Raw genomic sequence first — 58,796 nt, forward strand, 5'->3', positions numbered from 1 at the left:
GGCTCTGTAGCAGACGTGAAAAAATTAAAGTGAAAATACAGTGTGGAACACAAGCTCCAAACACGACACATAAACGCTGGACAACAGCAGTAAGAAGAGGTGGAGAAGTTCACATATCACATAAGCCTCGTACATCAAACTAGAGATGCAGAAACAGTCGCTGTTCCCGTCAGTCGCGGGTTGAGAAAGACAACTGTTATTTTTCACTACACTCATATGGAACATTACATCTATTCAGATGAACATAAATCTGCTTTTGTACGCTACTATTGTTCAACGCACAGCCACATATGACATCAAGAAGTGGAAAATAAGGGGAACAACAGAAGGGTCCCTTCATTCAGTACAAGTGGCTCATCATTCAGTAATGTATATTTTATTGTTTTCATTTTAGCTTGGAAAAGCACCGCACGTACAGTAGCTGCCTGATAAAGTAGATCTGGGTCAAGTGGAGGTACCACATGACCCGTACTACATTACACTACACAATGTTTTTTAAATTTTTTCATAATTCATAGTTTTTCATAGTGTACAGACTCACAGTTCCCCTTAGGTCTGTACGATCTCTAATTAGAATGTGATGTCATTAAGGCCTTCTGTCTCTGCCAAAATCTACTTATGTGCACAGCGTTCTCAATCAGAGACAAACTCTTCAAACTACTTTAATCGTAATAATATAACCTAATATAATATCTAAACTAATAATATACTATACTTACTAATTTTTTTTCTGGACACAGAGCACAGATGGTCAGACTTTCCTTTGTTAAAGCTAAGAAACAAAGGGATCAATAATCAAAAACATTCCGATCCTTTACTTCACTCTATATTATACCACAGAACCAAAAATCATCAATAAAGGTTGTAATTTTTTAAATATTAATGAATAAATTTATAAATTAATATAACTATAATTGCTAATCCATAATGTATACGTTTATCAAACATCAACGTTTAAAACCATATAGGTTATTAATCAAATTATTATTTAAGAAAAGGATTATTTTATGAATCAAACTTGAATGATCAGTCTTTTAAATAGGAAAAATAATTATAATTATACAATAATAAATAAAAAATATTTAAAATAATATAGAAGAAGATCAAAACTTTCTCCGATTAAAAAAATTAAGCCATCAGCACTAGTGGTTAATATTCTGGTTAGGAAAAGAGGAACAAACCAAACTTGCCCTCTCTCTCTAAAAAAAGAAAAATTACATTTTTAAAGGCCGACCCAGACATGAATAAATAATAAGTAAAAGATGAGGTAAGAGGGGAAAGAGTATGGAGTTGGGCGTTACAGTATCACACCACTAGGCTGAACACATTACCATATATCTATTGAATATTAATAGGTATATGTTTATATATTCGGCCCACCCATCCAGGAGGAGCGATGAGGCGCTTATCAGGTATATAAACCCGTGTCAAATAGGGAAGTGATGGACTCCGGGGACGTCGAGGACCCTGTAGTTAGAGCTCTGTGGGGTGTCTGTGTTTCTGAGCGCTTCAGAGCCGTCTGTCTGTCTGTCTGTCTGTCTACTGTATGTTTGTCTTCAATAAACTTTTTGCTTTTTCTCTACTAAAAGTTTGGTTTTGTTTAAAATTTGGTGAGATCTGATAAAAAACTGGCCATGACTGACAACACCAAGCGATCAAGACTTTAATTTGAATAAACATTGTTACGATTCAGCATATTATTGCATTTTTAAAGCAAACTCTGACAGTTTATTTCTTCCTCGAACTCTGTTTTTGGTGATGTTTGCATTTGTTGTTTTCCTTATGTTTTTTTTTTTTTTTTGGTTCAGTTAGAATGTGTTTCTGTTGTTTTTCTTTATATGTTTTCTGAGTTATTTGTTTTTTATGTCTGTTTGGTTATAAGTATATACAGTATCTATAACAATACCTTTGATGCAGTTGTATGTGGCCCTCTGAACAGATGCTAATGCATTGTAATGTTTAAACACTGGCAGGGTGGGCATTTTTCTTTAAAAAATAAATTAGTCTCTAAGTTTTTTTTCGCCTACCCCTGAGCAGAGAACCTACTGTAGCAGAACCCATTGTTATCTAAGAGATTATCCTAATAAACCAGGTAGCGGTCATAAGGACCTATCAGGGAAAGGGAAGGAAACTAGCAACGATGAGGTTAACAGTAAAGAATATAAAACTGTTAATAAGGCTGTGTTTAACTGTATTATTATTAATATATCTACATGTTAATAACAAGATAATGTATTACAACATAGAACAGCCGATTAACATGGTGAAGGGCTCATGTGCTCCTCCTATTACTATTCAATAAGTCACAACCTTCACTGATGATTTTTGCTTCTGTAGTGTAATATAGAGTGTAGTAAGGGATAGGAATGGATTTAATTATTGATCCCTTTGTTTCTACGCTTTAACAAAGGGAAGTCTGACCATCTGTGCTCTGTGTCCAGGAAAAACGGAACTGAAATTTATTTGACTTTTTCCTAAGTGTCTCTGTTGATCTTATTTTGGCAAATAACTTTAACTTTCTGCACTTTATGATCTGTCTGCTTTAAAGTTCCTTATTTCTTGCTCTCTGTGTGTACGGGTCGTCCTTCGGTTACACTCTTGTAGACTTTTCTACAGTTTTCTACTTGAGTAATGTTAGAAAAGGAGTATAGTTATATAAAATAAGATAAAATTAGTAAGTATTATTAAGTAGTATATTGTTAGTTTAGATATTATATTAGGTTATAATGTTACTATTAAAGTAGTTTAAAGAGTTGGTCTCTGCCTCTTGCCTGTGTATCCCTTTACTTCCCTAAACTGAGTGTCTGCGCGGCCGGTGTTTTTCTCTGATGAACAGAAGAACAGAGGACCTGCTCTTTCACAGAGGCATTCTGGGTAATAGACATTAAACCTATTTTAAACAGGACATTGGCTTACTTAGAGAACTAAATTCAATATAATTTCCCACATGACGGATCACAAGCCATCAATGTGCATACTGCCACCTAGTGTATCAGATTGTGTAGATACACCAGCATAAACACGGACAGGACAATATTAGTAATAAAAGCTGAAAGGGAAATGGGTGGGGGGGTGATTGTACTCAGGCTTTGTACTTTCCACAGTCACATACTGTAACATTCTAACCTTTGATGGGGCCGAGATGGAGAAGAAGTCATTACTTTGGAAGCCAACATGTCCTGATGAGCGTGCTCTCTAAACTTCATGTGATGAAACATTTACAGGGTCTTTAGGGATCAGACGCTATACTGCAGTGTTCTGATCAGCATCGGCTGCTTTCTTATACACGACTTTATTCAGAGCTGAAAAAACACAAACAATAAGATTATTAAGTACTTTACAAATCACAGATAATTTTTAACCATTTTAACTTGTAAGTATTTTCTACAGTATAATTACAATAGTGCATCATTATATTACTGCAGCCTGATATACTATACTGTTCTATATACACTGAATAAAAGAAAGGCTTTAATTTTGCATATTATTTGTTTCATATATTGGAGAACCCGACACCAGTCTCAAACACCAGTTTTGTCTTTCTGTATGTCTGTCCAGCCACATGTTTTTCAGTCCTTCTGTATTGTAAGTTAAATCTGATCCATAAAAGAAATTAAATGTTGAGTGGAAGTGACGTTATGAGCCGTTTTGTGCACAGTCTCTATCATATTTGTGGAAGAATAAAGGACTTTTTTCCTTGAGGTGGGCGTGACTATACACATACAGTATACACATCACTCAACAGAGCCAATCAACCAGGAAGTGAAAACAGATCCAGTGAGAGTAAGAGTGAGGGGCGGAGCACAGGGAGAAGCCTGACGTCTGTCCTGGTGGGATTAGTGAGGAATAGATATGAACACGGTGTATCAGTCATAAGATACACAGATGTGTACTGATCCACTGAAACCCCCTGGATGTAAATCTCCTTCAGGTACAGAATCCAGTGTGTTAACAGGTTTTCCTCGAGTCATGCAGTGAGACAGAGTTATTATCCTTTAACACAGTTTCAGCAGCTCAGATCACTAATAAGAGAACTGCAAGACTCTACAGTAACAGGTCTGGATAATATTACAGATAGACTTTATAACAGATGCTGCAGTAATTCCATGTAATATCTATACATTATATCTTACACTTAGTGTTTATTCATCACTTGATTTTCACTTTTTGATTTTCACTTTTTATAAAACCTGGAAGTTCATTATAAACATGAACAATACCTTTTTCTTCTTCCACACCATCAGGGTTTCTGGAACAGTTTTCTAAAAAATAATAATAATAATAATAATTAAAAAAAGAAGAAGGATATGACATTCTGTTAGTTTTCAACTTATAACAGGGAACAAGAGATTCTTTAAGTGCTGGATTATTCCATACAGTTATTAATAGAGTCAGGCTTTAATACAGTAATATTAGATCTCATGACTCTGTACAGTTACAGAATGAAGCTCCAACACCACACATACTGGAAGCTCTGAAAAAGATCTTCTGTCCAAGAACAATTTAGCACTTTTAAACCGTATGAATAGAAACAAGTGAATTCAGTTTAAAAGTGCTGATTGGATCTGATTGGCTGAGCCGTGTTCAACACCACTGTAGATTCACCAAACACAACAACTGAGTTCTGTACGAGTCACCAGCGTTATCTTTTATTATCTACTGTTCAGTGTAATTGTGGTGTTGTTTGTATTCCTTTGTATTTTAGTAAATTTGCTTGTTTTGTTTTATTTCCTCTTTTAAATGATCATTACTTACGCTGAGGACATCTTCTCATCAACAAGAGGACAATTAGGAACACTGCGACGAGAAACACGATAACTCCCGCACAACCAATGATGATGTACAGACGTGTCCTGCTGATCGGCTCGGAATCCCCTGTGGAAGGAAAGAAGGAATAAAGAAAACGGGGGGACAAAGAAAGAGAGAAAAAAATGTTACTGTCTCTTTAATCCAACACTAAATACATGTGATTATATCAATTTACATTAAAATACAGTATATATGCATCGAGTTTAATCATGTAGTGCAATGATATTCATAAGACACTCAAAGGCTAGCAAACGTTTAAAAATCACACACACGTGAGAGTCTCACAATCATAAAGCACAATCCACTTTATATTTGATATCCTTATTCCTTTTTTTCTCTCCACTTCTTTTGTTTCAATAATGATACTTATTTGTACTTTCACCACTTCTTCTTTCTCTTATTATTATTATTATTATTATTATTATTACCTTTGCTTTTTCTTTCTTTCTTTTCCAGTATTCATCACTAGTGTGTGTATTTGTTTTTTTTAAATCTATTTATTTATGTTGTTATTTTGTGACTTGATTCTGAGCTGTGTGATTCTGTGTGAGTGTATGGAGGAGCCCTCATACACACTCTGCTCCACGGCTCCTGCGTGACTGCTGCGTTTCACATAATGTTTTGTATTCTCCCTTAATCCACTGTGTTTGCCTCTGAGTGTTCTCATGAATATAAATAATAATAAATCATTGTATTGTGTATGATTAAACTCAATGCCAACTTGTGATTTTCTTTGATCTTTGTCCAATGCACTGTACTTTCAGAATCTCACTCCAAGCGTTTCTGTAAAGCTCATAGCCGTGACAGCGGTCCGAGGTCAGGGCGTGTAAAATACCTGAACTGAGAGCCCAGTGTGACAGAGCAACCAGAGTCCTCTTACACTCATTTACAGCCCCGCACTGTGCACATGAAGATTCACTAAAGACTGATTATTTAATCTTGATTAAAGATTGGCGTTTGTATAATGTATTTACTGAAAATTAATGATAAATGTTATTGAAATTTTATGGAAATTTTAAACTTTTTATTTTTATAGACTTACAATGTCTGCATATATAGAAATCTAAATCATAACACAAACATAAAATTTAATGACCTTGGCTTGAAGAACATTTTATTGACCGGAACATATTTATTATACCTTAAAGTTTAATTTAAGACCCCTGGTCTAGAATGTAGAAAATAAATCACTAAACAAAAACAATGAATTATAAAAGGAATCTAAACGTTTAACTGGTACAGTACACCAGCTATTCACAGTCGTTCCCTGAGGTCTCTACAGAAACACAACTCTGTATCTTAAACATACAGTAATTCACTTTCTGGTGAAGTGACTACATCTGATCACCAAGAGATTCATTTCTTGCTAATGTTACGTAAACTTTCGTTGGGGAATTAAATACAAATGCATGCTAAGTAGTCCATGGAAAATTAAATTCTATGAATTAAAATTATGCACAATTAAAAACAGTTAAAATTGATTTTATAAATATCATATAACTTAGATCGTTGCTAAATGCCTGGACAACACTCACCCTCTCTCCCCAGATTTGATGCGCTCTCTCCTTCTTCTTCATATCTGTAGTTGAGGACGACGCACCTGAAAGGTCCCCAGGTCGTGTCGTTGCTCCTGGAGCTCAGTTTACTGGACAGAGTGAAGAGACCGTCGTGTCCCTGTGTGATCTGCAGGGTGGAGTTTTGTGTCCAGTTTGTTTTGCTCTGATCAAACCAGTGGATGGTTCCTGCTGGGTATCCACCGCTAGTCTTACAGTACAGATCAGCAGCTCCACCGCTCTCTATCTCTGTCGGCTCTGAGGTTATGATCGGGGAGCTGTACTCGGCTAATGAAAGAAAAGATTATCATAAAAAGATCGCAGGGTCACATGATGTGAAAACAAATTGAGAAAGTAACAAAAATAATGGTGCAGTTGTGACTCTGTAGTCGTGAGATAATGAGAACCAGACGACATTTCTCTCTTACCTGTGACATTAATTGTGAATTGTACATTAACATTCCCCTGGTTGGTTCTGATGTAATATTTATATCCACCTTCATCTGAGATCGCTGTGTTATGAAGCTGTAACGATGGCAAGCTTTCAACTTTAAATCGAGAGTCTCCTGTCACTCTGTTCTCATACGGTTGAAATGTGAAACAGGGTTTAGTCTTCTCACTAAACCTGGTTAAAGCCACTGTGTTAATAACAACAGGCCCAGTTTGTGACTCGATGCTGCAGGAGATGTGAGTGATCTGACCGATGACTCCTACTGCAGGCTGGCACGTCACATTAAACAGAGCTGTTAAAGAAAAGAAGAAAAAGATTTAAACAACAAAAAAAAAAAAACTTACACAACTGATACGAGTGCAACAGATCACAAAGCTCATGGTTAGAATTGGGTCACTTTTTTTTTTATCTAAAAAATAATAAAAAACAATAATAATCCTGCTTTCCAGTTAGTACAGATCTTAAAGAAACTCTTGCCCATGGTCTTTAACTTAAATACAAATTCAAATTTTATTTGTCACATACACAGTCATACACAGTACAATATGCAGTGAAATGCTTAAATAACATCAACATGTTCATTGTTTAAATAAAATCTAAAAAATAAAATAATTAATACTCAGTTGTTAAATTAAAGTGTTATAAGAGTTATGATGATATTTTTTTCTATTTTCAGTTAATCTGCTGTGTTGATCTGGGGAGAGGGACACAAACAGAAGATCCAACATCAACTCCAGTCATCAGAAATGTGAATAAGTGTTCAAGGAAAACTTTCAACGTGATGCTCCCACCACCCTGCTTTACCGTGAGAAGGTTGTTCTTATGATGATGAACAATTATTTACTTGTTTCTAAGCGAATTTAACTCTGTTTTAACATCATCATCATATAAAGATGTGGGTCTCGCGAGGGACAGAACTGCGCAAAGATACTTTGCACAGTCACCTGGATGTATGGTTCCCAGGCAACAACACCAAAAGCACAATCAGTGCGAACACGTTGCACCTGGCAGCATGTCTATTTAATAACTCTGATACCTGCGCACTTAGTGCAATCATTAGGTAGCACTGTTAAAGGCAAAGACGCAGCCTCATTCCCTCCCGGCGTGGTTGAGTGTGGGAGAGATCAGCACGTCATCAGTCCAGCATGCACTCTCAATCTCAAAGTTAAAATACACATAAATCCTTGGTAAGGGCAAACTCCACAAGAGGATATAGAGTTTATTTTTAATTCCCAGAGCCCCGTTCGATCTCTCTTTGTTAGTTTTTTTTGGTTTTAGTTTCCTTCTGTTTCCTTCTTAGTTCACTAATTAATAATCCCATGCCACTGTATCTCCCAATGATAAGGTCTTTCTGAGCATTTCATAAGCACTCTCCATTTAACTTCTATTTCGTTGACCCCTCAGAGTAGGGCTCTTATTAATATTATTATATCTTTAAGCCAAATCAAATCGGTATCAATATATTATATATTTTAAACACCAAAACTGCAGAGTTTCCCCGGCAATAATATAAGTGTGGCAGACCGGCCATAGTTTTTATCTAATCCAGTCTAATGTACGCTCGTTTGGAAGTAATCATTATACTGTTTGGGAGTCTCTGTGTCTCTGTGTCAGCGCCTCTCTCCGTGTCTCCTCCCTGATTTAATCTAATTTGTTAATGACTGCTTAAAGAATGAAACAAATCAAACCCATGAAGAGTGTTGAGCCTGAACCGCTTATGTTCTGGTGAATGGTGAACTGAATGGGACCAAAGAAGGTGAACGTTAGCGTAGCAGCAAACGTGAGGAGCAAAGACTTTAGTCAAATGCTTTTTACTGTCACTAATACAGATAACCTGCAGTCTGACAGCGTAGCAAACCATAACACCGTGCCTGCAAACCATAAGCAATATCCTAGATTTGGACGTTTTGAGAGACATTCTGTTCATTGTCTTGTGGTCACTGAACTGTTATTGTTCTTAGTGGGTGGGGCTTTACATTTAACCTCACTGTGTCCCTCCATCAAAATCTTTACCTGAAAGTACACTAGAATATTCTCCTGCCTGTATCAGCAGTGAACATAATGGCAGTTTGGTTCGCTGCATTGTGAGAATTTAACCGTCTCATTCATTCATTAACATTTGATATAATATAAAATAATGTAACATAATATAATATAATATAATATAATATAATATAATATAATATAATATAATATAATATAATATGATATAATATAATATAATTTTTTTATTTAATTAGTTTCTTAAATAACAGTTTATTCTACCATTACAGTAATTAGTAGCTCTGGCGGTTACTAGTGTGTAATAAATGCATCATATTAATTCTCTACTTTTTAATTTAACCTGTACATGGAAATTGCTAACCAAAAGTAGTGTGTTGCACTTTATTATTATCATTATCATTATTATTTTAGCCTGTGCTGATAAAACCTTTATCATCTTTCACCACTGTGCCTGAAAAGAATCTTTAGAAGTAACATTGAGACCCATAGTGATGTACTTATGTGCACATCAATTTGAATTTGTTTTTGATTGACAGACTTGAAAAAACTTGAACTTGAACTTAAAAAAGAAGCAGTATTGTGTGGTAATTATTATTAATCAATCACTGAATGGTTATGTCAGTCAGCTGATTGATTATGGAATGATTATTAAATCCCATCACTATTAAATTGGCTTTTCCCTTTAATGATAGTGAATTAAAACTTGGTCTGTGTTCGCATAACCAGTTATAGGCTTCTCGTCTGCTGTAAGGAAGGTCATTAAAACATTAAAACATTGGACATTGTATTGATATTCATGACCATAGGAAAGAGTTCCTTGTTTTAAATGTTCTATAAGCTAAAAAAAAAAAAATCTGCTGATCCAAAAAATGTCCAGCACCTGTATTTACTAATCGTGATTTATTATTTGTGCCAAACCCGAATCATTACTGTTTATCATCTAACTTAACCCATACAATCACCTGCGGAGACAACATACAAAATTTACATAACGCACTCCATGTTTAAAAATAAAATAAATTTTTGTCCAAACATATCATTTTTTAACACAAATGTCACTCAGTGTTATTAAAACGTCTCTCCACCGTACGCGTCTCTGCCTGAAGACTGTTTTCTCGCTACTCCTCACCAGTCAGGACACCTCCGGAGATCTCCTACATTTTGATGGAGGTAGGAGTGATATCCTATTTTAGGAATAAATCGCTCTTATAGGACATAAATTGTGTCATTCTGAGACTTTTTGGCCACTTAAAGAGCGATTTGTTGCTCTGAGACGCTGAATACAGGCCCTGATCGGTAACTCCATGTAAAACCATGAGGTTTACCGTCTGTTCTGCCCCCAACAGAGACTAACACTCCACTCTAATCTCACATGAATCAGTGTTTTACATACACTATGTCTTTATACTCGTCATGTCTTTATACTCGTATACTCGTTACACAACATGTCACCTCCCACAGTTCTTCTGGAGTCTGGAGACTCTTCTAGAGACATATTTTGTAATTACAATCAATCACATTTAAATAACATCTGCAGTAATATCTCACTTACACTCAGCAGACTTTATCACACGTACAGACGACAACATCAACACACAGATCAGGAGAGTCTCTGAAGCCATGTCTCCATGCTAACGCCAGAGGAGGTACATCATGATGATCAGGTTAAAGAGACAAAAGAAGAAAAGACACATTTTATTTCCCCGAGCTCAGGGACAGAGCAGAAAGATAAGACATGACAGACCATGTGTGCTGAAATCTGTGAGTAAATATTTGTATTTTTGTAACAGAAGACCAGTAGAGAGCTGAGACTAGAGATCTTGTACAGAGGCTTCACATTTTATATTCCAGAAACACGTACAGATTGGGTGAGAAATACAGAAGAGAGGAAACAATCAGACCTTCACTGCTGTCGTATGGAGAGAAAAATCTCAGTAAAGTATCGTCTCCAGGACGGGAGGGTTTATTACTCCATTTATTACCAGCTTTCAGGGTTACAGTAGAGTTTCATCATCTTTAAACAATCGGTTATGGACATGAGGATCTGCTGGAAGTGTGTGAGAGTGTGTGTGTGGGCGGGTGTGTGGGGGGGGCGGGGGCGGGTGTGTGGGCGGGGGGCAGGGGGCGTGTGTGTGGGCGGGGGGCGGGGGTGGGTGGGTGGACCTTACAGTATGTCTAAGTTAGTCTTGGTGTTATTTGTGTCAGTGGGTCTCAGCTCCGGTCCGGGACTCCCTGCCTGCCTGCACACGTTAGTGCCTTCATGGCTCTCTGGAGCTGGTCCAACTGAATACACCCAGTGTGTTTTTCGCTTCATCTCACACGCACACAGACACACACACACACACACACATGTTAATAAAAGACTGTTCACTAGTAGATCAGTAAAATCAAGTATGTCAACCGATTGATCTGATCAGTTACTTAACATCCTTTGATTAATATAAGCATGTGGGGGTGGGGGGGGGGGGTAAGGTCATGTGGCACGGCTGATAACTGATAGAGACACTGAGATTATTATTGTGATCTACAAAACGTAATGTAAACCAACTGAGTAGCAAATAATATTATCTATAATAACTATAATAACTAATCTATAACTATTTTTGATAATAAATACAGGCTACATACACATGTTATAAATATCTTTGTAATAAGTCCAAACAGATTATAGTCGTATATTATGATGAATGAGAAACGGATATCGGAATAAATCATCGTGATTGAAGGTGTAAAACCAATTGAAACAACGTGAAAAGCAGTAACTCCACCCCCCCCCCACCCCCCATCCACACCCCCATTTACACACCCCCAAACCCCTCCCTTATTTTGGTGTCCCAGTGTTTTCAACCCTAGTGTATTCATTTGGACCAGTTCCAGAACCAGAACTCACAGATCCACAAACAGGAACTGAGTATCAGTGTGTGAGCTGAGTCCGAAAGAGCCGGTCAGAGTCTATACACGGGTCAGAACCTCACATGGACTGGATAATAAGTCTATTATTATTATTATTATTATTATTATTATTACAGACACTGATGCAGGTAGTTTATGAATCAGGTGTTTAACATTTATAATGTTTGTAAAAAGGTGAATCCAAATGTAACCTCGTGTCAAACTAACATTTATTTTAGTATAGAAGAGATTTATTTTCATTTATCAGATTTATTTGTTATGAATTATTTTTGCTAAAATCTGTAATAAACTGCTATAACAGTCATGTGTGCTCCATCTTCCATGTTACAGCATGTTATAATTCTTCTGATCTCAGTGTCAGGCTGTAAACTCTGGTGTACATCAGTTAATTCTGTCCAGAAGAACAAAACAAACGTCTGGTATTTGTGGAAAACATCTCCAGAACTTCACAACTGGTCCAACAGACCCAAAGTAAATCATAACCTTCTGAGACTCCACTGCTGTGTACATTATAATCTCCACGGAGTCTTTCTCTTTATTCATAGCTGATAAACATCATGTCACCATGACAAAGGAATTATAAACTATATGAGAATAAAACGAGTATAAATATAAAGAGGATAAAAGACAAATCACTTACACACACCTTTAGTAAAACTGATAGTAATTATCACATCCTTCTTGCCTGAAGTCCTTGTTGTAGTTCAATAATTTTATAAATTAAATCAGATCATATTAGAAACAAAAGAAGAAGCAACACAATAATGATGAACTTACAGAGTAATCTCGCCCTCCTCTGTGTTCTGAGTCCTCCAGCTGCAGACTGAACTAAACTAAACACCCCCCTGTAGAACTTCACCAGGTTATTATTCAGTTTCGGATTTGAAGGCGGGTCTGGCGCCGCCTACTGGACACAATCACACAGCTAAGTCTGGATTTAATTCGATTTTGTCACCAACAGTAGAAGAGACAGGATGTTACATAAACCATTTTTTACAACTAAGAAAAGAGAAGCAATTAAACATAACATTAATCTTCATCATGAATATAATAAATAAATCCAGCTAGAAAAGAACCCATAGATAAAGAGTTACGAGGTTCATTACGTAACGAATCGGTATTTAATTTGGGACTAAAGGTTCAGGATCAGTTCAGAAATGAAGCGCAGGTTATTAGAACCCCACAGAAATCATCTACTTATTGATGTAATTATTGATGTCCACTAGAGAGCAGCACTGATACCCATTTCTCTTTCTCTATCACACACACACACACACACTTCTTCACACATGCTGGAACATTATAGGAAAAGTCATTATGAGCTGATGTTAATCTATACTGATTGTGTACCAGTTTCCAGTTGTCCATGTCCATCTGTATGAGGTCACCACTTCCTGTCCTCGTGACCTGAAACCCTGCTCTGGTTCGTCTCTGCTTTCACTTTGTGTCTTTAATCCCTGTGTGTTTAAACGCTGTGTGTTTCTGTGAAGTTGTGTGTGTTTATTTGCAGTTATATAATATATTATAATTATAATTATATATATATAAATGTTTTTCGTGAAATAAATCCACACAGTTCAAAGCCACTCAGGGTTACCATGGTTACTGTGACACATGGTTACGGCACGTTTATTAATCACTCATATTTACAATAAAAACAACAACACAAAAACACAACTATAAAAGATATGTAAAAAAGGGTAAAACAGGAATAAGAGTGAAATACACACCTGATTATTGCAAACTGTAATGTGATTAACTTCTGCTACAGAATAACATCCTATAAAGTGAAGTTCAAGTGCAAGTAAAAGTTTAAAAGGAAGTAAAACCAGACTATATTTGTATCCAGTGCTTTCAGTGTTTATGAGCACATTGTTATCCAGCCGTTAGTGGAGGACTTTGGATTTTCCCAAATATGAACTCATGAATCAGGATTCCTTTACTCCAGGAATTTGATTATTTTTGGGAGGGATAACGACGCCTGGGATCTTCCGAATGTCCTGAACAGATTTGGTTCAGAGCCCTGAGGAACGTCTGAGGTCCACATGACCATGACCATGACTGCACATTACACCTCCCAAAGTTAGACATTACAGTGAAGGTCTCCATGTAGGAGTGTTTATTCAATCAGAGCTTTTGGACGTCACTGCACTCCTTAAAGCACTGCTTTATAAACCATGACCATCATTTTTTTCATCTATATTTTTCACATAAAATCTGCACATGTTAAACTGTTAACATAAAAAAATAATTGATTTTACTTTTGTATTAATAGTTGATGTTTTTACTGGATTAATTATTAGATATTCACACATTATATTTATTGTACATGCACAATTTTGCACTTGTGAATGGATTTGTAAAAAAGTATTTTTGTATATATTTTGTATTATTATATTTATTATATTTATGTCACTTATTAATAATTATATATAATCATATCATAGTGGTCACAATGTTTCGAGACATATGTGGCTGTCTTTAATTAAAACATTTCAGCCGAATGATGTCTCGTCTCCTGATGTTGTTCTGGACAGACCCACGGCCATAAACGCTCCACATGATCCAAAGCGGTAAAAGGTGCGAGAGGGACGGGAACCGAGTCCTCTTTCAAATGAACACACAAACACAAACCACTTAAAGAGTCCGGTTTGTGGGAAAAAACAACCCTATCCCCTTTCGGTCCAGCAGGGAGTCTAAGCCACTGTAGGTCTAGTTCACAATGTTACTGACACACCTGAAGTGATTGATTCACATTATAATTTTTCAGTCTTTGTGACGTTCAGATTTACAGTTGCTCTTGTTTCTGTAAGATCTCGATGTTCTTGTTCCTGCAGTTTTGGCATCGGTATTAAACTTTGCCCGTTGTGGCATTTTATGGTTATTATGACCTTTTGAATAGCGCTGTAGGGTGTGCTTGATTACGACTGAGATAAAACTCGGTGAGCCCCGGTACTGGAGGCACATCACTGATCCCGAGCCTGGGAGTCGGGGCGGAGGATTTTAAAGGAATAAGGCATTAGTCAATCATTTATCAGTTTTACATTATACCTGTTTGGAGTTCCATTTAGGGCTGTGAAACCCTGTTGTAACAAGTTAATTCTCATTATTTATTAACACAGCAGTGTGTCATGGGATTGTAATCACATTCGCGAACGAAAGCAGAGAAGTACAGTCCTCAGGTGTCTCGTGTTACGACATGTCAGACGCTGCTCAAGGAAACCTTTGATGACCACAGAGATCTAAAGTCCGTCGTCTGTAGTTCGAATCAGCTCGAGCACTTGTGTAGGACAACACGGGCCCTCAGGATCAGGACAGAACCTCAGACTCTGAGACCTGAGACCAGCTCAGAACATCCTGGCTGAACTTTCACTAAAGTGTGTTATTTAGTTACTACACTAAGAGGAAGGGCAGGTGGAAAAACACCACTGGATTATTATATACTGTTATATAAAGGAAGGGATAGTGATGAATTCTGTACATACAGACATGCTGGACGGGACAAATAGAGTGACAGACAAATTATACAACAGCTATTTGGGTTTAAATGAACTTTCATTCTTCTCAGTATTTAGAGTGTTTGGGGATTTGGTTTGTTTTGTCTTTAAGATCGCATCTCTCAGGTACTTTCCACAGTCTCCACACCCTGTCCTTTAGTTTCACATTTATAATCACACTCAGGGTCACATGACACTCAATGCTAACTCGCTTGGTGACCCAGTAATGGGGAAAGAATTGTTTTTACAGGAAGTCGACATGTCTTGATAACCAAGTTTTGTAAACATTCCGTCATGGGGATAAAAGTTTACAGGCCGTTACGAATCAGATGCTACACTTCGATTTTCTCCTCAACATCGTCTGCTTTCTTATAGACCGGCTCGTTCAGGGCTGAAAAACAAACAAAAAAAACAGAATAAAAACATTACAGACTGTAGTGCATTACTACTTTTATTCTGTAACTATATTCAACAGTAGTACATGCAATAATAATTCAGTACACAATAAATATAATATATAATGCAAGTAAAAGTGCTTCATTATTTTTTTATATTATCTGCATATTATTAGTATAGAGTATAACTAATTCATAAAAATAACTAATATTACTGGGGCATATTATAGAGGAATTGTAATATTTCTATAGTATATTAATATTACTATAATTTAATATATACTGATATTAACCCTAATATTACTGTTATTATTAATATTATTATCATATATAGTTGAAGTAAGATTAGGATTAGTACTGTATAGTGTTAGTAGATATTAATATTAATGCTACTATATAATATGAAAAAAATTAAAGAATTTTCCTTTTTTTGTTTTCTTTTCTTTTCTAAAAAAAAAAAATTCTTTAATTTTTTGTGAAGCTGCTTTGAGACATTGACCATTGTTAAAAGCGCTATATAAATAAAAGTGAATTGAATATAATGTCCATTAATTGTATTATATTATATTATATTATATTATATTATATTATATTATATTATATTATATTATATTATATTATATTATATTATATACAATCTTCTATCATAATAAAACTAATGTAAGCACTGGGTTTAGTGACTGTTAGTAGCACTATGTGAAATGTGTAGTCTAATTTTATAATGTATATAATTATAATTCAATTTAAATAGACATGATGTTCCATTTCTTTTTATAATCTCAAGAGGGAACTAAGGACTTTCCCCTGAACAGTCTCACGTATGACCCCCTGATTCAGGCATGTTAAGCTCACAGGGTCTCTAGTCTCGTCTCAAGATACACAATGATGTAACTCTCAGCAAAACTATTGGCACTGCAGCAAATATTAACCCCTGTAATTGTAAACAGGCTAACTTGCATGACACACACACACACACACACTAGTACACTAACTAGCAATATAAGTAACCCACTAATACACTAACTGGGCAGCTGGCGTGATAGTTGGCAGCGCAGCCCTGACACAGTGTTATTCCTCTTTTATAACCCATGTTTACTTAGATCTTAGATACTTGTATCGTTTTAATGGAATGTAAGTTTTGTCTGTTGCAAATTGTTGCCAACTGTGTGTGTGTGTGTGTGTGTGTGTGTGTGTGTGTGTGTGTGTGTGTGTGTGTGTGTGTGTGTGTGTGTGTGAAGCACTGTCAGAGATGCTTCCTCACAGTAGTGTGACAGCAGGACAATAAACAATACCTTGTTCCTGCTCGGGGTCAGTTGGCTCTCCGGCACGATCACCTGAAAAAAATAACAGAAGGATATGACGCTTCTGATGCAGATGCTGTGTGTAAACTTTAATAGGGTCCAATACGTGCTGTTGGACTAGGTGGTGGTTGTAAAAAATTCCCAAAGGAAGCAAATGGGAATTTCATGAAATGGAAAGTCCAGGAATAAAAAAAAAGCAAACTGAAAGAAAAGAAACAGTGTTCTAGCTAATGATGTCATTTTAAATAAACTGTTTCCAAACCCAGGGTTCAGCTATTCAGAGGCGATTAGAGGCAGAGGGAGGAATGTTACAGAACACAACTTTCCCATGTGTTATTAGTTTTTATGCCCTGACTGTGTAGAGGAACAGAAGAAGGCTCCAGCACCAGCGATACACCACACACACACACACACACACACCCCTAGACGTATGTACGGATCACCTACTGAGAATAGGGACACCCGAAGCTCTTCTCATGTCTGTGAAAACACACATTATTATTCTTAATTATTAGACGCCTGTCAGGGTGGAACTCCTCGACCTGAATACTTCAGTGAACAGAGGAACAAGTCTGGACTCGTCTAGTGATTTTGATGGAAAGAATGATATCAGGTTCATCACAGTGATGTTGTGTAAAACCGGACTCAGGTTGCATCACTGCTGTTGTTTCTGTGATAATGAATAAACCTGGTTATTGTTCTAACACACCCCCTGTTGTTAATACCATTGTTGCGGTGATAAAGAACAAACGGATAACCAAGAACGAGTGGAAAATTCTCATAGAAGAGGAATGATAAATAAGTTCTTTCTTTAAAAAAAAAATAAAATAAATTACCTTTGATTAAAGTGATTAAATGTTAACAGTAAAACTATCATAAATTTATTCTAACTAATATTATAACTGATCTATTATAACAGACTCTTTATAAAATATAATAACAAACGTGATAATAATTAGACTTTTTTGAGCAGAGTGTGCATGTTTTAACAGTTTATTAAGTTGATCATCCATCGTAGCAGAAATCACTTCAGCAGAAAAAGTCTCGAATTTTAAATAGAATTTTAAACTGTAGTAGATGTTCTGTAGATTTCTGCTGGTGATGTGACTCTATTTTTAACACTTTTTTGAGTTGTATAGACTTATGCTTGAATTCTTAGCTTTATCCTGTCGCCAAATCACGTTTATCTCCACCATCATTGAGTTCATGGACTATTTACTGTTTAGCCATGAGAGCTGTGTGATAACCTACTGCACTGCACCGTGCACGAGGAAACACAATGTTATCACGGTTAAGAAGCTTTTATTACATTCTAAGTCGTTCCTAAAAACAGCATCAGCTCGTGATAAAATCATTGTAACACATGCCGTCTCATGGTTTTATCACAACTTTGATGTAGACAACAACTTGTTTATCACCAATCAGAAACCTCAACCAGTCACCAAACAAGTTCAGGCAAGCTCATTGTTTAACGCCAGATCAGAAGTTCATGTGAATCTCCGCTTTCACTGACAACCAAACACACCAAACTGCCAACAAAAGAAAAGAGGGCGTGTGTAAAGCATTCTCATCTCTGCCTGCCAAAGGCTGGAGGTCAGGTTCTGATTAGAGATTAAACCCATGATGTAAACACTCAGTTCCTCTTGCACGCCACTTTGTTGCTCTTGGATCGCCTTTAAAAACACCTCTGTGTGGACTGTGGACTGTTCAAACATCTATAAAAAAGTATCCAGCCTTCATCCTGTGTTCATCTCTCTGTTGTTCGTTCTCTCTTTCCTTTCATTTCCAATCATTGATTTTGATGGAACAGGATGAGATTTATAAAGACTTCACCTCGAGTATAACTGGACACTGAGCAGTGTGTCATGCCAACATCTGCTAAAAGTTTGGAGAGCTCCTTAGACAGACGGCAGTTTCTCAGATCAATTCGCATCTAATTAAACATTCGTCTGTGCTTCAGGTCATCACTCCCGTCTTCAACTGGACGTTCCAGCTTTCATTGTTTCAGTCTCAGTCTTTGCATGAGGAACGTGGTCACTCTGGTGCTCAGTCATTTCTACAGTATATACAGATCTTACAAACGCTATAATCACTCTTTCTCTCTCTTAATCTGTTCAATAAACCCTACAGTAGAGTATTTACTTTTACTGAGCACGGGGCAGCCTGATTCCTGCCCCAATGAGCTTCTATTAGCATTTATATTAGCATGTAATTTACATTATAAAACTAAATGGGCAGAACTTTTACACAACCTGCTGAAAGACACGCACGCAAATCAACAGAATATCGGCTTAAATCTGTCAGACTGCCATCATCACACACTCAGGACTGAGATTTTAACAGAGTTTAATATGTAAGGAGGCGTTAATAACAACTTAAAGAAGATTAATATTAGAGGGATGATTAGTCACCCAGAGTCTCATCCTCCCCTCGAAGGGGATTTAAATAAATGGAAGTAAAATAAAAAAGTCATGGAATTAAAAGTGTGTGGCTCTAAATGTTCGACATGTTAGCGCTTGTTTCATTGTGGGGCGAGCGGGAGGTTTAGGTCTAACCTCGACATGCACAAACACGAATTCAGCATTAAAACAGATGGGAACAAAAAAAACTAATACAGAAGTTTGCTGTTCTGGTGTTTTAACATTTCCTTTTCTCACTTACTAGTTCCCGAATTCCACATCTTTACAGCTTGTTTAACTGTTTACTCGCCCATTATACTGACTATTACTGTATACTGCATTATAATTAATTAGGTATTGTTTACATTATTACTGATTACATAGTTTTATATTGTTTATTATATACTTTATTAATTTGATCTTTAGACTTTATGTTTGTTTAATTTTCAGCGTATCCTGGTTTTATTATTCATGAACATTTAATGATTTACCTCTATTATGTAGATAAATTTGTGTTATTTTCCTTTTATTAATGAATTACTTACGCTGGCTACGTCGCCTCCTGAACAACAGAACAATCAGGAGGCCGGCGATGAGAGACCCGATAACTATCACACCAGCAATGATGGGCTTCGTCGTGCTGTCAGGAAGTGTGGGACCACTTGGGCCAACTTAGGAAGAGAGAGAGAGAGAGAGAGAGAGAGAGAGAGAGAGATTGGCCTTTTGGTCAATATATTAAAACAGAATGACTTGCTATTTACACACACTGAAAAGCAAAAATCACAGTATGATAGAATTCTTTACTTTGCTGATTAGCTGTGATAGAATATAGCATCGTCTCTGACATTAGGTCAATTATTTATGTAGAACAAGACAACACTTACCCTTTATCTTTAGAGTTGATGCGCTCTCTCCTTCTCCTTTGTATCTGTAGTTGAGGACGACGCACCTGAAAGGTGTCCAGGTCGTGTCGATGCTCTTGAAGCTCAGTTTGCTGAACAGAGTGAAGAGACCGTCGTGTCCCTGTGTGATCTGCAGTCCAGAGTTTTTTGTCCAGTTTGTGTTGCTCTGACCAAACCAGTGGATGGTTCCTGCTGGGTATCCACCGCTAGCATTACAGTACAGATCAGCAGCTCCACCGCTCTCTATCACTGTCGGCTCAAAGGTTATGACCGGGGAGCTGTACTTGGCTAAAGGAAAAAAAGATTTAGATTAAAAGGTCACAGGGTCACATGATATTTATAGAAAGTGTCAGAAATAATGGTGCAGTTGTGACTCTGTAGTCGTGAGATAATGAGAACCAGACGACATTTCTCTCTTACCTGTGACATTAATTGTGAATTGTACATTAACATTCCCCTGGTTGGTCCTGATGTAATATTTATATCCACCTTCATCTGAGATCGCTGTGTTATGAAGCTGTAACGATGGCAAGCTTTCAACTTTAAATCGAGAGTCTCCTGTCACTCTGTTCTCATACGGTTGAAATGTGAAACAGGGTTTAATCTCACTAAACCTGGTTAAAACCACTGTGTTAATAACAACAGGCCCAGTTTGTGACTCGATGCTGCAGGAGATGTGAGTGATCTGACCGATGACTCCTACTGCAGGCTGGCACTTCACATTAAACAGAGCTGTTAAAGAAAGACGAAACAAATGTAATAAATAAAGATAAACACACCAAAAACATATCAAACATGGTGAAAGGACGGCAGTTCACCAGAGAAACGACCCAGAGGCCGAGGGTAACTCTCTACATGATGCTCCCACCACCACGCTTCACAGTGTGTAATGAGCTGTGTCTGGGGAAAATGATATCTGACCACAGAGCTAATCTCCAGACATTTGCTTCGTCTCCATCATGTGATATTATACATATTTTCTCAGTATTATTATTATCTTTTTGCATCTCTTCCAAAAGGTCTCACTGTAGTGAGTGTCCAGGCTGTGAACACCTTCTCCATCTGAGCTGTGGATCTCTCAAGGTTCTTCAGAGTTCTTCTTCTCCTCTTGAATGTTTCTCTGTCTAATCACTAATCACTAAATATTAAACTAACCCCCTCTACATGTGATCCTAATGCAGTCTGAATAGAGCTTCATCACTTGTTTAGTCTTTAGATTTATTTCATATTTTCTTCATGGCTTGTTAACCTTTAAAGCCACTCAAACCCCTAAAGTCTGAACACTTAACCTCAACACATTACTCAGGGCCTTTTATATTATCTGTGATGTTTTAATGCTCGCTTAAATGAAACTCTGCTCTCTGTTCAGTAAAGTTATTTTCTGGATTTACAACAAATCAGAATAAATCCCACTTACACTCAGCTGCCTGTCCGACCGGCACGGACGAGAGCATCAGGGTGAGGACCAGGAGAGTCGCTGTAGCCATGTCTCTGCTTCTGTTTCTGTAGAAAAAGGGGAAATGACATCAACGTGATCAGGATGAGGAACAGAAAGGGGAAGAGGAGTGTGTGTGTGTGTGTGTGTGTGCGTGCGTGTGTGTGTGTGTGTGTGTGTTCTCGCCCTGAGCTCAGGGACGGAGCAGAGAGCTCTACTGGTCATGACCATCACGTGTGTGGTGTTGAACTTTGTGCTTTAGATTTCACAACACAGCCTCAGTATCCAAAATGAAACTCTACATTCTCTCTCTCTTTCTCTCTCTCTCTCTCTCTTTCTTTTTTTCTTGAAGAGTGCAGAAGGTCAGTGATGTTTGTCTTTCTGTCATAAACGCCCACATTGTGGCTACAGCTGTGAAATCCCGGGAGCTTATTTTCACGTGATTGCATCAGGATAGACGTGAGTAAGTCTCCTGGGCCACATCTGTCTCAGATCTCAGTGCCACATCTGTTTCACTGTCGCACCAACACGCTGGAAATTCCTGGAAACTCCGACCTGCCCAGGCGTCTACACGATCTCTCTGTCTGTTTGTTCACTTCACACTGAGGAGTCTGTAGAGAGGAAATGTGCTTCTCTTCCTCTTTCTTTTTCCACAACTTTTCCTTTCATTTATAACTCAGTTGTCTTTCGGATCTGTTTCTCATCAACACACACTGACTCACTGCCGAAGACTCTAAATTTAAACTGAGGATCTGACGTTTCTTTCTTTATTTTCCCCTCTCACTTCTCTCTTCTATTCCAAAAACCCCTTTCATCTACACCTTTAACAAAACTCATATCTCATTGATTTATTCTTTTTTATTTATTTATTTATTTATTTATTTTTGTTTGTTTGTTTGTTTGTTTGTTTGTTTATCTATGCTTTTTTATTTTGCCATATTTTCTTTCCTTTTTGTTTTTCCTTCCTATCTCTATCCTTCTTCTGGTTCTTTATTTTATTAACTTCATTTATTTTCTCTTTTTTTACATTCTGTTTTCTTCTGCACTTCTTTATATCATTCTTTCTTTCTTCATTTCTTTTATGTTTCTTTGAACTTTTATATCTTTTATTTCTTTACCACAATTGTCCTCCCCTTTTTTTCTTGTGTCTATCCTTTTAAAGTTTTTTTCCCTTTAATGTATTTTTACTTTTTCTTTTTTTAATAATTTCTTTCCTTTTTTCTTTCTTTCTTTTCTTCTTCCTTTTTCTCAGTTTTTTATCTTCACTATGTTTAATTTACTCCATGTTTGTCCTTTACTTTCTTTCATGATGAAGGTGATGGAAATGCTTTAAGTGAAGAAGATGATGGAGGTGATGAATGTTGAGGAGGTAAAGGAGGTGCTGGAGGTAAAGGAGAGGAACAGAATACTGTAGGAGTGAATATTCAGACAGGAGTGTGGGATGAAGGTCTGTGAGGAGGAGTTTCTGTGCTTGAGGCTCTGATGAAGTTCTGCTCTGCCATCTGCTCCACATTATAACTCAGTCCAGTCTAATCACAGGGTCTCACATCTGACTCTCACAGTGCAGAGAACAAGCACATACCAGGAGATTCAGACTCGATTAAACATCTCCAGACCTGTAAAGCCCTAAACTCTTTTAATCCACACTGCCTTTACTTTAACACACACCCGAGGGCTCCGCCCGTCTCGCCCTCTCCCCCATCACCCCCCCTTCCCCCTCCCCTCTCTGCCATATGGACAAAGTAAAGAAGAAGAAGACTGCAGCGTGTCCACTTCCTGGAGCAGAAGAGAGACCTGATCTCATCACCGGTGTGAGCGGTTTTCTTCCTGGAGAGACTTCGTACGTGACAGAGATCTAATCAGACTTTTACAATACATTATTATCATTACTGCACTCATCCAGCTCAGGGCACAGAGGAGAGATAACAGAGACCGGTTATTGCTCAAGACTCAAAAGTTGCACAATCAGCTCTCTGAACCGTCTGAGCTGTAAAATCCTACTCATTATTTCTGTGTTTCGTGCCAAACTCGCCGTGTGGTGGACCTCCAGCAGCACCACAACCAGAAGATAAACATTACTGTTAGACCAGTTACGACGAGACGAGATTAAGGACATGTGATTAGAGACAGGACGGATCTGACTGAGTGAGTGCACGGACAATAAGTGCTCTTTTGTGGGTGAATAAAATGTTGGATCAGATATCAGATAAACCATCAGATACTGGAGCCTGGGGTGGGTAAAGAACCTGGAACTGAAAATGTTTACATAAAGAAGACACCTGTTTTTTTCTGTTAGAATAGTTTTTATTATAATTATTCTTTACACTATTTACAGTTGGCCAAATCATTGTGTCGGTGCTGAAAAGTGTCTCACCTACGTGAAAAAGTGTATTTTCGGATATGATACTGATATCAGGGTCAGGGGTAGCTCAGTGGTTAAGGCATTGGACTACGGTTCAGAAGATCCCAGGTTCAAACCCCACAACCACCATGTTGTCCCTGTTGGGCCCTTGAGCGCGGCCCTTAACCCTCCACTGCTCAGATGTGTAATGAGATAAAAATGTAAGTCTCTCTGGATAAGAGCGTCTGCCAAATGCCTAAATGTAAATAATATAACACTATTTCATAACACTTAACGCTTCTCATCTCGCCATGCTTTTTTATTTGCTTGTAAATATGCATACACATTTATATATATAAACACATTTGCTAAATACAATTTCATGCCCTTTCATGTCTGTAGTGTCTGTAACTTTTTGAGTTTGAATCTTTCAATGATCTTAACTACCATTCGGATGAAACTTGGCCCATGTAGATTTTACATGAATAGACATAAACCTGATATAAAAAGTCTATTATTCTAAAATAGCAAATTGTTAAGATATTTTGATTCATACACATTCAAATTCTATACAAACTTAAATAATTCTTTTGATTGTGTAAAGCTGCTTTAGGACAATGACAATTGTTAAAAGCGCTATACAAATAAAATTGAATTGAATTGAATTGAATATTGCTCCATGAATTTGACAAGGTTACAGACACTACAGATGCTTTTGCTTTTTACGCTTTTACCAAAATCTAAGCACTGAGGTCACCCTGGGATTTTAATGGTATTTGTGTTAACAATAATTATTAGGCAGATTACAAAAAGCTATTGTAAGTATATAAACTATAGTTTTCTATGTTTTATGGCCACGTAACATAAGGTGTGTTTATAATTCGGAGCATTTAAACATAAACTCTGTTGTTAGTCATTTGGGGGAAAATCCTTTACATTTGTACAGAATGTCTTAAGCAACAATTTGTACAAACGTTCTGCTTCTGGACGCTTACAGCAATTCTGGTTTCAATTCTTATAAAGAAAGATGAATAATGTTAGAAGTTCCTGAAGTTAGCTACTTAAAGACGCATTTTTAGGGAAGTGAGGTCAGTCAGAAGGAGCTTCTTCGGCCCCAGACATTTTCTGCATTACTGTATATGTATAACATATATAAATAAATAAATAAATAAATAAATAAAATCAGCACCAGTACTGTGTTGTGGTCGACGGTAAACGATATAAATCTGATGAGGAGCTGCAGCACGGACGCCACACAGGCTTTATCGCTCGGACTTTGTATTCTCCACTCACTTGACATTTTCTAATTTCATTTCTTATCTTTTAATCAATGTTTGGATTTTGTGACTCACTTTATTAACTGAAGCTGCTCTGAGTTTTATTCGAGAGATGCAACACAGCTCGCAGCTTCCCGTGTTTTACATTAATGGTAATGCATGCAAATAAAAAAAATCCCCAAAAGAGACAAATAAAAAGAGTTAACCCCTATTAAATAACTTGAATGTTTTTTTACCGCATGATCACATGATCAGGGACACGGATCCAGTTTTACCAGCTACCCACCAACCACCAACACACATAAACAGTTTTCCATAAATATCCTTGTAATGACATTCCATGAGTCCATGCACTTAATATCCTACAAATACACACACACACACACACACATACACACACACACAGTCTTTACTGGTTCCTAAAAAAAGACGCTCATGCATGGTTTGATGGTATGAATCAGGCCCTAAAGTGTGTAAGACCAGCAGTCTGCAGTTTGTTCTGTACATGAAGGAACGGAGAGAAGAGATGAAAGCAGCTCAGATTATTCAGCTGAAACAGAAGGTAAATAGGCAACAGATAGGATGATGTCATCACTCAGGTCCATCTAAACAGCAGGAATTAGGATTATGGAGGGAAAGATCTGAGCAACAACAAGACAAGAGTCACATCGACTGGAATAAATCTGCGTGCATGTGTGTGTGTGTGTGTGTGTGTGTGTGTGTGTGAATAGGACAGAGAGAGAGTAAGAGGGACTTACAGAATAATTGTAGACAGTAGCTCCCGTCTCCGGCCTGGCTTTTCTGCGGTGTGTGAGTGTGTGTGAGTGTGTGAACGAGCATGTGGCTTCTATAAGCAGTTGGAGTGGAATAACTACTTTTGGTTTCAGTATGAGTGTGTGTGTGTGTGTGGAGATCAGACTGAATTGCTACAGCAAATGAAGCCACACCCACATTCCCCAAGGCCACGCCCACTCAGCATTGGTCTTTCACTTCATGTCTGACCGGTTGGAGTCATTACATTTCTTTCTTTTATTATTATTATTATTATTATTATTACTATTATTATTATTATTATTATTATTATTGTGACTGAAGCGCAGGTGGATGGCGGTGAGGAGAGTCTCTTAATTAAACTGGATTAAGGTGAATAATAACTGGGATTATAATGAGACTGGTAGAGAAAGTGTTATATAAGCTCTGGGGGAAAACAGGATCTATTTATAGTTCTTACACAATAAGCAGTATATTTATTTTTAAATACACCCTTCCATGCTGACACTAAACCAACTGAATAAAGTGAATAACACTATATCAGGTTATTAATACATCACTTGTCAGGGGCGGGGTTTATTGATAAGGTGAAGTGAATAAAATTGATTATATCACCTGATAGGGGGCGGGGTTTATTGCCAAATGAATTGAATAACACTGATTGTATCAATTTCATTCACTTCTACTCATTTATTTGTTTATTAGGCAGCGAAGGAACAGTCGGTTCTCGGAGACGATGTGTTGGAAGCGTAAGGAATGTAAGGATCTGAACAATTGGAGTGTCTAGACGACTGGGTCTCTTGTGGGATGTTGGTGGTCTGCAGGGGTCAGGGCCTGCGAACAGAGCAGAGAGACAGAAGAAGCGGTGAAGCGGTGATAGGGTCAGGGGTCAGGGGTCACAGAATGCACATGGGGAGTCCAGGTTGGTCTGTGTAGTCCAGTCCAACTGAAGAGCTGCTGTAGATCAAACTGCTAATAATGTGAACCCTGCACCAGGCCATGCCATGTCCTCCACCAAGAGCTCCTATTGTGGGCACCTGGACCATGAAGCAATAGCAGACGATTGCCAGGTCTGATGAATCATGTTTATTTTCTACATGGGGGTGTGTGTTGTTTCTGTAGGTAGGAGATGGAACCGGGACACACTATGGAAAGAAGTGAGGTTCTCTGGGCAACGTTCCGCTGGGAAACCCTTACAATACTGCATAACCTGCAGGACAAAAAGTATCTGCTGCTGACATCATGGTGCCACATATCACACACACACACACACACAAAAACACACACGCACACACACCTGCAGAGGCCCTAGAGGAACAAGACAATATGAGGCCGGTAGTTTTAATGTTATGGCTGATCAGAAACTAGCATGATGTAATAATACTCCACCTCCTTATTCATCATCATCATCGTCATCATCATCATCGCCATCCTCATCACTAAATGCCATCCCATTCTCACAGTCCTGCAGTGAGAGTGCTTCATACTGCTTTCAGTTCCGTAGAATAAAGACGTGTTCATCTCACACAATAACATGTTATTACACAACATTCTAGCGTTCACGTCTGTAAGTATTTGGACAGGGAGACAGTGTTCCTCTGTGCACCAGCACAATGGATTAGAAGAGCCTGAAGTATTGACTCCCGAGGGCGTTAACACACATGACACTTTAACCGTTTACAGCCGTTCATTTTATTGATTTTGGTTTTATTGCTTTCATCCAGCTGCTTTACTATAAACATTGACTGATGTCCAGGAAGGTTTGATTTCGGCTCCTTATGTTCAATTTGTGTAAATCACACTGGGAAGGACTTTATGCATCTTTAATTCAACAGTCTATTGGCGCTTCTCCCAAAAACGTAGGGTCGTGGCCCAAAACAGACCTCTTTTTATTGGTTTGCTGCCCAAAAGGGAAAAATGTGACTGAATTCATTTGCCCTGAAAGCAGCACTGGTGTTCTGTTGGTGTATGGTGTATGGTTGTCACTCCCTGCTCTACATGCCAGAGCGAGGAATCAAACCTCCGGTCCACTGAGTGACGACAGCAGGTTACAGCGTTTATATTTTCATTAAAGAGAAAACATAAAGAAGAGTTCATGAACTTTGCTCCCTTAAAGCCTTTGAAATGTGGAAGAGACGTCTCAGTGCGGTTATGTGGGGGGGGGGGGGGGGGGGGGGGGGGGTTGGTAATAAAAGCTTAAAAATTAACAAAATGGTCACCAGTGTTTAGGGAAGTGTGAGTGTGATTTTAGTGATCCTCTCTCTTCCCCACCATTAGACTGTTTACATGGACTGGAGATAACATGGTGTGTTTTTGGCTCTAACTCTGGTTCTTAGGGAGAGACCTCTTTATCATTTGGTCTTAAATGAAAACAAGACCAAATGTGGGAGCCCTGGTAAACTGAGCCACCACGCCTCTGAGTCCAGCGCTGGATGGATCAGGAGAGGAATGTATCATACACACACACACACACACACACACACACACAGTCCAACTTAAGGGGCATCAGGAGAGGAATGTATCATACACACACACATACACACACACACACACACACACACACACACACACACAGTCCAACTTAAGGGGCATCAGGAGAGGAATGTATCTCATACACACACACACACACACACACATTCTCCTTTGCTCCCTTTGCTTCTTTCCATCTCTCTCACTCCATCCGTCTCTCACCCTCCCTCAGTCTCTATCTGTCTCTCTGTCTCTCACCAGTCTCATGTCCCTCGTTCCCTCTGCCTGTCCCTCCTCCTCCCTCAGTCTCACCTCTCTGTCCCTCCCTGTCTACTGTATGTCTTAGACTGAAGTACAGAAGAAAGAAGATGAAGAAGACAAACTGTGGAACTTCAAACTGTGGAATCAAATTGATTGCTCTAACACACAGGAAACAGAGAGAGAGAGAGAGAAAGTGTGTGTGTGTGTGTGTGTGTGTGTGTGTGTGTGTACAGAATTGGTATCTGTGACCTTCACTGTCATTTACATGTTTGCAAATTCACAAAATCACACAAGCGAGTTTTAGGGAAAAACATAGATTACGCACACACACACACACACACACACACACACACACACACACACACACACACAGACACACAGATGGATGTATCTCTGTAACAGTGTGGTGTGTGAGGGTATAGCGGTCAGGCTGATCTCTCTGCGGTTCTCCGACACTGGAAACACTGCAGCTTTAAAACTCTTTGCCACTTTTCCTTTGAGAGAGTTTGAACACATTTAACGTGAGTTTGTCCCCGTTTACGTCTGTTACCCTGTTATATAAATCCTGCCTCCTTTAAGGCTGTGAATGCAGCCATCAGTGCGTTAATAAACCCCCAGACTTAAGTTCTCTTCTCCTCTCGAGCCAGGCCAGTGTGAAGGTGGATCGTTGCCCAACAGGCGGCTTTATCATTACAGGTTTTTCCAGACGCTTGGACACATTTCTCAATACGTAGGTCACTTTTGCAAAACTCTTCACACAGTGAGCACATGTGCTTACATACTGTTTAAAACTGTTAAACTTCAAAACAATAACATAAAGCAAAACTGAATAATGCAGTTTAACCAGCCACAGCAGATTCTCATTGTACTGTAGATGAACATCTACGCAGGTGTTACTCCATGGAAGGGTTGTGCTAGGTGAGGAAAGGCATGCGGAGAGAAGGAATCAGACAACATGTATAATTGTGTGGGACAATGTGGAATTTCACCGAGTGGATCGCAGCCCATCCCAGAATGAAGTTATCCCTGATTCATTCCAGTAATATGTATTGCAGTTAGAACAGAGACGTGTCCTTATTTTCCACAAGACAACACTGTGTAATGCTTCATGTTGTTAGTGTTTTTTAGGTCATTGTTTTGTGGGTGACACAGTGTGTTTGTCGGCTGTCGACCTTTGCTAGTGTTCGGGAAGAATGAGTTTATTTGAGACCTGAATAAAGTGTTTTGGTAGTTGTAGTGCATTTTGAATGTGAACTGATCTGCTTTGCCAAGCTGAAAGTCCGTTAGGAGAAGTGTGTGAAGAGTTTTGCAAAAGTGACCTAAGTATTGAGAAATGTGTCCTACGTCTGTAAAAAACTGTAATGAGCTGCTCGGATCAAACAAATGTTAAGATGTTTTTACCTGATACAGACTCCCTGTGTGTCCCTGTGTGTCCCTGTGTCCCTGTGTGTCCCTGTGTGTCCCTGTGTCCCTGTGTGTCCCTGTGTGTCCCTGTGTCCCTGTGTGTCCCTGTGTGTCCCTGTGTCCCTGTGTGTCCCTGTGTGTCCCTGTGTGTCAGTGTGTGTCCCTGTGTGTCCCTGTGTCCCTGTGTGTCCCTGTGTGTGTCCCTGTGTGTCCCTGTGTGTCAGTGTGTGTCCCTGTGTGTCCCTGTGTCCCCGTGTGTCAGTGTGTGTCCCTGTGTGTCAGTGTGTGTCCCTGTGTGTCCCTGTGTGTCAGTGTGTGTCCCTGTGTGTCACTGTGTGTCCCTGTGTGTCAGTGTGTGTCCCTGTGTGTCAGTGTGTGTCCCTGTGTGTCCCTGTGTCCCTGTGTGTCCCTGTGTGTCATTGTGGAATCCTGTGAATGTGAACCGAGAACACTAACATCTCTTGTATTTGTTAATCATTTCAGGGACAGTTTCAAATGTTTTGTTATTTAATTCCCTTTTGGTTTGGGAAGAGATCAGAAAATATCTCCATCTCGCAGTAAACTCCCGTCTCCTTCTCCCGGGTCACTGAAGGGTCGGTTTATACTTAACTTCTTATACAGAACATCTCACCCTGTACACCTCCACAAATGTATCCAAATGTGTCTCAGCAGTTCTTTAAATGTGATTCGGGAAAGGGAACATTGGTGCATTTATTCCGGGAATGTAAGAAAATGACATTTTTTTGGTATAAGGACTGGTTTCATGACCTGGTTCAGAAAGTACTGGCTAGAAAATTCACTGTGTCTCCAACTATATACCTGCTCAACTGTAAAACATCTCTAGATCTTTCTGATTTAAACTTTTTACATAACTTTATTACTTATCTGGCAAAGAGATAATTGCCTGTGGAAAAACTAACATACAATTACAGAAGAAATCTGATCTATTCTGGCGGATTCGGGCCCCTTTGTGGGATCTACAGTACTTACAGTCATGACGTCAGTCCTGCCAACCGCTCTCTCTCTCTCTCTCTCTTCTTTCTTTCCTTTATGTTTTTTTTTCACTGGACTGTTTTTCCACCTTCACTCTCTTATACTAACAGTTTATTGTTGGTGGGTAAATGTTTGCTCTGGGTGTCGATTGTATATTGATCCGGCTCTGCTGTTTTGTTGTTGTTAAAACGTATGAAAAATATCATCAAAACAAAACAAACAATATCTGGCAACTAAACTCACACACAAACACACACATGGAGAGAGAGATCAGTGACGGAGAAGAAAAAGGAACATGAAGGAGAGACAATAGAATAAAGGAAGGATAATGAAAAAGATCTGAGGGAAGAAAGAAATATAAGAGGCCATAAAGAGAGCAGAAGGTGATGAGGGGAAATCTGGGGGAAAAAAGGAACAAAAAAGAGAAGTGGAGAAAAGAGGGGGAAGAAAACAGAGGCAGGAAAGCAACTGTGGAAGAAGAAAAAAGCGAGGATTAAGGAAGAAAAAACTACAAGAATAGAAAAAACTAAAACTAACTTAAAAAGCGAGTTAAAAAATAAAGAAAGAAAGAAAGAAAGACAACCAAAGTGAAAAAAATTATGTTAAGGATATTAAATCCTAGCGTGCCAAAGCATACTTCAGTGTACTTGCTCCAAACTAGTGACTAGTACACTTGAAGGTTGTATTTTGAAACAACTAATTTTGTACTAAGTGTAATTAAAGTGTAATTAAATTGAACAAAAGCACAATTTTAAGTGTATTAATTAGGAAGAACTTTAAGTATACTTAGTACACTTCAAGTATATGGCCGTGTGTGTACTAACGTACATACCTGACAGTAATTAATGCAATTTAAGTATATATTTAATACATTATAAGTACATTACAGCTATTTTTACTGTATTACAAATACATGATTAATACACTACGAGTATATTCTCATTGCAGCCGTAACATGCTGTTATACAAAAGTACACTGTGAGGTTAATACAAATATACTTTATTATATCATACAGTACACACAACCTTCTATACTACAGTATTGCAAATGTGTTACCAGTACACTTATAATGTTTAGGATCATTTATAAATGCTTAATGTATTTTCTACACTATAACATGTTTTTGAAAAGCATTACATCAGTAATTATGAGGCAGATTTTATTCATAAGTTCAACAGATTGAATTTGCACAAGGTTAAAAAAAGCACTACTATAGTTTGTTTGTGTTCAACAAAATGTGTTCACAAATACACAAACTAAAATATTAACAGTTGTGTGGACACAGACAGACATCAGTATTAGAGTATACAGGTACAGTATTAGATTAAACCTGGTGTGTTGATTTTGTTACACAGAGACTGAAAACAGGCCGAGAGCTACAGAGCCATTATACCACGAGCACAGTACATAAGGTTTATCAACAACACATTAAACAATACATAGTTTATCTATAGTATATCTAAACTAACTAACTTAGAGGCCTAGTTAGCTGGCTAGCGGAAACAAGACAGATTGACCCAACAACATTAATTAACAACATAAATAAACAAAAACTAACTAGCTAACCCAGAGAGGAAGACTATCTATGTTTTTTTGTTTTTTGTTTTTTACAGACAACATAAAGTGCACGTGCAAATGTGCAAACAAGAGCAACAAAGTGACAAACACGACATGACATAACATAATACTCTGTGGTGTTGAGGTGATGAATTGAGTTAGTGGAGAACCAGTAAACGTTCCTTAACGTAGCAGCAAGAATTAAGAAGTTAGTGCAAAGGTAATCCAGTAAAGAATATTGTGCAAAAGAGCATTTACAGGTTGGTGTGTCCGATCAGCCACAATGCTGGTGGCTTTGCGGATGCAGTGTGTGGTGTAGATGTCTTCAATAAAGGGGAGAGAGACCCCGATGATCTTCTCTGCTGTCCTCACTATCTGCTGTAGAGTTTCGCGGTCCGATATGGCACAATTCCCAAACCAGACAGTGATGCAGCCGCTCAGGATGCTCTCGATAGTTCCTCTATAGAAGGTGGTCAGGATCGGTGGTGGAAGCTGGGCCTTCCTCAGTCTTCTCAGAAAGAAGAGACGCTGTTGGGCTTTCTTGTACATGGAGCTGGTGTTCAGGGACCAGCTGAGGTCCTTCTCCAGGTGGACACCCAGGAATTTGGTGCTTTCGACGATCTCCACAGAGGGGCCGTTGATGCTCAGTGGAGGAGCCGTTCATGCTCAGCTTCCTCTCTGTACGCTGACACATAGTTTTTGCTAATGAGACCCACCACGGTCGTGTCATTAGCGAACTTGATGATGGGATTCGAACTTTGTGTCGCTACACAGTCGTGAGTCAGCAGTGTGAACAGCAGGGGACTGAGCACAAAGCCTTGTCGCACCCCAGTGCTCAGTGTGGTGGTGCTGGAGGTGCAGTTCCCGATCCATACTGACTGAGTCCTTCCGGTCAGAAAGTCCAGGATCCAGTTGCAGAGGGAGGTGTTAAGGCCTAACAGACTCAGCTTCCCGATCAGTTGTTGGGGGATAATAGTGTTGAATGCTGAGCTGAAATCAATGTACAGCATTCTTACAGCAGTATGTGTCTTTATTGTCCAAGTGTGTGAGGTCAAGATGGAGTGTAGTGGAGATGGCGTCATCCGTTGAGCGGTTAGGACGATACGCAAATTGCAGAGGGTCGATTGAGGGAGGCAACAGGGTCTTGATGTGTCTCATGACAAGCCACTCGAAGCACTTCATGATGGTGGGTGTAAGTGCAACGGGACGGTAATCATTGAGACAGGATACAGTAGACTTCTTGGGCACGGGCACGATGGTGGTGGCCTTGAAGCACGTGGGAACGACAGCACTGCTCAGAGAGATGTTGAATATGTTGGTGAAAACATCTGCCAGCTGTTCTGCACATTCTCTGAGCACTCTGCCTGGGATGTTGTCTGGTCCAGCAGCTTTACGTGGGTTGACTCTGCATAGAGTTTTCCTCACATCAGCTGTAGTGAGACACAGCACCTGGTCGTTCGGAGGAGGGGTGGTCTTCCTCGCCACCACGTCATTCTGCCTGTCGAACCAAGCCTAAAAGTTGTTTAGCGCATCTGGGAGGGAGCCGTCACCGTCACAGGCAGGTGATGTCACACTGTAGTGAGTGATGGCTTGTAAGCCCTGTCACATGCAAAAAGGTCTACTTTGGTCCCATCCTACCACAGAACTTTCTCCAATGACTCCTCTGGATCATCCAGATGATCCCTGGCAAACTTCAGACGGGCCTGGACATGGGCTGACTTAAGCAGGGGAACCCTCCGCGCGATGCCGATTCAGAAGATTTTAAACCATGACGTCTGTATTACTGATAGTAGCCTTGGAAACGATGGTCCCAGCTCTCTTCACGTCATTGACCAGCTCCTCATGTGTAGTCCTGGGCTGATTCTTCACCATTCTTAGCATCACTGATACCCCATGGATCTACTTAGACTTTGGCTGATTGTGAGGTGCACAGATGTCTTTATGACAGCTAACGACCTCAAACAGGTGCTACCAATTTAGAATCATGAGCAGAGTGTAGCTGGACTATTTAAAAGCAAAATAACAGGTCTTTAAAGGGGTCAGAAATCTGGCTGATAAGCAAGTAATCAAATACTTATTTGACACAGTAATTCATAAATAAATTGTTTAAAAAATTATGCAATGTGATTTCCGCATTTTTCTTTTTAGATTCTGTCTTTCACAGTGGAAATGCACCTATGCTGAAAATTGTAGACCCTCCATGATTTCTAAGTAAGAGAACTTGCAAAATCACAGAGTGATCAAACACTTATTGACCTCACTGTAAAGTATATTTTACTATATATTTAAGTATATATCTATAACATATTTTTAGAAAGTGTACTATAATACAATGATTTTAAAATGTGTTTAAAGTTTAATGTAAAGCATGATGTTAGTATACTTTTTATATATTAACTAATGGTACATTTTTTTATAGCATATTTACAATGTACTGTAGAAAATTTTAATATATTTGTAATACACTAAAGTTTTTTTTATTCACTAGGGAACGATGAAAGGAAAATCAGTGACGTTATGAATCATAACAGAAAGATGAAAACAAAAGCCAAAAGCGATAAGCAAAAACAACTAGAAGGAAGGAAACAGAACAGAAATCCAAAATGAAGGGGAAAGAAGATGGAGGGAGGAAAAAGGTTAGCAGGTGATTAAGAAAAAGAAAAACAAAGGAGGAGCTTAAAAGGAGATCCGACACAAATAACAAGTAATGGAGAAGGAAGGGTGGAGGAGAGGGAAATGGAGAGAGAGAGAATGGACAGATAAAGAGGGATAAGTCCAGACTTGAACTACAGACTTGAGTAGCCTGTAAAGAAAGAAATGATGAATTCTTCTGATGCTGTAGAGAATAAATCGACAAGAGTGAGTAAGGCTAACAGTGCGTGGGAAATAACAGATGATTGTCCACATTTACCCCAAGATTAAAGGCAATGTCTGACGAAGTAATCTGATTGTTGTCCAGAGAGATCATAAGGTCTTGACCGGTGGAGTCACCAGGGATGAACAACAGTTCGGTTTTATTGCAATTGCAGCTGAGAGGTGATGGAGGACAAGAGCAGTTGACAGTTAACTGATCTAAAAGCATAGAGCCTCTCAGTGACTGACAGAAGGGCAGTCTATAGGGACTACCCAAAGGAAACCAACCAAGCACGGGGAGCACACAGACCCGATGCGGGAGTCAAACCCACGACCTGGAGGTACAAGGCGACAGTGCTAACCACTAATCCACTGTAAATGAGAAAATAGTGTATGTCAAAATGTTAGGTGTGTTAGCGCTTGTTGTTGTGGAAGTAAAACTGTAGGTTTAAACGTGACATGCACAAACAGGAATTCAGCATTAAAGAAGACAAAAACAAAAAACACCAAATACAGAAGTTTGCAGTTTTGGTGTTTTAATATTTCCTTTTCTCAGTTACTAGTTCTCTAATTCCAACATCTTGTTTAACTGCATGCTTGCAATTTGAGTACAGTATTTACTCAGGTTATCTTTGTGTAGCATTGAACATTGATGATTTCAATCATTAAAGTGGGACATATATGCATCAAAAATTCAGGAAGGGGCTTTTTATTTTTCATGATACTGTATATTGTAGCGTTTTATCGCCGGAAGGATCTTGGAGAACGAGTGAGCTTAATTGCTTTAACACAACCCAGTGCCCTATGCAGAACCGGATCCTTCTCCTGCTCAGCAATAAGCTGATCACGGTCCAGCTGTGGCACAGGCGAAATGACTACGGGTGATGCCCTAGACAACGCAATAACTCGGCTGCACGCCGGCTCGGACTGCTGAGCACCACCAGAGAGTCCGGAGGACTGCGCGGGGGGAAATGTTCTGAATCGAGGGTTTTGGAGAGTGTTCTACATCACAACACGCGCTCTTCAACCTGCTCACAGTACCAACAACGCGCTTTGCTGCACAGCCGGCGGGATAAAGCATCGGCGTTAGCGTGTAGTTTTCCCGCTCAGTATTGAATGGTGAAGTAGGCAATAGCATGCTCTTTGGTTCCAGAAACCTGAGACAGTACAGCTGTCGAAAAACGTCAGTAACTGCAACATATTTACCGGTTCGGGCCAATTCTTTACCGCAGCAGTTTTGGCTGGATCAGTAGCAATCCCTTTAGCACTAATTACGTGACCCAGAAAAGTCTCTTGCCGCAACAGCTTCCACTTTTTGGGGTTAAGCTGCAAATTCGCCCACCGGATAGCCAGAAAGACTTTCCTTAACTGCGCCCTCAAACTGTTTGCCGTGCACCAGTAATTCGTTCAGGTAGACTACATAACGGTTGCGAGGTATTTCTGCAAATACTTTCTCCATCAATCGTTTAAAAGTGACTGGAGCGTTACATAGGGCGAAAGGCATATGCCGAAATTGCCATAGCCCTTGCCCGATCGAGAACGAAGTTTTAGGTCGTGCTTCCGGGGCGAGCTCTACCTGCCAGAATCCACTACGCAGATCCAGTGAGCTAAACCAAGCCGAGCCCGCAACATGTTCGAACGCATCGATTATCCACGGCAACAGATAAGAGTCCTTACGCGTTACCTCGTTTAACCACCGGTTATCTACACAAAACCGCCAAGAATCATCCTTTTTTCGAACTAGCATAACTGGTGAGGAACCTGGACCGGACGCCGGCTAAATGATGCCGGAGTCGGCCATCTCTCATAGCTTTTGTTCGACGATAGCTTGTTTAGCTAACGGAAGGCATCTCAGACGTAGCCGAATAGGAGCTGCATTACCCGTATCGATCGTGGGCTGCACCAGGTTGGTATAAGTGCACTTACTCTCATCTACCGCGAAGATATTTGCAAATTCGTGGAGAAACAGTTTCCAAGTCTCGGTCTGTGTTTGGTTCAACCCCCCGCTACTACGCAGCAAAAGCACGCCCAGTATACCCACTCAGTCCGCGACCGTATGTTTACATGGCGCGACCACCGGAAAAAATGTCCAACCTCAAAATGCAATCCTCCTCGATATTCCCCACAAAGAATTCATGTGAATGAATCCGCTCACCTATTTTTACTCGAACCGTGCGACAAGCCCATATCTTCATGTAGCTCCCAGACATGGTGCGAATTTTGAAGGCTTAATCAGGCAGTCTGCAAACCCGCTCGCTTTATCCCAGTAATCCACAGCGCAACAGCGAAAAAGTGGAACCAGTGTTCACGAGCGCCCGTAGTAAGACGTTGTCCAGAACACAGTTCACATAGACTCCAGGGCGATTTCCTAAACATCCCAAACAGATGTTAAATCCACAAGTTGGGGGAACAAGAACAGTTGCGGGAGGCGGCTTCCCCTTAGCACCCCCCGGGGCTAGTTTAACGGCTGCTGGGGTATGCTGTCCCTCAGGCCTGAAAACGTTGCAGGGGTAGCTCTAAGTTCCCGGGCCTCGGCGTCCCCGCAAAGCTTCGGAGGCTTGTTTGTTGCCTAACTGTGACGGGTAGCCCTGTCCCCGGCTCGGTTCACCTACCGAGCACCCCCGAGCTGCGGGAGGTCGCTCGACTCTTTCGCCGTGATGTCCCGCCATTATGGGTTTAGTGCGCTCCGCTTCGCATAGCGCCTCAAAAAAGGAAGCTGGTGCCACTCTGGGCTAGCTCTACCTGCGCGAAGAATCCCGAGATCCAGTGCCGGAATCTTCATTTTGCCACTCCGCTTTGGTCGCCCTGGTTTGCTTGCGCTAACCCCGTCAGGAAGATGCTTTTTCTTCTTGCGTAGTTGCTCTGCCACTCGGCAGCCTACTTGGATCTTCCGTAGGTCCTCGATAGTGCGCTCAAACTCTTTAATCTCCATCCCACTTCTGACACCAATGTAGCGTTTTACCGCCGGAAGGATCTTGGAGAACGAGTGAGCTTAATTGCTGCCCAATGCAATGGCTGGGATAACTTTATTTCACACAGTCACTGTATAGCATGGGAAACACATTCATACGAGAACCATCAATTCAGCCTAAGCATAAACATGAGCACATTTAACAGGTCACACACACTCAACACACAAATATGGCTGAAGCCACCAACCCAAACAACCTTCCCCAACAAGGTGAACACACAGAAACCCCTCCCGCAAGGCATGATGGTCGCCAGCCGCCGCCCCGCCCACGCCACAATGTTATTTATTATATAGCAATGGATTTGATTATTTTTAGACTATGGTTTTGTTTAATTATCATCATATACTGGATTATATAAATATTTGTGCCCATTTAAAAAAAAAATTCGATTGTTACTAATTGTAGATTAGTATGTTAGTTACTAATATATTAGATGTAGTTTTTCTGTTATTTTCCATGTTTTGTAATGAATTTTATTACTTTCTGGCTGAATCTTTCTGGCTGCATCTAAACAGAACAATTAGGAGGCCGACAATAAGAGACCCGAGAACTATCAGACGAGCAGTGATGCTCTTTTCTATATGTGGGGCATCTCCTGGTCATCTTGGAGTGTGAGAGAGAGAGACAGAAAGACAGAGAGATTGTCTTTTTAGACAATATATTAGAAGAGAATATAGAATAAAAAGCAGTAATAGAATTAGTGCTTTTCAATAATGTATTGCCAATGAAAAGCAAAAATGACAGTAAAATAATTTTTTTTACTTTTACGATCCTCTGTGATTGATTATAGCATTGTCTTTGTCATTTATTTGTGTAGTACAAGACAGCACTTACCCTATCCCCCAACTCAACGTCCTCTCTCCTTCTTCTTCATATCTGTAGTTGAGGATGACGCACCTGATCCCCAGGTCGTGTCGATGCTCCTGAAGCTCAGTTTGCTGAACAGAGTGAAGAGACCATCATGTCCCTGTGTGATCTGCAGTGTGGAGTGTTTTGTCCAATCAAACAAGTGGATGGTACATATCACATGATGTAAAAAAAAAATATTTCAGAAAGTGACAGAAATAATGGTGCAGTTGTGACTCTGTAGTTGTGAGATAATGAGAACAAGACGACATTTCTCTCTTACCTGTGACATTAATTGTGAATTGTACATTAACATTCCCCTGAAAGGTCCTGATGTAATATTTATATCCACCTTCATCTGAGATCGCTGTGTTATGAAACTGTATCGATGGCAAGCTTTCAACTTTAAATCGAGAGTCTCCTGTCACTCTGTTCTTATACAGTTGAAATGTGAAACAGGGTGTATTCTCTCTAAACCTGGTTAAAACCACTGTGTTAATAAGAGATGTTAGTGATCTGACCGATGACTCCTACTGCGGGCTGGCACTTCACATTAAACAGAGCTGTTAAAGAAAAGAAAAAAACTGATAAACACACCAGAACTGAATTGAACAGGGTAAAAAGACGGCAGTTCACCAAAGAACCAACCCAAAGGCCGAAGGTGATGCTCTACATGATGCTCCCACCACCACGCTTCACAGTGAGGACGATGTGTGATGAGCTGTATCTGGGGAAGTGATCTCATCTGAGAACATCATCCTCTTCTAAAGTGTTCTTCTCTTGTCCTCCTGGATGTTTCTCTGACTTACCAATCACCACTAATCACTAAATATTAAATCAGCCACTTCTACATGTCAAAGTAATGCAGTTTAAATAGAGCTTAAGCACTTTTGTAGTGTTTTAGTTTATATTTTATTTTCTTCAACCCCTAAAGTTTAAAGACTTAACCCCAACTCTAACACATTATTCAGGGCTTTTCATATTATTTTAATAAATTTTATAATATAATATTTATTATGAAATGCTTCTCTGTGTTCAGTAAAGATTTTTTGGCTTCACAACAAATCAGGATAAATCCCACAGAGTCGCTGTAGCCATGTCTCTGCTTCTGTTTCTGTACAAAAGTGGAAATAACATCACCGCGATCAGGATGAAAAGGAACAGAAAGAGGAAGAGGAGTGTGTGTGGGTGTGTGTGTGTTCTCCCCCTGAGCTCAGGGACGGAGCAGAGAGCTCTTCAGGTCATGACCATCACGTGTGTGGTGTCGATCGTTGTGTGTGATGTGCTTTAGATTTCACACCACAGCACTGCATCAGGATTCAAAATAGATCTTTACATTCTTTCTCTCTTTTTCTTGGAGAGTGCAGAAGGACAGTGACGTCTGTCTTTCTGTTTTTTTTTTCTCTGGACGCTGCCAATTCCTGTGGGCGCTTATTTTCACATGATTGCAGCTGGATAAATGTGAGAAATGCTCCAAGACCACAGTTTACTGGAAATTCTGTACTGAGCTGGCATCTACACAGCTTATTAAATCTGTCAACTTCACACTGAAGAGAATGTAGAGAGGAAATGTGCTTCTCTTTCTCCTTATTTATCTTTTTCCACAACTTTTCCTTTCATTTATCGCTCAGTTATCTTTAAGAGCTGTTTCTCATTAAATCGTACTGATTGGTTGTTGGAAAAGTTTTATTTAAACTGATGCTTTGATGTTTCTTTATTTATATTTATTCTTAGCTTTGTCTATCCTTCTTCTGTCTTTATTTTCTTTCCTTTTTGTTTTCCTTTTCTCTCTGCCCCTCTTTTTTCTTCATATATTTTTTTTAATTTCTTTGTGACAATTGTCGTGGATTTTAAAGAATATTGTTGAGACTGTCACCAGTCGATAACCTTTTTATTTGAATTATAACCCTCCAGTCCGCTTCACCACTTTTCTCCAGCTCCAACGAGCTCCCGGATCATTACCAGCACTTCCAGTGAGGCCGATTCAGCTCTCCCACTACACGCACCATTAATAAATAATCCGGACTTTGGACAATCATTCCGCTCACTTACACATCATCCGGTTTTATATATTTTGTAAATATTATTAGTCGTTTTTTTGTTGGTTTTTGTGCACCTCTTTTGTTTCTTAATTGTTAAATAGACGATTGGGTTGTTGTTTAAAATAGTTGCCTGCGTCTTTTCTTGTGCTGAGCGACTAGTTCCCCTTTTAGTGTAATGGAGTAGATAACTTCAACCGTCACAAGTTAATATGGAGTCCAGTTTGTCACAAGGCTCAGGAAGACTGTAAGAAATTCCAGTCCAACTATCGAGCAACTGCAGTCACAAGTAAAAATGAAAATAAAAACTGGTAATATTATCTACATGTGCTTTAAATGAAAGGCTGGAATCTGTAATCACACCGAGGTCTTTCACTGTTGCATGAAACAGAAAGACCATTTAAAGTTATAGTGTGATCTAAAAATCTTACTTCTAGCTGTATGCGGTCCTATGACTAGAACTTCTGTCTTATCAGGATTAAGCAGAAGGAAGTTAATTAGCATCCAATCATTGCTCAACTTTAGCAAGCTGTTTTTTTTTTTCAATCTGGTTTTGTTGAGACGTATAACTGTGTATCGTCAGCATAACAATGAAAACTAATACCATGCTTACGGATTATGTTCTCCAGAGGAAACATGTAAAGGGGAGGGAAAAAAAAGAAAAAAAAAAGTGAACTCAGAGAAACTCGAAACTCCCTTGAGAACATGCAGAATAGACACCATTTAAATTTACAAACTGATAACGATCAGTCAAGTAGAATCTGAGTTAATTATTTTCAACAGGGGTTCTGTTATTGCTGGTACTATCTGCTTGAGAAAAAAAATTGTTGGTATAAGATCTTATAAACAGGTTAATGGTTTTGCAGAAGAGATGAGTTAAATTAGTTTATTCTCTTCAAGGGGAGTAAAGTATTCTAGGTTCTGATGGTCTGTGGTTAGTTTATCATCTGTGTCAATTACATTGTCTGGTTTCAAAGCCTGAATTTTTTGCCTAATATTTTTCAATTCATTCTTAATTTTTTCTTTTTTTTAAGTTTATAAAGTCCTCACTATTGCACGATGTTGTTGTGGAGATTTTTGCAGTGGTCTTATTTCTAGTAAAATTTGCTACAGTATTCAATAAAAATCTAGGATTATTTTTGTTATTTATTTATTTTATTATTATTTTTTATTTTTTGTTATTTTCTATAAGAGTGGAGAGATACGTTGATCTAGCTACACGAAGAGCTTTTCTATAGTTCAGGATGATCTCCTTCATGCATTTTGGGTGTTATGGGCTGATGTAGCCGTGGGCACAAAGGGCAGGCATAGGTGCAGAGGGTTCTCTCAACAAAACAGTCTTTTAATAATACATATAACACAAAACATGAATAATAAAAAAACATAACAAAAATAGGAACAAACAACAAACTCAAATAATAACCAAAAGCATAGAGTGAACCACCGGCTCTTATGGTAAAACACAGGCGCTATGGTGTTACACACTTGACATAAGCCCTATGGCAAAACACAGGCTCTATGGTGAAACACAGGCTCTATGGCTTTACACACATGACATAAGCTATATGGCGAAACACAGGCTCTATGACTAAACAAACAAACTAAGCATGGAGCTGAAACATGACAAGACAAGATTAGAGACACGAAGGAATCAGACACTGAGAGACTAGAGACTGGGCTAGAGACACGGAAAGACTGGACTAGAGACGGGGCAGAACTAGCGACACGGAGGGACTAGAGACGGGACAGGACTAGCGACACGGAGGGACTAGAGACGGGACAGGACTAGCGCCACGGAGGGACTAGAGATGGGCAGGACTAGCGTCACGGAGGGACTAGAGACGGGCAGGACTAGCGCCACAGAGAGACTAGAGACGGGGCAGGACTAGCGACATCATGGGGACTAGAGACAAGACTAGGACTAAAGACAAGACTAGGGCTAAAGACAAGACTAGGGCTAAAGACATGGTAATTAGCCAAACATGGCAATTAGCTACACCTACCAAATAACTACACTTACCAAATAGCTAAACATAAGCCACTAATAGTCCTAAACATATATTCTTCTCTACAATTACAGAAGAATTCGCCCATTTTTTTCTTCACAGGCTACTCAGATGCTTGTTCAGTCCCTTGTTATTTTAAGACTGGACTATTGCAACTCACTCCTGGCAGGCTTGCCTCTGTCCACGATTCGTCCTCTGCAACTGATCCAGAATGCAGCAGCACGTCTCGTTTTTAACCTTCCCAAGTTTTCCCACACCACCCCATTCCTCCGCTCCCTGCACTGGCTTCTTGTAGCTGCCCGCATCAAATTCAAAATGCTGATGCTTGCCTACAAAGCAAAAAATGGCCCAGGACCCACTTACCTCTCTGCGCTAATCACACCATGAACTGCATCACGTTCCCTCCGATCCTCCAGCACTGCTCGCCTCATCCCACCATCTCTTAGGGATCGAAGGCGGCATTCATCCAGGCTCTTTTCTGTTCTGGCACCTAGGTGGTGGAATGAACTTCCTCTAGATGTCCGTACAGCAGAGACTTTGACTATCTTTAAACGACGACTCAAGACACATCTGTTTCTCCAGTACTTGGACTACCACCCCTACCCCCCCCCAACACACACACACAAAAAAAACTCTTACCAGTTGTGTTGGACCAATGGCACTTAGTTATTAACCAAGTTAACTCAGTGTAAGTATGTATCCAATGATGTAAACTTTGAAGAACTTTTTGTAAGTCGCTCTGGATAAGAGTGTCTGCCAAATGCCTAAATCTAAATGTATGTAAATGAGAGACTAGAGACTGGACTAGAGACTGGACTAGCAACACAGACAGACTAAAGACAGGACTAGAGATAGGACAGGACTAGCGACACGGAGGGACTAGAGACAGGACAGGACTAGCGACACGGAGGTACTAGAGACGGGACAGGACTAGCGACATGGCAATGTCATGGCAAGTAGCCAAACATGGCAATTAGCCAAACATGGCAATTAGCTACACATACCAAATAACTACACTTACCAAATACCTAAACATACACTGTCCTACACATATAGGAAGCTAAACATATGGAAAGCTAAACATACAGTGTCCTAAACATATAGGAAGCTAAACATACAATAGCTAAACATGCTAGGGACTACACCAACACTAGAGACACAAATAGTACTTACACAGCCTTGAAACAAACACAAGACTTCACGAGACTGAATCAGCTCCACACACACTGAAACACGAGGGATCTACATATGAGCACAAACTAGAGCTTTGGGACATGCTCCTTGGTTATATTGCAAACTAACTAAAATACAATATAAAACAAAACAAAATACAAAACAAAATACCCACATGAATGACAGTAAAGACAAACAATGCTCGATCCAGTTTCCCAGAATAAACAGCTATTTATAGGCGATCTAAACAACTACCTCGGTTCAGGTGAGCATCCGCATCACCTGACCGAGGTGCCTTCTGGGAAACTGAGTCTGCAAACCAAAACCACACAAATGAAACAGTGACTCTAGTGGTGGTCACTTACAGACGCCATTTACGTTCTAATTTCCGAGCGAGCAGCTAAAATCCAGCGAGCAGCCAAAATCCAGTGCGTGTGGTCGTTATACCAGGGAGTGAGTTTCTTATCTCTAATAATTTTTCTCTTATCTACATTATGTAAGGTATAACAGAATGTCGACTCTAAATATTCAGTCGCCTGATCAGGTTCTGTGGGGTCAGACGGTGATCCAACTTTGATAACTCTGGGTGACTATGGATAAAGCTCTATGTGGTAGTTGATGTGAATGTACGTTTAATACAGTAGTGCGGCGCTGGATTGGATACATACTTACACTGGGTTAACTAGGTTAATAACTAAGTGCCATTAGTCCAACACATCTGAGTGTTAGTTCAAGTACTGGAGAAACAGATGTGTCTTGAGTCGTCGTTTAAAGATAGTCAAAGTCTCTGATGTACGGACATCTAGAGGAAGTTCATTCCACCACCTAGGTGCCAGAACAGAAAAGAGCCTGGATGAATGCCGCCCTCGATCCCTGAGAGCTGGTGGGATGAGGCAAGCAGTGCTGGAGGATCGAAGGGAACGTGATGCAGTGTGTGGTGTAATTAGCGCAGAGAGGTAAGTGGGTGCTGGGCCATTTTTAGCTTTGTAGGCAAGCATTAGTGTTTTGAATTTGATGCGGGCAGCTACAGGAAGCCAGTGCAGGGAGCGGAAGAGTGGGGTGGGGTGAGAGAACTTGGGAAGGTTAAAAATGAGACGTGCTGCTGCATTCTGGATCAGTTGCAGAGGACGAATCGTGGACAGAGGCAGGCCTGCCAGGAGTGAGTTGCAGTAGTCCGGTCTTGAAATAACAAGGGACTGAACAAGCACCTGAGTAGCCTGTGAAGAAAGAAATGGGCGAATTCTTCTGATATTGTAAAGAAGAAATCGACAAGAGCAAGTAAGGTTAGAGATGTGACAGATGATTGTCCATGGTTACCCCAAGATTGCGGGTAGTGGTTGAGGGAGTGATTTGGTTGTTGTCCATGGATATCACAAGGTCTTGACCTGGAGATAAGTCACAAGGGATAAACAACAGTTCGGTTTTACTGAGATTGAGCTTCAGCTGATGAGCAGCCATCCAAAATGAGATGTCTGCCAGACATGCTGAGATCCAGGTGGAAACCTGAGTGTCAGAGGGAGGAAAGGAGAGAACAAGTTGGGTGTCGTCTGCATAACAGTGGTATGAGAATCCATGTGATGATATGACCTTACCAAGAGACCGGGTATAGAGGGAGAACAGAAGAGGACCAAGTACTGAGCCCTGCGGGACACCAGTAGAGAGTCTACGTGGAGCAGATGTAGATCCCCTCCATGTTACCTCATATGACCTATCTTTGAGGTAAGAAGCAAACCATTGCCACGCTGTTCCACAAATTCCAAGGCTTGTAAGAATAGATAATAGAATCTAGTGGTTCACCGTGTCAAATGCAGCTGACAGGTCCAGGAGGATGAGGACAGATGAAAGTTTAGCAGATCTAGCAGCATGGAGCTTCTCAGTGACTGACAGAAGGGCAGTCTCTGTGGAATGTGCCACTTTGAATCCAGATTGGTTTGGGTCTTTAAGATTGTTCTGTGAGAGATAAAGAGACTTTTGATTATAAACCGCTCTTTCAAGAATTTTGGAAATAAAAGAGAGCAGTGATACCGGGCGATAGTTGTTAACTTCTGATGGTTCGAGGCAGGGTTTCTTGAGGATGGGAATAACCTTCGCCTTCTTAAAAGCGGCAGGAACATGACCAGATGATATGGATTGGTTGATGATGGCTGTGGTGAAGGGAAGGAGGTCCCGTGAGATGGCCTGGAGCATTGTGGAAGGGATTGGGTCTAATGAACAGGTGGTGGGGTTAGATGACGAGATGATCTGTTGAATCTCGTCAGATGACAAGTTGGAAAATTCTGCTAAAGGAGGGAAGGAAAGGTCCTGAGGTTCTGCTGTAGGAGTTTGGTTGAGAGCGAAGGACTGGCGGATTGCTGCAATCTTCCCATCGTAGATTGTGGCAAAATCGTCAGCAGTCAGAGAGGAAGGGGCAGGAGGAGTTGGTGGGTTAAGTAGTGAGGAGAAGATGTTGTGGAGTTTGCCAGGATCATGTGCAGAGGCTTCCAACTTTTGTCTGAAGAAGGTAGTTTTGGCAGAAGTCACATCACATGAGAATTTGGAAAGAAGAGTCTGGTAAGAGATGAGATCTGCATCAAGTTGTGATTTCTTCCATCTTCTCTCCGCAGTTCTTAATTCTCTCCTGTTGTTGCGCAGTACATCAGATAGCCAAGGAGCAGGACAAAACGTCTTCCTTGGTTTAGATGACAGCGGGCAAAGGAGATCTATGGATGAGGAGAGAGAGGAGAGAAAAGTTTCAGTCGCAGTCTCTAGTGGTAAAGAGGAGAAGGAGTCTGGGTCTGGGAGGAATGATAGGGTGTATGAAGACACAGAGGAAGGGGAGACAGAGTGAAGGTTTTTGCGGGTAAAAGAGACATTTTGGTGGTTAGGTTTACATAGAATGGGAAGGGTTATGGTGAAGGATACCAGGTAATGATCAGATTTATGAAGAGGAATAGTAGTGATATCTGTGACTGGGGATAGGCGGCAGAAAACAAGGTCGAGAGAATTTCCTGCCTTGTGTGTAGGAGGGCAGCTGTTTAGGGTTAAAGAGAAGGAGTTAAGGAGAGGGAGAAGGAAAGAGGATTGGAGTTTATCAAATGAAAGGTTGAGAGATCTAATATTTAACAGGCCTAGCTTCAGATCAGAGGTGCCGGCTGTGTATTCAGTGTGTTTGGAGAGATCTAATATTTAACAGTCCTAGCTTCAGATCAGAGGTGCCGGCTGTGTATTCAGTGTGTTTGGAATTTTTGGTCTCTATATTAATTAAATTACTAAAACAGACATTCTGAGTCTTTTAACATTTTTGTTTACCTTGGGGAACAGACACAATCTCAATATAGTGAACCCTGGGTGACGACTTAATGCAGCTAGCAGACGGTTGGTTTAGCCTGTCTGTCTGCTCCCTGGCCTGGGCTCTGGATTGTCACCGATTAACTAGGCCTCTTTTGAGACTATGAGCTATACTACAGGAAATGAGAGCAGCACCTTCCTGAGAGGGATGGACACCGTCCCGCCCTAACAGGCCAGCTTTGCCCTCAAAGGTCTTACAATTGTCTATGAAGCCCACATTATTTTAAGAGCACCACCTGGACATCCAGCGGTTCAGCGGCAATAACCTGCTGTAAGCTATGTCGCCATGTCTCATTGGGATTGTCCCAGAGCATATTACTTCATCGGACATCGCATTTGATAGTTTAAACACCTCTGTAAAGTTATCCTTGCTAACCTCTTTTTTTTTTACATTTCCAATATTCTCCCCTAATTTAGTCGTAGCCAATTCCTCCCCGTCACTAGGGGGCTCCCACATTAAGGCTACTACTACCACTCAGCCATGAGGGCCGAAGACTATCACGTGTTTCCTCCGAACTGCGTGACATCAGCCGACCGCATCTTTTCGAAACTGCTTGCTCACGCACCATTAAGGGCCGCTGGCGCCCCTAAAGGCCTGGGTAATTTCACGTGCCCCATTATAGAGTCTCCTATAACCAGATCTCTTTCAGGTTTCTTAGCGGGTGCATCACTGAGGAGTGCAAACCTGTTGGACACGTGAAGCGCAGAAGAGGTGTGCTCCGGTGGGCTAGCCTTAGCGTTAGCTTTGGCTGATCGAGTATGCCGCTGAGTCGTCACCCACTTGCCCCGCTGTGAAAGCTCTAATGCCGGAGTCGGGGGCTGGTTATCACCGCCTGCGGCACCCAGACTGTCCGCTACGGGAATAACGCTGCTCTCACACTCTCTAACCCTCTCTAAAGTCTGGATGCGCTCCTCTTCTCCGTCAGAGTGCTCACTAACACACACCTACCACAAGTAAAATTACCACTAACGACGGAGGAAGAATGTCTAAACATCCTGCACTTTACACACTGAACGAGCTGAATGGTAGACATGATATCGTACCTAAGTCGGAGTTTGGTTGTTCTGAGCTGAATTCCGTTTGTTGTTCTTAGACGAAGATACTCGCACATTCTCCAAAAAGCGCAAAAAAAAAAAACAGAAAAAAGCAAAGCACAATATTATGAAAAACGTAAAAACTAGTTGCTATTATCATTATTATTGTATAAACGGAAAATCTATATAATTTAAATGCTGATACAAAGCAAAACTTTCGCGGCAACGATACAAAAACCTGGAATATATCCTATGACCCTACATGCTATACTGTAGGGAAATGCAGAAAAAAGCAAAATAAAGTAACAAGTATTCTCTCTTGGGGGCTACCACCAAATTGCATATTGGTTGATCAGCACTATTGCAGGTATTGCACCAGCTGCAGCAGACAATCAAAAGTCAAAACTGACATCCGACAGTAATTGGAAAACTTGAGTGGAAATTTTTGCATTTCTTAATAAACCACAAAAAACTTTCTTTGATCCCACGTTGTGCAGTCAGAGGGTGAACCCAGAAGCGGCAGCAATTTTTTCTCTTTCCATGTTGCCGTATTATAAGATTTTTTAAAACAAGAAGATTAATATCTAATATAGCAAAATAGTCCATATTAAAAGGAGGCACCTCAAATAAAATGACAAGGGCTTTTATATCCAGTTCCCGACACACTGCCTCCACAGGTTAACACACAAACTACAATTTGGGCTGCAGGCTGGCGTTAGACAGAGACAAACCAATGCCGGTGTAGAAGTCATTCGAGCGCCACTACAAAACACAACATAAACGTCTAGGACGTTTAGAGCCGTTTATCCAAAAAGGCCGTTTATCCAAAAATGTAACGGCCGTTTGAACAGGGCCTGTGGTAAGCAGATGTGCTACCCTGTAATATATTTATTTCACAACCTAAGGTAATTATATCTTTATCACCGTTATTGTTTTGGAAGGAGATGTAGTGTGGGAATGCGTGACGATTTGCGCTGTAATTGGTTGTACGCCAGTACGTCACCGTGTACGCCGGCACGGCACGTCACCATGTGACTACGAGATCACCTATCAGCTCACGCGATCTGTTTTATTCACATAAAGATGGTGAACAAGCATCGCATGACTGTTGTGTTGCTCATTATATTCTCCTTTTCAGGTATGATTTATGTTAAAGAAAAGGGTTATCGGTTTACTAAGCACTGAATGTTTATTATATGAGTCGTTGGCAATGTATGTGAACATGTTATATCTGTGCTACCGTGTTATATGCGTAGGTGTTCTAATGCATGTGATCAGCACGTCAGCGTGGTGGTACCGAGCGAACATAGCATTGTTTATACGCTGTGTTACTGTATATTCTTAAGTTAAGTACCTGAAGTTACAGATCATGGGTTTATTGGGAGTATACATGTGCTGTTATACACACATATGTGACATGGGTATTTTTCACATGTAATTTGAGTTGGTATCAAGACTGTCATTTTCTGAAGTTATGCAAATGTGTGTGTTTGATTATTAGATATCTGTTTTCATTCACATAAAGACGGTGAACAAGCATCGCATGACTGTTGTGTTGCTCATTATATTCTCCTTCTCAGACATGGTTACGAGTTCAATGAACATTGCTGAACTCAGTTAACGCCCACAAGAAACGAGCAGATCGTATATGCTCACAGGTTCCTAGGTACAGGGTAGTCCAGAGGGTTATGCTCATGGACATTTCCCCTCTGCATGGTTTTAATTGCTTGTGCATTGTATTTGTCTTTCACTTAACATTTTCTCATTTCATTTTATTATTTATTATAATTTATTGACCCATTTTATTAACTGAAGCTGAGTTTTAATTGAAAGATGCAACGTAACTGTGTGTTTTACATTAATGGTAATTTATGCAAATAAAATAATCCAAAATAAGTTTAAAAAAATGGACGAGTTGTATGGTATGATATGGTGTGGTGTGGTGTGGTGTGGTGTGGTACGGTGTGGTGTGATGCGGTGTGGTACGGTGTGGTGTGGTGTGGTGTGGTACGGTGTGGTACGGTATTGTATGGTATGGTGTCTTGTATTTATTTATTTATAAGAAGGAATTCATTTGTTGCTTTCTTGTTTATTAAAAAAGCAACAAATTATCTCAAATTATCTCGTACACAGAATATAATGCTACAAATTAATTACAGTGATTAAAAAACAAAAGACAATAAAGTATTAGTAATATTACGAAGATACCCATTACCAAGAGACACATAAATTTAAAACAAAATGTTATTAAAAAGGGTAATACTTATATTTAAGACAAGTGGTTTTTCCAAATAAAATCCAAGAAATTCTTACTGATTTCTTCCATAAATTTGTCATTAATAAATAGGGAGAGAGCGGGGTAAACAAAATGGTAAGGTCCATCGGCTTTGGATATGACGACTAACTGGAAACAACCAGGTTCAGATTTTGGAATTAGTGAGTTAGTGATTGCTATAAAATTAAGGTTTTTGTTTAGTTGTAAATTTGTAGTTACGTGGATACATAAATACTTACAGTAACTCTGTATTTCACTGGGATATTGTTAAAATGGAAATCATTAAATACATGAAGTGGTAATAATCCACATTTAATTCTTTTACAGTAGAGAAAAGCTTTTATAAGTTCTGAGAATGGGTCAAAAGACTGAAAGAGAGAGAGAGAGCTAATAAATGTTGACATTCACCTGCCTGCAGTGTGTCTGGGTGTGTGTGAGAGTGTGTGTGTGTGTGTGTGAATGAGCATGTGGCTTAAGCTATAAGCAGTAGGAGTAATATAACATGCTTTTGGGTTTCGATCTGAGTGTGTATGTGGAGCCGATCAGGCGGTTGCAGTTGAGTTACAAAACCACACAGTGCAGATTGGTTGCTTCATGTCTGACCTATTTTCAACATTCTGCTGGAAAACCTTACGCAACTGAATAACCTACAGAGCTTAAATTACCTGCTGCTGACATCGTGGTGCCAGATATTATACACACCTTCAGAGGTCTTATGGAATCCAGTCAAAACATGTCAGAGCTGTTTTAGAGGCACGAGGGAACGAGACAATATGGAGCCGGTAGTTTTAATGCTATGGCTGTTCAGTGTGTATCTACATCAGCCTGCAAGGACGACACCCAGAACTAGCATGATGTAATGCATATGTAATTGTGAAAGTGAAATGGATTACAAATGTATTGTTTAATCATCACCCAATACTCTACCTGCTTATTCACCATCATCATCATCATCATCATCACTTTCACTTTCACTTTCTCCCTGTACATTTACTGTATACCATCACTCATTCTCACTCTCACATCTATGTTGGAAGTTTAATAGCATCAGTGTGCCTATATCTTTAAGTGTATCATTCCTGCCTTCATCTCTGCTGTCCCATTTTATACACAAACATCTCTGCTAACATAATCAACATGAAGTTCCTACATTCAAACTCACGACTCTTTATCTGACCCAGACCAGATGCCTTATCATTTATTTAAAAGCAACTACAATCAGGTTGTTTCTGTTCTATTTTTCACCTTGTCTTCCTATGTTTCATCAGACGGGTTTAAAGCTTCTATACAGTAGTTCACGTGGCACACTAACAACAAAGATCAGAATTAATACATGATTAAAATGTGATTTTTACATTACAATCTCTCCCTTTTGTTATTCTATGACAACTTTTATACATTTATTACATTTTATAAATACATTTTAATATTAGGCTACACATTTTGAGACTATATATAATTACAAATAATAATGTTGTATATGACGTAAATCCATCAGACATCATCTTTCCAACTAACACTCTAAAGCACACAGAAGACATAACAAAAATACAAAAGCATTTCAAAAAGTGCATCATGCTCAAACTGTTTACATGCCTCATAACTTTCTGAGAATTAAATTCGGACCTTTAATCTCTGTGTGATAATCTAAGTCATTATTATAATAATGCCAGTCAGGAGTCGGGTCTTCCCAGTCATTCCCATTGTGTGGAACCCATCAGTCTCCGTCAAGTCAGTGTTCTGTTGCTCTGTGTTGTTGTCAGTCTGCTGCAGTATTTGATATTTTACTGTGTTCATAACTAGTTCTTGTATACATACAGGGTGCTAAACAGAGGCCTATCGAAACTATAATCACAATTGATAAAACACTATAAACCTACCAATAACCAGCCACCAGCTGTAAACCCCAGCTTTCCCACAACTGCGTTAATCATGAGGTCCAAGACTCTACTTCGCAGGTGTTAGCAAAGCCTTCTTCATGTGCTCTATGATGTAACTAATATTCTGAGACTTTTCGGGTACATAAAAACAACAGGAGATATTTAAAACCTTACACACTCCACCTCCCTCGGCTAGAAACCCGTTTACCTTCTTCAGGGCTACTGTTGTTCCACCGCTGAGGAAGAGTGAACAGCCTACATTTGACCTTGAAATTTATCCTGTGACATCTCTTTTCTTCTATTCTCTGGCATCACGTCTGTGTGTACTGACACACTAGGGGCTACATATGCAGGATAACATGAACCTGTCCAGTTGTAATACCTGGGTAAAGTCACATATGCGATTGACCCCCCCACACCCACATTACTGTATCTGTAGACGTGAACTCTATGAACGGACAATTACGGTCATTTGGTAAATAATTACCATCTACACTACGATGAGGTGACCTACATTTTAAACAAATGTCAACATACTGTAAGTGGTTCCTCATTTTCCTTTTGCCCTTACACAACACAAGTGTGCACTATTTGCCAAGGGACCACATACTGTAGGTGGATTGTCTCCATATTCCTTAACAGCCAGTGGGGTGCAATAACTTCCTGGGGCATCAAAACGTAGGTTATTGGTATAATTACACCCAGGGACTGCTGAGTTTGGCCTCCCTGTTTGTTTGTAGTATGCCAGTATCTGCAGGACGGTCGTGGTGGTTATCGGTATGATACAGGACGTGTTGTCTGCATTTGCTTCTGCTGTTGTGAAATTATTAACAGGCAGTGCTACCCAGCTCAAGGACATGACATGGCATATCCAACACAAGCTGTTGTGCATGTCTGTCATATTCTCAGTAATGTCTAATGATAAAGCACATTCCAAGTTTCCTGCACACATCCTGAGATGCTGTCTCTTCACATTGTTCTAGTTCAAATGTAAGTTTTTGCTTCAAAGCCTTTAAAACGGCTATTTCTTCCCGAGTCCTCAATAAGTAGGCACGTCAGGGTAACAATTACTAGTTTGTAATTACTAGATTGCTTTGGGGTATTATTGGTGTCGATTTCTTATTTTTAACCAAGGGTCCAGTCCAGTTAATTCAATGTCTGTAGTGTGAATAATCTCAGTCACTGATATTCTCTGTCCTCTAAAACAGTCTTCTGTCCAGTCTTCAAACTCAAATTCATTTTATTTGTCACATACACAGTCATACACAGTACGATATGCAGTGAAATGTTTATACGACCGCCAGTGACTTTAAACAATAAAAGCGTATAAATAAGAAATAAATATGAATAAAAAAGAAATACAATAGAAAATAAATGTAACTAGGATAAAAATAAAAATATTCTGTACAAATAAAGACATTATGTACAATGTAGCAAAAAATGGAAATTTAGTGTAAAATTTAGAAATTTTGCGTAAATAAAGAAAACAATTAAGTAAAAATGACTGAGGGTGTGCAAATATGCATAAAGTGTCTCATTAAAGTGTCTTATTAAGGTGTCTTGTGCAATGATCCAGAAATGAAAATATAAATATGTAGTGTAAGTTTCAAATTCAAATTCAAATTTTATTTGTCACATACACAAACATACACAGTACGAAATGTAGTGAAATGTATTGTACGACTGCCATTGACTCTAAAAGAGAGTTAAATTTTACAAATAAGAAATAAATATGAATAAAAGAAATACGATAGAAATTAAATTACAAAATTAAATTAAACTAGGAAAAATAGAACTAAAAATAAAAATAGAAATGTGCTATGAAAAAATAGAACTAAAAATAAAAATAGAAATAGGATGTACAAAATAGAAATATACTGTGCAAATTGAAATATACTTTACGGTGTGTGCAAATATGCATGGAACAAAGTGTCTTAGTGCAGAGGTTATTAAAGTGACTTTGTGCACTGGTCCAGGATGTAAACGTAAAACTGTAAAATGAAGTGTAGTTGTGAAGGTAGGTGTGCAAAGTTATTGAAGTGTCTTTGTGCAATGGTCCAGGATGTAACGTACGACATGTAGTGTATATATGAAGGAAGGTGAGCGTGTAATTGTCCATAGTGTTCATGGATGTAAGAAGATTGATGGATTTGACCAATTATGAAAATATTGTGTAGTTCTGCATAGTGGTGTGGAGTAAGTGTGCATGAATGTGTCCATAAGTGTCCATGAATGTCCAGGATGAGTGCAAAGAGACAGTGTCATAATTTTGGATGTTTAAAAAAAAGTTTAAAAAAGATGGTATTATTGGGGGGATGCTGGGAGATGTCAATGGAGTAGGACGTGTTTAGCTTGGGCTCCCGCTGAACCCCTGTTTTATAAAATTAATAATTGCCTTATCTTACATACCAGCACGAGAAATCAGTTTGAATGTGTTCCTGAATCCGGAAAATAGTTGATGTACGAACTAATGGCGAAAAAACTGCGTAAATACAAATTCCCAGCGCAGCATCGGCCTCGAGTTCCACCGTCACTAGATCGCGAACGAATCCGCCCCCGCTGGACAGCCCAGAAAAGATGGAGGCGGCAGATTTGGAAGCAGAGATACTTCGCTCCTTCAGAACGGACATCGCGGAGGTGATTAAATCTGAGTTGAAAAATGCGCTTGCTGACGATTTCAACTACCTTAAAAACAAAATGCAGGCGGTTAAGGCCGAAATTATAAACAATACAGCAGCGATTCACTTCGAGATAGATCAAATGAAAACCACGATCAAAGAGGTGGAAAGTGGACAGTTAACATGGTCAGACGAAGTAAATAGTCTACAGACTGTGGTAACAGACTTAAAAGCAGAGGTGACGGCGCTGAAAGGAAAATGCGATGACCTGGAGGGAAGGATACTTGGAGTAGCTGAGACGGATGGGTCAAGTTCCACCGGGTCGGTTGCTAGGCAGCTGAGGGAATCGCTGCACTTGGAAAAAGATGAACTTGTGGATTCGTTCCCATAGAAGCTTGGGCCATCATAGCTAAACTTCAATACTATCAGGATGTGGCGGAAGTTCTGAAGCGCGCGCACGCCTGAGCTCCGTTAAGATACAATGGGGAATCAATCGCCATCTTTCCGTATTATACGGCAAACGTTGCTAAGGCCAGGGCTGCGTTCACAGAAGTCCGAAAATTATTGCACAATCGTCAAGGCGTCCATTTTGGTATCTTGATCCAGCAGCATCCAGCAGCTCCGTGATGTCATTATGGAGGAGTGGAAGAGGATTTCAGCAACAACATGTGCAGCTCTGGTGAAGTCCAGGTCCAGGAGGATTAAGGCTGTGATGGATACAGAATATGGACACTTTGGATACAGTTTTGACATGTTTACTTAACGTGTACTCATTTTCGTTGCCAGTTATTCTGACAATAAAGTCTGCATGGTGAGTTATTGTTAGAGGACAGTAAATCTGTACTGATATACAAGCTGCACATTGACGACTCCAAAGTAGATCCAAATTGCATTTCTAGTATTGTATGTATGTATTGTATTTTTATCACTTTTGTGAGATACTGTATGTGTCAATTGCGTTAATATGCTCTGCGAAGGTCTCTACTTCCTCACTCTTATTCTTCACCCAAGTGTCATCTGCATATCTGAAACAAGCAGTCCCTGAGAAGGAGTTAAATGCTTTCTTCTCCACTTCCTCCATGAATAGATTAGTCACCATAGGTGACACTGGGGAGCCCACAGTACCGCCATGTTTCTGTCCGTCAAAGTCACCTCTGTAAGTGAAGCAGGTGGTGTTAAGGTATAGATCCAGGAGAGAACAGATCTGGTCCAGGTTTAGGCTGCTTCTAGTGGTGGGGATGCTGGGAAAGAGCAATGTAACATCAAAGGAAACCATGGTTTTCGCGACATTCAGTTTCATGACGCTTCAGGTCATCTTCAAAACGAAATCTTCTAAATTCTGGATATGGTGGTCAGCGTGTCCCACCAGTGGTGCGAGAATAGTTGCAAGGAATTAATGCTGCTGACTATTGGTCTGAAGGGGGGCTCCGTCTTTGTGTATCTTGGGAAGTCCATAAAGCCAAGGAGTGGTTACTCCTTGCCCATAGAGAAAGAGAAGAGTGGACAGATGGTTTGAGAGAGGGGTGAAAGAAGTGTGTAGGTGGAAAATCCTTCTCGCAACAGAGGTCTTAGGCTCAACCCATTTTCCATTTTTCATGCAGCCTTTTCATCCATCCCAAGAAGATCAAGACCTTTTCCCTAATCTCTCTCTTTTGGTGTTTCTTCTAATCAGTTCTTTCTCCTACTCTACCCTTCTCCACTGTTCACATCATTTTTATAATAACAAAAATATTTTGATTGAGTAAAACATTCGACAGCAGACAAATCAGAGGGAAAAAGAGAGGAGGAGTGATAAAGGGAGTTATAAGAATATTGTGTGTGTGTCTGAGAGAGAGAGAGAGAGACTATGTGGTGATAAGTGAGAGTGGTGATGGTAGTGATCCTCTCTCATCTAGCAGAAATGCAGAGGGAACAGAGCAGCACTGAGACCTCGTTAGTCATGTTCGTTATCGTTCTCCTGTTTACATGTTGATATAATTGCAGTCCATGTTTTGTTTTTCTAACTCTGCCTCGCAGGCAGACATCGATTTATCATCTAACCCTAGTTCTTCAGCGGAAACACTTCCTAAACCCAGAGCCCCGATCCACTGAGGCACTGTATCCGGTCCTGGATGAGCTCCAAACCCCTCGGTATTAGCGTCACTGCAGTTTATATTCAGCTCTTAATCCTGAGAATAAACATTTCTTCCTACATCTTCTCACGATTTCAAAGACTGCTGGCCTTCACCCAGCGTCAGTGTATCAGAGACCCGGAGCACCTGGTGAGGCCGAGCACCTGGTCTGACTCTCGTCTCTGCAGCGCTGAGGATTCTGACTGATGCGGGGAGGTTTATTTACTTACCATAAACATGGGAGAAGAAGCTACACACACACACACACTGATTCATTTCATAGCAATACTTTATTGAACGTAGAAATGCACACAAACATTTTTAAATCCGTATAAACCCAAAAATGAGACAGACGAGACAGGAGCCTTCAGCTTTCCACCGTCTGGGACAAAAGAACTGCTGAAATTCAACATGACTCATGTGACAGGTGTGTGTGTGTGTGTGTGTGTGTTTGTGTGTAGGACTGAACATGATCCAGAACTAACACACTCAGGAAGGACAAATAGACAGGAAGTGGAGCAGAGTAGCAATTTATCCTCTTACACAATCACGAGAAAAAACACACCGTGTGGGAGCGATACAGAGCGCAAACAGGACCGAGACTTGGGTTTACAACACACACACAAACACACACACAAAGTTGCTTGTAAACATGGCTCTGGATGAAGCGCGGTGCAGCTGGAGGAGAGAGAGAGAGAGAGAGAAAGTGTGTGTGTAGGGGGAGGGGGGGGGTGTTGTGGGGGTGGCATGGGTGTGTTTCAGCCCAGAATGAGGGAGGATTTGCCCCCAGGAGGGTTTCTGCGTCCTGGAGGATTATTATCAGAAGACACACTCGGGCCAGATTTCTCCATCTGAGTCGCCTCCACTTCCTCTACTGCCTCAAACGCCTCCATCATTTCTGTAAGGCAGAGAAAATGAGAAGTTTTAC

General features: G+C 39.9%; 3 protein-coding genes and 1 long non-coding RNA gene across 5 annotated transcripts in view; all 4 read right to left on the reverse strand.

Moving 5' to 3' along the window:
- Positions 1 to 3,243: 3,243 nt before the first annotated feature.
- On the reverse strand, positions 3,244 to 12,569 carry LOC128526739 (uncharacterized). The gene is made up of 6 exons (XM_053498873.1): positions 12,508 to 12,569; positions 10,370 to 10,448; positions 6,791 to 7,105; positions 6,345 to 6,650; positions 4,756 to 4,875; positions 3,244 to 3,302 (listed from the first exon to the last, which is right to left on the reverse strand). The coding sequence occupies exons 2-6, from the start codon at positions 10,437 to 10,439 to the stop codon at positions 3,244 to 3,246; spliced, it is 870 nt and encodes a 289-aa protein (XP_053354848.1). The 5' UTR covers positions 10,440 to 10,448; positions 12,508 to 12,569.
- A 748-nt stretch (positions 12,570 to 13,317) lies between these two features.
- LOC128527017 (uncharacterized) lies at positions 13,318 to 26,180 on the reverse strand. Of its 2 annotated transcripts, XM_053499283.1 has the most exons (7): positions 26,036 to 26,180; positions 21,642 to 21,727; positions 20,645 to 20,956; positions 19,868 to 20,512; positions 17,371 to 17,403; positions 16,915 to 16,956; positions 13,318 to 15,618 (listed from the first exon to the last, which is right to left on the reverse strand). In XM_053499283.1, exons 2-4 carry the CDS (start codon positions 21,709 to 21,711, stop codon positions 20,178 to 20,180), a joined length of 717 nt encoding a protein of 238 aa, XP_053355258.1. In that variant the 5' UTR covers positions 21,712 to 21,727; positions 26,036 to 26,180; the 3' UTR covers positions 13,318 to 15,618; positions 16,915 to 16,956; positions 17,371 to 17,403; positions 19,868 to 20,177. The 2 variants fall into 2 exon arrangements, with proteins under 2 accessions (XP_053355258.1, XP_053355257.1); XM_053499282.1 differs by lacking the exon at positions 17,371 to 17,403.
- Positions 26,181 to 26,701: 521 nt separating this feature from the next.
- LOC128527125 (uncharacterized) lies at positions 26,702 to 39,819 on the reverse strand. Its single transcript, XR_008360841.1, has 3 exons — positions 39,688 to 39,819; positions 39,393 to 39,534; positions 26,702 to 26,882 (listed from the first exon to the last, which is right to left on the reverse strand). It is a non-coding gene; the product is annotated as an uncharacterized LOC128527125 (long non-coding RNA).
- Positions 39,820 to 58,139: 18,320 nt separating this feature from the next.
- Positions 58,140 to 58,796, reverse strand: part of jpt1a (Jupiter microtubule associated homolog 1a) — a 10,289-nt gene continuing 9,632 nt past the window's right edge. Inside the window, exon 5 of the mRNA XM_053498942.1 lies at positions 58,140 to 58,766. Within this exon, the coding sequence (XP_053354917.1) occupies positions 58,627 to 58,766 (140 nt within the window). The 3' untranslated portion in view covers positions 58,140 to 58,626. The remainder of the gene's footprint in view (positions 58,767 to 58,796) is intronic.

Source organism: Clarias gariepinus, chromosome 6, assembly GCF_024256425.1.
Source record: "Clarias gariepinus isolate MV-2021 ecotype Netherlands chromosome 6, CGAR_prim_01v2, whole genome shotgun sequence".
In the NCBI taxonomy this organism is placed as follows: Eukaryota; Metazoa; Chordata; class Actinopteri; order Siluriformes; family Clariidae; genus Clarias; species Clarias gariepinus.

What these genes read in the sequence shown, in the direction of transcription:
- LOC128526739 (XM_053498873.1), bottom strand. Translation starts at nt 10,439, where the DNA reads ATGGCTTCAGAGACTCTCCTGATCTGTGTGTTGATGTTGTCGTCTGTA. An exon ending in ATCAAATCTGGGGAGAGAGG is followed by an intron (nt 4,876 to 6,344) that starts GTGAGTGTTGTC and finishes TTCCTTCCACAG; the next exon opens with GGGATTCCGAGCCGATCAGC. An exon ending in GATGAGAAGATGTCCTCAGC is followed by an intron (nt 3,303 to 4,755) that starts GTAAGTAATGAT and finishes GTGTTTTTTCAG; the next exon opens with CTCTGAATAAAGTCGTGTAT.
- LOC128527017 (XM_053499282.1), bottom strand. Translation starts at nt 21,711, where the DNA reads ATGGCTACAGCGACTCTCCTGGTCCTCACCCTGATGCTCTCGTCCGTG. An exon ending in GGTCGGACAGGCAGCTGAGT is followed by an intron (nt 20,957 to 21,641) that starts GTAAGTGGGATT and finishes TTTCTTTAACAG; the next exon opens with CTCTGTTTAATGTGAAGTGC. An exon ending in ATTCACAATTAATGTCACAG is followed by an intron (nt 20,513 to 20,644) that starts GTAAGAGAGAAA and finishes TTTTTCCTTTAG; the next exon opens with CCAAGTACAGCTCCCCGGTC.